Source organism: Taudactylus pleione, unplaced genomic scaffold (genome assembly GCF_031769625.1).
Source record: "Taudactylus pleione unplaced genomic scaffold, aTauple2 ptg000026l, whole genome shotgun sequence".
NCBI classification, from domain to species: domain Eukaryota; kingdom Metazoa; phylum Chordata; class Amphibia; order Anura; family Myobatrachidae; genus Taudactylus; species Taudactylus pleione.
The window spans coordinates 15,174,011-15,246,099 of NW_028284428.1; the positions used below are offsets into that span (position 1 = coordinate 15,174,011).

At 37.6% G+C, this 72,089-nt stretch overlaps 1 pseudogene; it reads left to right on the forward strand.

The window, feature by feature from the left end:
- Nucleotides 1–28,022: 28,022 nt before the first annotated feature.
- LOC148539234 (uncharacterized) lies at nucleotides 28,023–29,104 on the forward strand (annotated as a pseudogene).
- Nucleotides 29,105–72,089: the final 42,985 nt, after the last annotated feature.

Genomic DNA, 72,089 nt, shown 5'->3' on the forward strand with positions numbered 1-72,089 from the left:
ACAGTGGAGCACTTGCCACCCAGTGGTTAAGCATTGCATTACATGCTGTAGCGTATCCTTCGCTGAAGAATACCACGGTATGCCACAAGTCCATGGCATGACTCAGAGGCCTGCACACCACGCCATGAGCAACAAAATAGCTGGGCAGATCTGTATCTAACAGGCTTGGGGAGATTTATCAAAGCTTGGAGAGAGAAAAAGTGAAGTGAGATAAAGTACCAACCATTCAGCTCCCAACTGTCACTTTATAGTCTGTGTTTGAAAAATGGCAGTTAGGAGGTGATTGGTTGGTACTTTATTTTTCACCACTTTATCCCTCTCCAAGGCATAGTACATCTACCCCTGTATATCTTTCAGAATGGAAAACACTGTCACTGAAAATTTAATCTACACTTGATAAAGCATCCCTTGTAATCATCTGGTGTTCTACTGAGCCTTGGTAAAAGTGACAAATTGATGAGCTTACCTGTATAGTTGCATACCTGGCTAATAAAATAGTGAATCTGTGTTTAAAGACTATGGGCCTGAGAGCACAAATTTTTAATCAAAGCAATCACTTGCCAAGGCAGAGAAGAATCTAAAATCATGTAGAGAGATTACAGTATATTCCATAATGAAAGGAATCCGCAACAATCCATGAACAGTGTCGGCAGAAGTGGAGCACAGATAAAGGAGCCAAAGTAAGATATCAGAAAAGGTCTAAAATGAATCTTTCAATTTGAATAAGCATTTGTACACTTTAAGTGAAAGTGTGTGATAACTACAAAGAATAGGACGCTATATGAATTATCATTGAACTGAAAGCCTGATATGTTTTTAGACTTTAATTACACAAGCATAAAGCTTACGATGTACTTCAGCATTTCATCTGAAAACTATTGACAAAAATCAGGGAGATAAGAAACAGCTTAGTTGAAAGCTGTTAAAAGCTTTGCAACTTAGTTTAAAGAGTATTAAGCACTGAAGTTCATCATCTAAAATCATAAATCGTTCTTGATAGAAGTCAACCAAACACAAAATGACAAACCCAACTTCTGTGCAGAAGTTAGGTTTGTCATTTTGTGTTTGGTTGATTTGTCATTTCGGGAGGCAGTGACCTCCTCCTTGACAATACCTGCCTTTTGCAGCCTTCTATGCGCAGTTTTCCACTGTCTCTCCTTTTTGTCTTGATATAAGTGTTTATCTTATACACAAATGTTGGTGATGGTTTAACAGTCTGAGTCAGCAAATAAAAATTACAAATTAAATTATATGCATACAGCAGAATCATAGATCATTGTAAACAATTACTGCAATACCTATTACTGCATAAAAGTAATTAATTACATATTCCCAGTTAAGTCATGGTAGTGTTAAAAGAAAAAAACACCCACAGAAGTATACATTGTAATTATACTTCCCAATATTTCACAAACTTGAGAAATAGCAGTGTCACCTATGATCAGATTTGCACAGCTGTGATACCACACCTACAGTGAAGTCTCCTTGTCATGAACAAACCCACCTTGGCATGTGTGATATGTTGGTTTTGTTATATGGTTAACAAAAAAAACCCTAGCTGAACTGTTTAAAAATGATGAAATCCCCCAAATGATGTCTCGCAACCATTATTAATTTATTGTCAATATTCATTCACTATAAGGTTTCTGCCACCACTAGGATTTAGCACAGCTAACTCTTAAAGAGTCTTCAGTTACTTTAAGTCTGATCCCAAATTGAAATCACAGTTTAAACATTTTTCTAAAACATTTTTTTTAAAAACCTGCCTTAATTATAGTGTTTCAAGCATGTCTGGCACATTATTTTATTAAGAACACACAGACAGAAACTTAGTAAATGGAGTTTAATATGACAAAAAAAATCACACTGGTTATTGAATAACAATGGTGATCATTTGACATATAGAAAATATAAATGTGTAACAGTTTTCTTAAAAATAAAGCATACAACAACTCATGTGTCAATATAATTCTTGTTGGAAGGCTAGAAGGTGTACAGTTCTGAAATAATAGAATGACCTTAACAATCACAAAGGGGTATATTAACTAAAGTGCAAGTTTTTATAAGTGGAGATGTTGCCGAAAGCAACCAATCAGATTCTACTTAACATTTATCTATCACCTTCTAGAAGATAATAGGTAGCATCTGATTAGTTACTATGGGCAACATCTCCACTTCTAAAACCCTGGACTTTAATAAACATACCCCACAATTTCTATCAGAAATTTAGCACTTTTTGAACTTTTTTTTCCCAGGCCCCCAGTCAGAAGTTGTAATCTATTTGTTATGACTGTTTTATTGTCCTTTTGCTCAAAAGCACTAGTAAAGAGTTCTATATTATATTTTATTCTATAACAGCAATTTATTTTAAAGTAATTCCATTAAACACTTGCACTTGTATCCCTTGCATAGTTATTATATTCTCATTGCATCCTTTTGGGTAGGTACTGTATATATGCAAGACAAATTTCATGTGGCTGATTCCACTGGCTACAAATTTGTACAGTACATTGATCTCCCCAAACATGGATTATGAGTTTTTTTGAAGAATTATCCTCTAAGGAGAGATTGTGCAATATATGAATCTATGCATGAAAAATTTGGGATGTGGTTATTTGACTGGTGGCCACCAGGCCGCCGGTCACAATCCCGATGCCGGAATGCCAGCTAGGGATTTATGATAGGCATCAAGATACTGATGCCTGTCATAATTCCGATGCTGGAATGAAGAACTACACGGGTCCAAACTAGATAAGTACGGGCGCCCATCCTCTTAGCCGTGGGGAGGGGGGAGGGTTAGGTTTAGGGCACCCAAGGGGGACCTAGGGTTAGGTACCTCCCGGGCAGGGTTAGGCTTAGGGTGTGGGGAGGGGGGATTAGGTTTAGGCACTAATTGGGAAGATCATGGGTAGGCACTAAGGGGGAGGTTAGGGTTAGGCACCCCTAAAGGAGGGTTAAGGTTAGGGGGGAGAGGGGAGGGTTAGCTGTACTTACCACTGCTGTCAGGATTTCTTCCCTTCGGCCAGCCACTGTCGAGATATGGCAATACAATCCCATTCCAAATTAAAAACAAACAATCACATTCCAAATTAAAAACTATTGCAAAACTGTAAAAAATTTAAATCTTTGCAGCTCTAATTGTTGGGCACAGTACCATGCACAACAGTTGCAACCTAGGCAATATCATCCACATTCTGTTTATTCAACATGTTCCATATTTAATTGGAAAAAATAATTTATTTTAAGACAGTAGTGATCATTTAGTAATCAAGTTGCTCATTTTATTTTGTACAGATGCACCTATTTATCTGTCTTGAGCATAGATACATATCTACATTGTGAACTATTTCTCCTATAAATCACTCTTTGCTTATGTGGAGTTGACACCTATTAGATATATGCATGCAGGACTGCACCAGAATCTGATGTTAGGCATGCATCACATACACTTGTCCAATTATATGTTTAAACGCTTGTTTAATCATGTGCTTAACTTTGCTTGAGAGGGTCAGATTCATGTGTGTAGGCATACTCCCTTTTATCTGGGCATATGCATTACAATTTGCATACAGTATTTTTGCCATACAAACTGGCATAAATTTAATTCAGCACAAGTTCCCCTAGTTGTAATTTACAGTTAAATGTGCCAATAATATATACACAAAAATGCAACTGCTCACTAGTGGTTTTACCTGTGTATTTGAATTGCAGTTATCTTAAAATGTGTGCAATATAATATACAGCACATCAATGTTTCCTGAGCAAAGATACTATATTCCTGTCTTTATTATCAAGTCATGACTGGCATACAGTATATATAGATTTAGAGAAAATATATGGCATCCATCATCATTAACTTACACAGCACAAGTGTTTTTAATAGAACTGGAAGAAGTTGATGATGGTGATTACTATATGTTTTTCAAGTGCTCAACAAACCTTAAAATAAACAACCACCACTAGCTCCAGTGCTATTCAGCCTTGGACCTTGGATGGTTCCCATTGGAAGCATGGTTTTATAGGTTTTACTCTATTCATCATAACAGCTTGGAAAACCTCTGAGGACAATATTATTCAACATAAATTTCTTCCACAGGGGAAGTTTTAGTCACATATTAGGTTTTTTTATTTTATTCCTTCTAAACTACACTATGTAAAAAAATTCCATTGTTCTATTTGGAATATGTTTATGCATAATTTGTTATGTTTAGTAAAGTGATAAAAAAGGTGACCCCTATTTGGACTTACATGCAACTATAAATGCTGTAGGCTAAAATCCATCCACAGCACTACAAAATAGCTCTATGGAAGTTGTTCTACTCAGCGTTGTGAACCATTTTGTAAATTTGTTAAATGTGTGTTTTATTGATTCAAAAACAGCTTTAACAATAAATCAATATAATGTAAAATGTCTAACAGCAAAAGACATAGATGCAAATAAGGAACATGAATGTATGCAAGAAATACAACATGATGAACAAAATACGAGACATATTTTAAATCAACTAAACATAAGTCTAAAATAAAACAATATATATATATAAGTAAATGAATAAACTAAAAATAAAAAATCACACAGAAAAATATAAAGCAAATGAAACAGAAAAAAGGAAAATAAAAAATGTATGCATAATAACAGTGCCATGCAGACTAGGATACCCCCAACACTGATATTACCCCCAACACTGTCTATTAGGCATAAAAAATACCATGAGGTGGATGAGAAACATTGTACAGTATGAGCAACCATTTAGTCTGCAAAGAGTGTAACTACATAGCTTTCTCAGACATCAAAAAATGTAGACACTTTAGATTCATTAGCCAGAGACGCCTCCACCCAATCCATTCTAAACAAATAAAATAATTTTTCCTTGAACAATGAGAAAGGAGGCACCCTTGGCTGAATCTATACCTGCAGTATAGTATTTTTAGCATCCGCACTCAAAGCAAGCAAGACATTTAGACTCCCAGGAAACACCCTCTGACCCTGAGGCAGTATCCCCAGTATAGCCCATTCAGGTGTGAAGGGAACAAAATTCTCCAAAGCGAACCTATGAATCTGGAGCAAAAATGCTCTACCCGGAGGGAAAGACCATAGACAATGGTATAGCTCTGCTTTATCTTCCCCACAACATGGACATCTATGGGACTGGGAAGAACCAATAAAAAATACAGATGAGGGCTAATATATGTCCTATGGAAGACATTTAAAAATAACTCCCTATAAGAGCTCATGGGAAGGTAATGACAAGAGTCCTCAAGAGACTTGAGCAATTGGTCAATTGTTAAAGTCGGGAATTGTTGTAACCACTGAGGCAGGCCTGACTGAAGTTTGGTTTAATCTAAATTAACCTATAGAAAAGCATAGTGAAGGGAAATAGCTTTATATCTAGGGGTGGGACAGCACAAAAGATTATCAAAGGGATTATCCTACTCTGAGTCAGAAAAACTACAAACAACATGACTAATGATGAACCGGGAAATATGCAAAGGGATTGGAAGCTAAGAACTCATATTTGTCCAGTTGCCTGCTGGAATGTGAGGGGCCATTTCTTAGGTTGATCAACCAAACAACAAATATAAGTAATACCCTTCTCTGACCATGAAAGGAAGAGTTTAGGGGCCAAGCCCTGCTGGAAATCTAGATTGCGTAAAAAAAAGGGAGAAAAAGTGAATTATAGGCATTCATCCCAGATTAATGTCACAATATGTGCTACACTCTATGTGTATTTCAGAGGAGGGGATTTTCCCTTAATTTCAAGGGTATTTTTGCATCATACAGATGGATAAAAACGAACACAGGTTCCTTTCATTTCATCCAAAAAATAAGCTTCCAGTACCATATCAGTGTAGACACTAGAACTCACAAAGGGGGCACAACAAGAGTGATTATAATTGGTGATTTTGGAAAAATTAATTCCCCCATGGGTTTTTGGTTGCTGTAAATGAAAAAGGCCAATTTTATGCCTTTTATTTTTCAAAATAAAATTGGTAAAGGTTGCGTTGAGTTTTTTGGTGTCTGCAGGGATTGAAGTAAGTACATCAATCTTGGAAAAGAGACCATTCTAATCAAACTGGCCCTTCCCAAATAAGAGAGCTGGAGACTACACCACCCATCAAGATCCCACATTAAGGATGTTAAAACTTTAGAAATATTCAAAGAGTAAAGAGAAGAGGGGTTCTTGGTAATTTGCTCTCCAAAATAGGTAAACTTCTCCTCCCCCACTCAAAGGGAGTTGTAGCATGCCAACTAGGGTGAAGAAAGACTTATGTTAAGTAAAAAGTGACTGATTTTTCAAGATTTACTTGTAGGACAGAAATTGCTCCAAAGTCTTGAAGCAAAGATATAGAATACTGCAGGGAAGATGGAAAATGGAAAGATAATGCAAGATATCATATGCAAATGCTATAACTATAATCTCTCTGCTAAAAAATAACAGAGAGAACGAACCCTGAGCACAATCTAAATTGGGGATCACAGTCTAATATTGATATAATGCAAATGTCCATTGACAAATGGATTAAAATTGTTCTGAAATGTACTTAATAGGGAGAGATTTCCTCAATTTCCAAAATACCGGTAGGTAAAAAGGTAAAAATAGCTTCTTAAAATCCAGTCAGTCAGCCCAATCAAATTTTTCACTTTATCCTCTTCTCAGACCAGTGTGCATATCCCTTGTTCCTCAAATGAGGAAACGCGTTGGTGGTGGAGTTGTGAGGAGGTGACCATCCAGACTGGGTTACAGCAGGTAGATTCTTGGTCCCAGGAGGTATCCTGTGTATGTTATATCAAATGCTTGATGGGGTTTGTATACACCTGGTCTTGAGGTACGCTTATTCACAATTGTTTTAAAGAATTTTACCTTATAATAAAAAATTGTATCACACTATTTGCGACCCGTTTTGTTCCCCTTCTTATCATTTGAGGAACAAGGGATATGCACACTGGTGTGAGAAGAGGATAAAGTGAAAAATTTGATTGGGCTGACTGACTGGATTTTAAGAAGCTATTTTTACCTTTTTACCTACCGGTATTTTGGAAATTGAGGAAATCTCTCCCTATTAAGTACATTTCAGAGCAATTTTAATCCATGTGTCAACGGACATTTGCATTATATCAATATTAGACTGTGATCCCCAATTTAGATTGTGCTCAGGGTTCGTTCTCTCTGTTATTTTTTGTTTATATTTGGTGTGTTCAATAGGGTGTGCACCAGAACCCTTTGTAGCTTATCATTAATATAGAAGCGCACCTATTGTGACCCATTTTTTATCTATAATCTCTCTGCTGTCTACTTGAATGCCAATAATTAATGGAGACTGATAGATTAGACTAAGTAAGGTGTCCAGAGAAAGATTAAACAATAAAAACAACAAGGGGCATCCCTGGCAAGTGTCTCTACTCATAGAGATGTCACATCCCAGCAGTCCATTCAATAATAGTGACATTTAGGTGATGTATAAAAATAGCATATCAAGCAAATAAAGCTCTGACCAAAATCATGTTGAGACAAAATTCCATACAGGTACGACCAAAGGATGATATCAAAGGCTTTATAGGAATCAAGACTGAAAAGCATGTTGGAAGAGGAGCAAACCTGTTTAGAAGCTATAGTAGCTGCTATGGCTGATCGAATACCTCTAACCAAATGTTGGCCTTTGAGAAAACCTAACTGCTGTGGTGTAAGGAGGTCAGGGAGAATGGACTGTAGTCTGTTAGCCATTATTATAGCTAAAATTTGAAAGTCCAAATTGAGCAAAGTAATTGGCCGGTAAGAGGCCACCAAATGGCGGGTCCTTATTGGGCTTAGACAAAAATGTAGTGTGAGCATTATTGAATGAGGGATAAGATGGGGATTGCCTATATGAATTGTTTGATAATGGTCTGATAAAATAGGGGAAATATTGTGACACAGTAGTTTACCATTTTGTAATTTATTAATATTGACTGCAGTGTTTCTGCATGGAAAACAAACAAACACTGGTAAAGGGAAAGTTCCCAAAGGCTAAAGGTGAAGTTGCCCTTTAAGTACTTAAATTGTTTCTTTTGAATTGGCCAGTGTCCAGAGCACCATTACATTTGATCTGATTTGCCAAATATCTAAAAGGCACTCTTTTTGTTAGAATCAATTAACATCCCCAACAGAGACTTCAACTAGCTAAATGAAAAATAAATTTTCACTTTAGGGCACTTAAAGAAGTTTGATGAGGCTCTTCGCCAAACTAGTTTAGTGGAGCTTATGCATCTTTGATTTTCACAGTTCAAGTGAATAATTGGAGAACATAAGTTCCAAATATTAAAAAATTGGCATCACTCATAAGTTGTAAGTGATTTAAAAAATGAATTGCAACAAAAATGAATCAATTTTAAGGTTTAAGATAAATGCACCTGAAACATTAAAAAATGCATTACAAGTGTGGATTTACTTGAGTATACTGCATAGTAAAAACCACTTAATTGTTTATGAATGTTGTGAAACATTTGTGAACTTTTTACGCTTATTTGCATTTCTTCTTTACATTGTAAAGGAATATCATCTGATTTAAAAAAATAATAATGTACATTTAATGGCTGTAGCCAATACTTTAAGATAAACTGCACAAAGTATAGTATTGCTATGTACATAAGTACAGTTACCTGTCCACCTACCACATGAATGATCCATACCTACTTCATGGTCCCTTTTGCTAATACTCCAGGAAATGTACATGGTGTAAACCAGGGGTCTTCATCCTTAGCCCTCCAGCTGCTGTGAAACTACACATCCCAGCATGCACTGCCACCTTTTTGATATAACAGCAGGCTAAAACTATGGCAGTGCATGCTGGGATGTGTAGTTCCACAGCAGCTGGAGGTCCAAGGTTGAAGACCCCTGGTGTAAACAATAGAGTAATCTCAACATCCAACCTACAGTACTTAAACTTTAGGACAGCCACCTTCATTAATGTTTTTTTTTTATTTTAGACTAATTACTCTCAATTAAGTTTATTTGATGTTTCTCTCAATTAGAGATAAGCTAAGTTGTAGAATGGTTTTCATGCAAATCAACTTTCTTGACAGAGTAGGCTTTTCGGCAATGCTAATAAATTCTAGTTTCTATTTCTAAATTCTGCTTTTTTTAACATTATGCAAAAATTGTATTTTGTAGAATTTATAGTCAGTAGAACTGTAATGAGGAAGGTTCATTTATTCTTCTGTGTGGTTGTTTTGAGGTAGGACAGAGAACACTTAAGGATAAATGCCACAACAAAATATTGTGGCTAAATGCAGAATAAAGCAACTGTATTGAAAATGTATCATGACAGTTTAGGTAGTTAGGAAATGTCATCATATTTATGAGCTCTCTTATAAAAGGTTGTAACTATGCATTTAATGTCACAAGACAACATTTGTTCTGCGATTTTGCATGTGGTTTGTTATTGATCATTATTAATTGAATATTCACTAACTGCTTTAAAAAATATGAAGCATGTTTTATTAAAGTATATGTTCTGGTTAATACAGGTTTATAGATATTTTGCAGCCTCATGATCTATATAGGTCACATTTTTAAATAGTTACTGTATATAATTTGGAGTCCAAAAGCAGATTCTTCATAAAAATTATAGAATGTCCAGCCTTAGGGGAGTTGAAGGGTGTTCTGAATGTTTATCCTTTTCCAACTAGTTATGCTTTGTTGCTGATAACATTTACACACTCCCAGGCTGTCATACTGCACATAAGTGATTAAGCTTTGTTGTCACTGCATGCAAAATGTTTTGAATATAATAGCTTAATTGTTAAATGAGCACTATCTGTGTGATTCTGATACTTAAATACAATCCTGACATAAAGGTGCCAGTGTGCAATATGAATTTCTGAGATTCTGCTATCCATTTGCCATTCATGCTGAGCTACACAAGTGCAATCCTAATATCCTGCTACCAGTGATTAATTCCAAATTCCTGACATTTGTATTAGCGATCAGTATGCTCCCTATGCTCTGCTATCTGTGTACTCCTTACATTCTGCTGCCCAAGATGCTCTGCTATCTGTGTACTCCTTACATTCTGCTGCCCAAGTGTTAGCATGAGTTATTGACAGTTGGCTTATTAAATAATGAGTCTTCACCCTCTTCTGTAGTTGTGTGAAACCCTGGTCTACCTCTCCGCCCAAGGTAATCACAATCTAATCATTATTACATATCTCAAGTTTAATAAATATTTCTACATTTTTACTGTAGAAATATTGTGACATGCTGCATTTGTCCTCGCAGTATGCACTCTCTTTTTGTCCTACCTCTCGGCTACCTGTCCACTTGACCTTGTCCTCTTGCAAATCTAATATCACAGTCTCTTTGTTTCATTTCAGCCTATACATGTATTATCTTCCCCCACTGATATATTTCCATTGTTATTTAACCACGCAAGTATGGTATTACTGCTATTTAGGGGGGTGGGGTACAATTTCTCTCTAATCCTCCTTCACATTATCAACCCATTTCTCAATTCCTATGCCCTTCCAACCTTCTTAACTGTTAAGTATAAAGATTTTTATATGTCTTAATTTGTGGGAAAAAAAAATCACAGATCTCGGGTCCCTGTGAGCATTGGGTATGATCCAAAAATATACTCCAAAAATATACTGCTATGTTAAATGGCCCCAACAAAAATGAACCCTAATGTGTATGTGTGTGAGCATGTGGTAGGGAATATAGATTGTAAGCTTCACTGGGGCAGAGACTGCTGTGAATAGCAAAATATTCTCCAGAAAGCACTGCAGAATATGTTTGTGCTATATAAATAACTGGTAATAATAATAATCCCAATCTCCCTTATCTCACAGTGCCTCCCGGGCTGGTCATTCATATCTAATACCAAAGCTGAGCATCCTGGACTACCTGAGTATCAAACCTTCTAAAGAGTGTAGACGTCAGTTGTCAATGGCAACTATCAGTTTCTACCTATCATTTTATAGAATGTTCATGGCAAATGCTTGTTAGAAGCTGATTGGTTGCAGTGGGCAACTTCTTCACTTGTCCTCTTTTCCATTCTATGAAGGTTTGATACATTCCAACCTTACTTAGGAAGACTGGAATGTTCAGCTTTGATATACCTTTAGTTTGTGACTGCAGATATTAATGACCAGCCAATGAAACACTGTGAGACTAGGGAGAATGCTTTGTTCTAAATAGATAAAATATAGAAATATGTGCTTGTTTCCTGGGCTTTTAATAATCTTAATGGGTATATTGGATTTAGCTAATAAAATAATGTTTAATTAGGTTAAAGGAAACTCCTTAAGCCATCTCATATTGACTCCATATGATCTTAATGCCAGTTATTCACTTAAGCTGCTAACCTCTTGCACACAATCCTACCTTTCTATTAATCATGAACACTCCAAGCAATTCTTAACACATTTCCACCAGTGATAGTGCCCTAAACTTTTATAAGCAAAATTTTAAATTATGGTACTGTTTGTATATTCAACTATTGAACAGAAATATTAAATAACAACTTTATTGAAATGCAACATACAAAAAATAGTAGTATGGATACCTTAATATGGTAACAAGTTTCTCTGATGCAATTCAGAGACTAGCTTGTTAGTAAAATAATGCAAGACAACTGTAAAAGGTAGAAGAGTTTCAGAAGAGCTGATAAATGCATGTGATAGCAAAACAACAGAGTTGATGGTAGCTATAGATATAGCCTCCATGTTATTTAGTCAATTGAACTACAGAACTGATTGATTAAATAATGACTGTTTATTGAATTGTTACACACCAACAAAAGTAGTATTGAGACCTTAATGGCAGCTAATCAAATAACTGTTTTAGGATGCTTAGAGCAGTAGTAGCATAACAAAATTTAGTTTGCAAAAATACAATGTATTCTGTTTCTCTAATAATAATATTGACTGCTGATAAAAATTATGTCACCATGTTTCCATTCAATGTCAGTTGCTATAAACTCGGATACCTCCCACTTGTGTCTGTGATGGCACTTACTGGCATAACACACATCTACAGTACAAACATTTCTGGTATTCCCCATACTTAATCAACTCATGATGAAAACAAAGACACTCCTCATCCCAACCAATAACAACATCATAACATTATCCACAACTAAAAATTTAAAACGGTATAAAGAACTGGAAAAGGCACACAGGGATGCTACATACTGTCAATGAACAGAGAGGATATCCCCAAAATTATAATGAAAAGATGAAAAGAAAAAAGGTAATACTAGGGAAAATCTAAATAATTAAATCAAGTACTAATAAAAACTTATATCATCACATTGGTGCATAGACATGCACATCAGACCTACCTTGTATAGAGCACATCTACTGCCAAAAACCTCCACATAGTCTGACTCTCCCCTCTCCTCCTAAACAAATACAAAATAATTACACTGACCTCCATAATTTTTAAAAACACAATTCAGGTTCATGTGCAGCCATGATTTGGTTGGCACAACAACAGCTAGATGAGCTGAAAAAAGGGGTTGCCTACAAAATAGAGAGAAAACAAAGAGAGAGAGAGAGGTGACAAGAGCAAATCACAGAGAGGAAGAAAAGAAAATGATGCAGGCACAGAGAGGCAGGAGAGCAAGAGGAGGTAAAGGAGCAAGATAGAGTAGGAGTGAAGAGAAAGGAGGAAAGAAGTCTGTGTAGCAGGATGGAAAGTATCGATTTTAATCAACCTTTATACCCAAAATGTCACTGTTTTAGCATAACCTATCACACAAAAAATAATTGCTTTTCAGCCTAACTGTGGTTCCAAAACACAAAAGTTATTAATCACATAAAAAGTAGATAGTTACACACTGTGATCTGAATACAATTAGCACAAAAGATGATACATTAACAAGGTACAAAACCAATACTTACGCATGCGCACTGGCCCAGTATGCAGTATTTCAATCCTGAAATTCTGCAGTCACCGTCACCCAAGGATATGGAGGAAATGACTGCCTACTGCCTCAGTTCACAAGCCTATATTTGGTACAGGTTTCAGAGACAACAAAGGCACAGAATAACAGATGCTCATTGGTTCTGGCTTCAGGTCACTCCATTCATTGGTTAGTTCATATGGTGTCATCACAGCTTGTGGATCAGCTTTCCAACTGCTTCTTTGTGTAGGTTTCCCGCTGAAGAACTAATAAAGAAAAGCTACATACAGAGATACATTCTAACCTATAATTCATATCTTGCGAATGCCTGCTGCATTCTCCTTGCTGATAGAATTGGAAACCTCCAAATAAACAGAGTTTGAGATTGGTACCAAACATGGTCTGCTTATCATGTACTAAACCTGAGATCTTAAATACAGTTGCTTCATTACATAAATAATAATAATTAATAATGAATAAAACCTTGAATATTAACCTTAATGCTAGGGAACCTTTTTATATAAGTGTGCAATGTGTTAGTGTAAGAATATTGCGTAGTTTCGCTAATATGTTTATGTGTTTTGTGCTTTGCTATATTTATATGTTTTATTTAATGTGTGTATGCATGTAAGTCTATGTGTGTGTGTGTGTGTGTTATGCAATTTAGGGTATTTGTGATGGATTTAATATATATATATATATATATATATATCCCTCGCTTTATCTATTTACATTGCTTGAACCAAATTCTAAGTTGCTTATAAAGCAAGTTTATCTCTAATTGGGGGGGAGAGACCCCCAGCTGACTGCCATTGCCACTTCGTCTGATAGCTAATTCAAAAGTTTTCCTCTGCCCTTTCAGAATACACTTGTCAGTACTTCTTAAGAAAACCTCCAACCATTGTTTCTGACTTCTCACTCAGACAAATTCAATTGTGCATATCAATGTCTGAATTATATTTCAATTGCCACAGCCATACTTATTGCATACCTCATGCATTATTGATTTATTATCAATACATTCCAAAATGGACAGGTTTGTGCGTGTATATACATATACCTCCAAAGGGTACTAAAGAGGCATTGCAGGACATGCTCATTGCTGGGTTCCCATTTTATTCTCAAATGACTTTATTTTATACTTATACTTATCCCAATTTATATGTAAAACACTCACAGTATCCTGGTGTATTTAATTACTTTTCTCAGACATGTATACAGAAGCTGTTTCTTATTACTCACTAAACCCTGCATGAATATTGTGTTTATCAGTGTGAGAGTGTTGTATATTATTCGCTTATTTAATGTTGTGAGAATGTGTAGATATGTGCGCACACTGGGTGTATGTGCACGCAATGGTGCGTCATGGATTGTACCAACATAAATCAGACAGCAGATGACCAAATCGTCCGATAACAGTTGAATTGTGATCGCATGCAATTATTCGACTTCAACAAAAGAAAGAGGGGAATCGAAAAAAGATTGGAAAGATATGGATGAAGAAGAAGCTGAAGGAGTAATAGGGGGGAATAAGAGGAGGAGAAAAAGAGGGAAAAACTGTGAGAGAGAAGAAACAAGACACAGGAGGAAAGTCGCAGAGAGAGAAAAAAAACATGCAGTGCCATGGACAACAGCTAATAAAAATATATGTAGTTTCTGAAATTCAAGATTTCATAGAAAAACCTTAAAATACAAAAGCACTTATGTAATAGCAGAATTTAGAGGTAAGCAGTAAACTGGTTTGCTAATATAATATCAGGTCTCTTGCATGCAATGCAGAGATAACAGTAGACTGGTTTGTGAGTAGAATATGCAAGACATAATTGAAGGCAGAAACCTGGGATAAACAGGGCAGCACAATTCGTCCAAAAGACAGGAACACTGAACTGTACTAGCAAAGGGCAAATAAATAGTATAATGCCTATGTGGTTGTAATTACCAGGAACAGCAGTAAGATTAATTGCTGCAGTGCTGGATCAGTAGGAAATAGACCAGCAGCTGCACTCCTGATAGTGGTCCTGACTAGTGTGGTCTGACAATTCAAAATCACAGAAGCTAGCACACTCCTAATTATCTGTGACATTTCTATTTTGCCCATTTTCACTCCATACACATTACATATTTTTTTTAATATATTTTGTGAGTTTTCTGTTTGGTTGTATTATTACAAGGATTGTCTTTAGACATTAGAAAGCAAATGTTGTTTTGTATGTTTTTGGGGGGATATTAAGCAACAGTATTGAATAAAGAAAGCCTCAGCAATCCTGTATGCATACTCTGGGTGAGATGTCTATGGGATCCTGATGGTTACAATGCTGACAGTGACCCAATGGTCAAAATCCTGACAGATTTTGGTAAGTATTCTAACCTCAATCCTAACCCTAACCCACTTCTCCTGCAGTTTAACCCTAACCATTCCCTAATGCAGCCTAATCCTAAACCTCCACGTAGTGCCTATCCAAAACCCTAATACTCACCATCAGAATCTGTCAGGATTGTGACCATTGGGATGCTGCTGTCAGTATTGTGACCATTGGTATTCTGACCATTGTAATCTGGTCTACATCCCCTCTTGGCCTAATTCCAAGGTGAAAGCTATTGTAGCTGCAGTTGCAACTTTTAGTTCAAATTTATGCTAATGCTGCAGCCGATGGACTTCCTACTGAAGCACCCATTGGCTGCATAGATAAATAGCCACACCATTGGACACACATTGGACATTAGCGCAGCCCTATAGTTACTCAGAATGTCCATTGGAACATGTCTGCTGGTGCCATTGTACCTCCATATTTGGATGTAGTCACCTCTGTCTAGACACCCCCTGTTACCTCCCAGGAATGCCTACTGAAATTCTCTCTCTCTGCATCCAAAATCATTCTGTGGCTGCCGGCATTAACCACTGAGACATATGCGCAAGTCAACTCTGTACAAAAAAACATTGGATAACTGCGTAAACATTGGCACTGTATCTACCTCTGAATTAGAGACTCTGTCACTTACATAATTTGAGCAATGAATTAGATTTGCAATGAAACGATTACCATCTCATCCCCATCTCCTCATCACCTAGTGAAAAATTGCCTTTTTACCTATGGTAAATATCAAAAAACCACAGACTCACAATGAGGAACAATATGACATCTGAGGAAGCTCTTTATCTAGAAATATTATATATCAAAAAGAAGTAATACATAAAAACTGTACTTTTTCATATTATTATACTATTAAAATCTCGTTAATTAATTGCAAACATGTTATCAATATTGTAACAATTGTGTATGATGCATTAATGCTCAGAGCAATGAGATCAATGAGCAATTTAAAATGAGATCAAAGCAGCAAACAATAGGCCTGCTCAGCTTTTCCATACAATGGAGATGCTTTGCAAACCAGCATGCCTGCAGCTTGATGAAACCCTCTCCCAGTCCAGATGCAATGAGTTTACAAAATTCTTTGCAGATAAAGTATCCTCCAACCAGGCTGGAATCCCCACCGTGCCATCAAAGGATTGCAAAACTACCAAGCCTGCAAAGGTAAGCCACCTGTCTCCCTGGAACGCTTTGACATAATGGATGTAAAAGACATTTCCAAAATTATCAAAATGTTGCAACCCACCACCTGTGATCTGGACCCTGCCCCAATTAAGTTTCTCTTAGGGTGAATGGACATGATTGGCCCTGTAATTGTAAAAATAGTTCAATGCTCTTTGCAAGCAGGCATTTTTCCAGAACCACCAAAGGAAGCAATTGTTACACCACTTCTTAAAAAACCTAATTTAGACCCCCACTGCATGACCAACTATAGACCAGTATCAAACCTTCCTTTTCTGGGAAAGGTCATTGAGAAAGAAGTGAGAAAGAAGTGGCAATGCGACTGGAAACCCGCCTGTCTACCCATGATATTTATGATCCGTTCCAGTCAGGATTCAGGAGAAGACATAGCACTGAAACAGATCTGGTATGTGTTCTTAATGATCTTCTGACGGCAAGAGAAAGAGGTTATTGTTCAATCTTAATCCTTCTGGATCTTTCAGCAGCATTTGATACTGTGGACCACAGGATTCTAATGGAGCACCTGAAAAATTTCAGTGGACTGGATGGCACAGTCCTTAGCTGGTTCAAATCATTTCTGACCGGCAGGTCACAGAGAGTTTCTTCTGGAGTAAACTCTTCATCACCAGTGCCACTTCCATGTGGTGTCCCAGATGGTTCTATACTATCTCCGATGCTTTTTGCAGTATACAAGCTACCATTTAGTGATATAATCAGATGTCATGGCCTGGTTTACCACTGCTATGCAGATGATACACAACTGTATCTGTCCTTTGCTCCATGTACAAAGGACCCCATAACAACCCTAAATGGCTGCCTCACTGAGCTCCAGGTGTGGATGAGTGCCAGTTGGCTGTGGCTGAACCCTGATAAAACAGAGGTCATGATAGGTCACAAGTCAGGGCTACAGCATAGCCAACCAAAAAGGACTTACGCTTGGGGGATCAGAATTACAAAACACTGAACATGTGCGGAATCTTGGTGTTGTCCTGGATAGTAGCTTGACACTTAAACATCAGGTATCAGCCACAATCAAATCATCTGAGGAACATTGCCAAAATCAAGTACTTAATTCCGTCAGAAGATCTGCCTAAAGTCATACATGCATTTATATCATCATACCTAGACTACTGCAATGTCATTTACCTTAGACTTCCAGCAAAACAATTGCACTGCTTGCAGATGGTACAAAATGCAGCTGCCAGGCTATTAGCCAACCAGCCCCATTCCAGCCACATAACACCCACTCTCTACTCCCTTCACTGGCTGCTTGTCAGATGGTGAATTATTTTCAAGATTGGATTACTAACTTACAAAGCTCTACATGACCATGGCCCAAGGTACCTAAAGCAGCTTCTGATTCCATACCGTCCCACATGAGTACTGCAATCCATTGATGAATGGCTATTAACAGTACCTAGAATCTTCCGGAATTCGTCTGGGGGTCGAGCTTTCAGTTTTGGGTCTCCAACCTTCTGGAACTCACTTCCCCGCACATTTCTAGAGGCCTCTGCTCTAGAATCCTTTAAAAATATACTCAAGACTTACCTCTTCACCCAAGCATTTCACTACTGTCCCTTGTTTAAGCTTATTTTGTGTTTTGTACTGTAAAGGCAAATGTAAAGCACTTTGAGTCCTTTAGGAGAAAAGCGCTATATAAATAAAAATATTATTATTATTATTATTATTATTATTATTATTATTATTATTAATAATATTGCTGTTTATAAAAAAAAACATGTTAATCTCTAGAGTGGCATATAAAAAAACAGCCACACAGCTCAGAAATTAATGTATCTTGTTCCATCTTATAAACAATAGAGCACACATATCATACTATACAAAACTATAAAAGACAAATCATGATAATTAGAATTGAAATGTTAAAACTGTAGTTGTTTTACTAAACAATTTAAAGTAAACTAACATGTTAATAAAGCAAAAACACGATATATTACATAGTACAATTGAAAAACATTATACTGTACATGTTAAAGTAATAGACTTTATAACAGCTATGTATGATACGTATTGTGGTTAGCACAACAGTTATTGTTATTCTCTAGAGTGAGAAGCAGAAAATAGCCCCACAGCTCTGGAATATATGTATCTTGTTCCTCTCACAAGCAAAAGTACACAAATGTAATATATACACTACATTTTTATTATAGAAATACTGCCCTATAACAACCTTTATTCTCTAATATTTCCTCAAGGATTTCTTTTATGGCTGCTATAAAAGAAAGATGCTCTTGATGGCAGCAGTATTCTAATCATAATCATGTAAACTGTAAGATCTCTCAATTCATTGACTTTATTCACAATGTAGCTGTACAAACACAGTAGGCAAGGTGGAAAGTTACTTTTTATTATTATGTAACATGAAAATATATGTTTTGTATAGTAATAAGAGTACCACTGATTATTACTGGTATCTATACCTGTTTATTGTAGAATTTTTTTTAAATTAGATAGTAGATCATTTAAAATGGTTTGAGTTTTATGTTTATCTAAATCTGTATACTCAGGCTTTGCTTTTCAACCAATCAATAAATTAAAGTTTTACATTGAGAGAAAAAGAGGAAAAGGTGCTATTTATAAATATATTCTTGAACATTTTAAGTACTGATACTTTTAATTTGTTACAATGTGCATATCCATATTACATGTCAATCAGGGATGTTAAACAAAATGTGCTTTTGTATTGCCATAACAAAAAATATATGATGATTAATAATAATAATAATAATAATAATAATAATAATAATAATAATAATAATAATTTTATGCATGTACATTTTAATAAAATACTTTAACTGCTTGTGAATGTGAAAAAGTGCTGCTGATGAACAGTTTACTTTACATTAAGCAGTTTATCTACAGTACATGATGTTGCCATATGCCTCCTCTATCAACAGTACAGTTGGTACTTTTATTTCTCTGAACAAAGTGTCAGTACTGAGAAAAAAGTTGATACAACTTTAACAGTTAGTTACACACTTTGGAAAAGTATGTATATGCTAATTTTATTAATTTCTCAAATAATTTTCACTGATTTCTTGCTGTTTCTGGAAGTTATAATTAAAAATTAGACACCAAAAAAGGTTAAGGTACTGCATATCCCTGAGTACCACTACAAAAAAGCACTGAGTACAGTATACATTATGGTAACAGATTGAAACAATTTTTACCGGTTTCATTAGTAATCTTAATAATCTTGTGCTAATACTTCTAAATCAAAATAAAAATGTCTTATCCATGGCTGAAACACATTTTTAAGTGCTTGGAATGAACTCCTTTATATACATTTACCTTCAAAATGTCCCAGTGAAATCTCAAGTTCATGTTCAGGAACACTATTACTGATGTCTGGTGTGAAGTATCATGTTCAACATTTAGCTCAATTAAAAATGTACAATTTTGTATTAAAGAGTAAATTGTTCATGGCTCATGACTTTGATTGCCTTCTTGAATTGAACAGCAACTTCAGCTAATCCATTGGTGGCAGGGTGGTGCTGTGCTGACATACTGTACAGTGATGTATGCCATTATTTTTCAGGAATTTCTGAAATGCTAATCTAAAGAACTGTTGCCTATTATCACTATAAATTTGTTTAGGGAACCAATTTCTGCAGTTTATACTGTAGATCACAAAAACAGCAATAGTTTTCCAAGATGAAATAGCTTGGATCCTGTTGACTTCATGCCATTTGCAATGTGTATCCATCACAATCAAAAAGATATGATCCATGAATAGACCTGCAAAATCAAAATGAACTCTTTGTCATGGGAATAAGCGCCAATCATGAGTGATAAACAGTTTCTTGGTCCATTTGGATAGACTCATCAGTTTGTTGTAGACAGGATCATGGACATCCATAAGATTTTTAATGAATGTTTGTTCCCTTCATGCTGTAGGTTTGCATTACCAAGAATAAGGACCCCTTTGTAATCTGGCAGCAGTCATTACAGATATTATTTTCTTAGAATTGAATATAAACACAGCAGATGTTGATCTGTGACCAATATGAAAATCTATCCATACAGAATATCTTTAGTCACCATGCAAGACTTAAAGCTTCCTGCCAATTTCCTGCCAATTTGTGCATGATTATATTTTGTAATCTGTGAAGATTCTTGATGCAATTGATATTTCAATTCAATTTGGCAGATTATGTGATAAGGTGAGGAATCACATACCAACTCAATAGGTAGAGATGTGGAAAAATGTCTAAGGGCCTTGTCTGATTGTACAGATGTGTCCTCATACGCCTAACCTCATAACACCATGTGACAAGATGCCTGGCGCGACTAAGCTGCATCAAATGGAGTAACATCAATTTCTCAAATTGCATCTTACTCGCAACTCCATGTGACAAAACCGCTTCATTAGACTGTTCTGATAAATTTGACATGTGACAGTATGTCTGTGTGCAACTGAGTTGGAAATAGAACTTGGTGGGAAAAAACTGTGACCTCTGCATCGTAGCACTTCTTATACAGATCCAGACTCAGTCACACACAGATATACAAGTGTCATATATCAATTTATTCAGTGCAGTCTCATGAAGCATTTTGCAACTAAGATGCACATTTGAGTGAAAATAATTTGAAAAAGTCTCACGGGACCTGATGCCATAAACGGCTGTTAATCATGACTGCAGTTGTGTATGAGGATACATCTGTATTAGCTTATTTGTATCTTTAAAGCATTTTCACAAATTGTATAACAATTCAATTGTACTCTCTTATGTAACAATGTGTTGAATGGGAGTAACACCATTGATATTTGACATAGAAAGAATTGAATAATAATAATTCTCTAAAATGTCAAATGAGCAATTGATTGTGGGTATTGTAGATGTATGCAATTTGTGGTTAGTGGAAGTGATGTCATGCTATCTACTTTATGTTCAGAAGTGTCCCATCAGCTATGATGGTTACATAATTTAACAAGTACTGCAAACACAATTCATGCAGTTATTCAGTGTTCGGTCATGCCTCTCATGCACACAAATTTACATGGTGTCAGAGGTTTGTAGTCATGGCCCAGGATCTCAGATGCATCGACATTGCTCAAGTTTGATAAAGAATGGCACATATACTGCTATGCTACATAAATCAAAAATATAGAGACTTGCACTTATTTAAACAATGCTTGAATGGGGCTAGTCAATAATGCATATACATTTATCTATATAGAATAGGATAATGAGGATCCAGAGACATTAATTAAGAAATTTGATTAGATATGCTTACTTGTCAAAAGTGTAATCAGGGACAGACATATTTTCAATACTACTGTGCAGATTTCATCAATGTTCAGGGACAGGATTGTCTATGGGACCTACAATGATACAACATGTATGCACCTGCTGAGTATGAAGGGGTTAACACTAGAGACTGCCATACATATAGTATTTGCATGCTGAACTAACAGTCTCATAAAAGTGTACAGGAGTTTAAAAGGGAGTCTGATGTAAGTAACCTCCTGCACTACATCCAGCAATTGGTGCGCTGTGTGAATTGTTGTGGTCACCATTCCTATGAGCATCATAAATGTCCTGAACTGTGGGAAAATATACCATTTTGCATGATTGTGCATGTCAAAGCCCAAAAACAAAAACAGGCAGCTTCATATTACACACTCCAACAGCCCATCACTCAGGGTTAGCACTGCTGAGTTAGCAACATAAACCATGCTAGACACCAGCATCCATTGTTAAAGCATTTACCTTAGTACTGAAAAAAGTGAACTATTTACCAACAAAACAGACAAGAAAAAATTGACACAGGTGCCAAGTGTAATGTCATGTCATAAGAATTCCTCCAGTGCACCAACCCCAACATAGATCACTCTCAGATTGTGAATTTATTTGCCTATACTGCTCAGGTAATCAAAGCTGTAGGCATCACCACATTCAACTCCACAAGCTTCCAATTACAATTTCATTTAGTCAACAGTGACTCCAAACTGCTTCTGGGTCTGCCAGATAGTATAAAGCTAGCCATGATAATTTTTAGTGCCTTGGTGCATGTTATCTAACAGGAGGTTCCAGAAATTAGAGACTTTGCTAATTTGTCAAAATTTCATTGGGAATATCATTGGGAAACTTAAAGTTACTTTTCATATGCATTTAGATTAATCTAATTTACTCACAGTGTGTCAGCTGGATGTGTTCCTCTAGCCATGAAGGACAAGGTAAGAACAGAACTCAACTGCATAAAGGCACTGTACCCACAGTGTGTCATCTAGATGCGTACCTCTAGCCATGGAGGACAAGGTAAGAGCAGAACTCAACTGCATAAAGGCACTGGTGGTGGAAGTCAGCAACTGTGTATCAGCCAAAGTAACTGCTGTGAAAAAGGATGGCTCTGGGTTTGAATTGACCTGGTTCATCTGAGCAAGGCTCTCATGAGACTACATTAACCTCTCAATACTGTGGAGCATGTGATTTCTGAAATGCTCAATGCAAAAATATTCATGACTCTTGATGCTAATGTATTTGCTGGCAGATAATCCTTGATAAAGAATCATCCATGCTTACAGCATTTATGACACCTGTGGGTAGATATGCCCTCCTGAGAATGTCTAATGTTATATGCATTGGCAATTAATTATTCCATTGGTACATGGAACATCTCTTTAAGTTATACCCATGCAAGATCTTTGTGGATGACATCCTGATTTTATCTAAAAACAAGAATACAATTGGTAACCCAGAGTGTGCATATCATAGCAGTCTAGATGCACAAATAAAGGAGATACAACTTTGCTCCAACAACTGAAAGACTTTAACACACAATTTGGGTATAATGGCACTCTGTATTCAGCTAATACAAATTAAAGATAATTTCTTTGCAATGTGTGTGTAGTATCTCTTTTCATTGTTAATTCAAACCTCAAACACACACACAGAGAAAACAGAAATACAAATACTGTAGTCCTGTTATCACTAGATATATAAGTTCTAATTACTTCTTTATATTAATCAAATTTAGTCAATTCTTCTCAACTGCCACCAAATGGAATAATACATATGTTACCTCACTCATGCTAGCTCTCGTTGTGTCATACAATTATCTTAGTCGTGGCATGAAAATACCAGGGGTTGGTGCAATAAGACGCAATATGCATGCAATGCACAGCTACAATAGCAGTGTATGAAGATCACACTACAGTATAGCAAGCCCTAACAGGAGGGCCAATCATGTACAGTGTAAAAAAATACAATATGCAAATGTTACAGCCGCAGGAACTTGTATTGAAGCATCTCAGATCCTCTGTAAGTTGCATACACAGCTCTAAACCACCAGAGCAGCAGTGAACTGTTCTTGCAGCAAAGTCACACAACAAACTGCTAATAAGTCGCAAACACAGATATTGAATTAAGTCTCACATGCAGTGTTTAATAAAATGAGTAATTCTGTGTGCTTGTAGTGAGTAAGTTCCAGATGACCAATGGGAGACTGAGATGTTGCAAACAAGTAAGCTTTTATTCCAGGCTTGAAAAGGCAGAGTTAGTGTAATGGTTTTTTACACAAGGTAAACACAGTTCAGGAACAATAATTTGGGGGGACCTGGCACCCTTTTTACATTTAATATCCCATCCTGTCGATTGATAGTATAGAGATCTATCACAGACCTAATTGAATCTAATTAATGTCCCTTAATATGATACAATTGTGTGTTCTCTCTATGATCAGTACAGGTATTAAGATTTGAATGAGCATTTACATTCACCTAACAAACAATCAGCTTGGTTTTTTGTAAGGTTTGATACCAGGTACTTTTCCTCCCTTCCCTGCTCTCTCACTAGCTGCAGGTTAGCGCTGATACATTGCGCTGGCTGGTAACAGTGTTTAGCCAGAGACCAGCGCCAGCAGCAGAAGCAGTTGCTATCCTTACTTCACTGTGTCTATACTGTGGAACTCTCATTCCCAATCCTATGCTATGCATGATTGGCAACAGAAGATTCTGGTGTATTTAAGAACACAGACTTTTTTTGTCCTCTCGGACTAGGGTATACTTTATTTGTTTGGGGAGACCTGGTACCCTATCTCATGTTATCCATTATAGGATGGTTTCAAATAATACATTTATATTGAGATTGATAATTATTGTGGTCTTGGTGCATTTTAATATTTGTATTATTTTTTTTACCTTTATTTTTATTTGATTCTTACCTATATTTTCACTGATAGTTGCCTTTCAGGCAATTATCTACACCTATCATAGATTTCACAGCACAGATTATATGCTTTATATGATGTCATTGTTTACCCTGGAAATTTTCTTTCCAGATGTTTTGCTCATCTACATTGTCTTTTTTTTATTCCAGTTTTAAAGATTTAATTCAAGATTTACTTTTTATGACAAATAACTTCTGGGAGGTGTGCCCCTAAACAGGAGTACTTTTTTGCATTCTTGCAATATTTTGATACTTTACTTGGTAATAATTTCTTAAGGTAATCCAACCTTGGAATATAGTTCTAATAACTTAGTCGCTACATGTTTGGCTACAGCAACCATTAAGGGAAATACCTCTGGACAATAGGTGGCATAGTAAACCACAACTAAACTGAATTTATAGACTTTAGATAGTGGCAGTTGGACCCACTAAATCAACCCCTTTATTTTTCAAAAGGTACCCCGACCATTGGGAGAGGGATCAGCAGGGCAGGAGATGGTTGGTTTACTGTTGTTTTTTGACACTCTGAACAAGCGGAACAAAACAGTGATACCTCAGCATAAACACCTGGCTAATAGAACCGGGAGGTCATTCTCTCCACCCTCTTATGCCATCCCAAATGACCAACCCAAGACTGCATAGGCTAAAACCAGAATCTGCTTTCTAAAAGGGTCCTGGACCACCAACTGTTGTATCACCTCGCCCATTTGTTTTGGCTTGTCTAGTCGAGATAAAACCTCTATAAGCAACACACAATGGGGATATTTTACAATCTGCTAGAGACACCAGTGTTCCTAATCCTCTTAGCACTACCATCAACATCAGCATGCACATTAGTAATGACAGGTTAATCAGAATTATCAGATACATTGACATGAACAGAATCATCAGCATTGCAAGCTGTAGTATTATGGGAAGATACCTTTTTTCCCAACAAAACATCATGTGCAAGCCAGTCTCTGTGATCACTTTTCCTTTGCTTCTTAGAGTTAGGAGCCTTTACCCAAGACAGAAACAAATCAGGGGAGAAGAGAAATGTCTCTCCAAGGGTTGCTGCAAGTACCTTTTGCTCCTGCAAAACAAGAGCCTGGAAGTAAGGCCAGTCATTACCTATTAGCATAGGGGCTGGTAACCAAGGACACATGTAGTTTGGCTGTTTTACCCCTGATTATCAAAGGGACCATGGCAACAGGAAAGGCCAAACAATTCCATGCACACAACAGATATGGACTAGTGTATGGGGTAACAACAACTCTGGGGACAACAAATCCCTTTGTATCAGTATAGCAGCAAAGCCAGAGTCCACCAAGCCCTCAACCAGTTTTTTCCCAACTTGCACAAGTACCTATATTCTAGGCAGAAGAGGGCAGGTCTCTACAGCTGTAAAGACAATGGAAAAATAGCAATCCATCTGTAGACATGCACATTCTTGATGCTCACCTTGGCCACATGTGGAACACAATTGAGCTGGAGTTATTGGGGAAGTTCTCAACTCTGGATCTCCAACTTATGGAAAATAGGAGGCCATCATCTTCCCCATAGAATGATTTCTGGTCCAAAAACCCTCTTTATGTGAAGAGAAGGGTGAGGGTTACCTTACCCTGAGACAATGCCCACTGTGGAGACAGACTGGGAGACTGCGATGTAATTAAAGAAGAAATGTTCTCCATACCATCCTGTGCCAGCAAGGAATTTTCCACTAGCCCAACAGTGTAATCCATATTCTCAACTTGAAGCAGAATGACCCAGCGATAAATTTTGGAAAAAGTGCAACAAACTGTTCCAGAGTGACCAACTATACCAGCCAGGCAGAATTATGTTGGTCCAGCTGTAGCCATTTAACTGTGAGGTTGGCCATTTCTGAACCAGGATGCGTGGCCTTCCATCAGGATCATAGGACACAGACCTGAATTTCTGCCAGTATGCTTCTAGGTAGAGGTCAAACTGATCTGCTATGGCAGCCTTTACTCAGTTATTTTTGCACCTTCCATGGAGAGAGCTACATATGCAGCTTGTGCCTCCCACGTTAGCAGAGGGGCAATCTGTTTGGCCCAGGATTCTTTGGGACATGCTTGCAAGGTAGCAACCATTTCAAAAGTACTATGAAAGGACTCCACATCATCTGAGGTCTGCATTTTGGAGAGTACTGGAGCAGTTACCACTGCTTGCTGCTGTTTAAAGAAGTCCCACATTTTTTGCAAAATGGCTTCCATGGTGGTCTCTTTAGGATCTTTTGCACAGGATCCACTGTATCCCTCTTCTAATACCACAATGTAGTGGGTAAGTTCCAGTTGACTAATTGGAGACTGAGATGTTGCAAACAAGTAAACTTTTATTCCAGGCAAGAAAAGGCAGAGCCAGTGTAATGTTTTTAAACACCAGGCAAACAAAGTCCAGGGACAATGATTCAGCCTACATGAGACAACGCTTCAAACAAGCAGAGTATTCAAAGCACAGTCAGGGTTTAGCAGAGCTCGTGGTCCAAAATGCTGTATGTACACTATAGTACTACCCAACTGAAAGGAAATCCACATGGGTTCAGCACTGCACCTTAGCCATGATAGGCTAAGAGTCTGGATGATTTCAGCCAATTAGCAGCCATTGTTACATACCAGCTGATTGGCTATGAACAGCTGGACTCAATAGCAATTTATCTTGCCACAAATAAACAAAAATATTTCTGCCATAGCTCTGCTCTCCCATTGGTTTGTGAGAAATGTACTCTTACGCATTGACCAATGGGAGGGCAGAGCTACAGTGAGAAAATATTGCCTTGTTTGTGGCAGGATAATTTGTGGCTTAGATGTAATTATACATTCACATTGTGAAAATTCAACTTTTTCACTTTTGAATTTACCTCACGTGTAGCCACATAGGCCTGTAATGATATTAGCCTTATCTGTATCTGTCACACAGCTTGTCTATTTACTGTAGTCACTATTGTATATACTAAGTCACACCTACAGTATTACCAATAAATTGATGAAATTTTAGTGATGGGTCAGTTAACTTATGGCTTGGCTTCAGTGGCTATTTTGTCCCATTTCAAATGTGCTCATGCTAAGCCATGCAGTGCTGCAACCATTAGTAACACTATTCACATATTTTACAAGGCCTATGCACTTAGATGCTACTCAGATTGTACTTTAACTGTTTTGTGCACCACACTAATTAATGGCCTCTCAAAATAATAGAATTGCTCCATTAATTAGTGCGACAATCAATACATATTAATTCCCCATCTAAGTAGAGTTTTCTTCCAGATGGAGTATTTATTTACAAGATAACACCTTTATAAAATGTCTTGTATGCCATTTTAAATCTGTTTTAGTAATTGTTTTTAAATCATTATTCACAAATATATCTCTTGTTCTTTCCACTGTTCCTTTTGTGCAACATGCCGATAACAATTGTCAAGATGAAAAAAGAAAATAAGACTACCCGAGAGATCCTGGCATGGCTCAAAGAAAATGGTTAGCTTACAGACTGTGCACTATCATGCATTTCAAAGGACAAGGGCCAGATTTATAACTCCTTCCAAATGCACAAGGTACAGTATTTACTGTAATTGAGATAGACTTTGTTTAAATATTATTGTTTAACCTGTATAGATTACTTTACATTTGTAATGAATTACACAGTCTTCTTACTGTTGTACTATGCAGTACAACATGTAAATTACAATCTGTGTCTTATTGTAATGTTGGAGCATCAGAGCAATTGTTAATGAATTAACTTATGAGGGTGATGAGTGCATTTATGGACAAATATGACATATTCTCCATTCAGAGTATGACTTGGACATCTTATGCTCCAACATTAAAAGGATGTGTAGGGAACTGGGATAGAGTTTTGGCCCTACAAGGTAAAATACTTAACCCACAAATTACACAGTAATAAATCATCAAGAACGCTATAAAATACTGTACAGTAAATAAATTATTTATTTTGGCATACACATAATATATTTCATGATAAGGGATGTAATACAGAAAAGAAAGTTTAACAGGGAGGTTGGTGGATTGAGAGTGGTGAAACATTTCACAATGTCATTCTCATGGATTATGTTGCACTTGAGAGGTTCTCCAGAAAGTCATTCTATAAACATCAAGATCTCTCAATAAAACAACATCCATTGAAGCTCCATGTATGGGGAGCCATCTCTCGTATGGGTGCATGACCCATTTTAATTGTTTAAGGTACTGTAGGTAAACAACACACTATAATAGTCTCTATAGTACAGCAAACAACTGTACTATTAAGGTAAACAACACACTATAATAGTCTCTATAGTACAGCATGTGCTGCTTCTTAATGACCAACATGTATTATCTCTGTAGGGATCATGGATAAGATATTCTGTCAAGAAATAATAGTACAGTATATGGGTGTTTGGTGCAATTTGTGAGGTAACACTACCCAACTTCTCACAGATTGTTCCAAGATAATGAATCTAAATACTATCAGTCAAATTCATGAAAGAGAAAGGTACAGTATCAACTGGCAAATCATACACTGCTAGAGTGAGCACTGTCATACTGTATTTACTCATTATGTAATGCTTCTTGTAAACTTTTTATATGGAAGTACTGTACAGTATTTTTAATTTTGTTTATTCATTTTTATACTGTAGGTCTCTGGACATGAATCCAATTGAATTGTTGATGATCCAGTTAAAAAGGTATATCAGGTCTGATGTGAAGTTGTTTATTAGAAAAAAGGAAAAAGAAGTTGATGATAATGGGCGCACGAATCAAATATATTGCAAGATAAAATTTAACTTTTAATGGTTATTACCTTAAAAAGGATATCCCCGATATGGGAAAATATACAGTGAAAAATAAGGTTAAAAAATTGATATCAAAACAAAACACACATGTAAATAAAAGAACAGCAGGTCCACTGTTGTGTTGTTGTGCAGTGTTGACTAATGTCCAAACATATATTGTGTCGAGGGGAGTCCCTTCATATAATCCAAAACTATTGTCAATCAGTACCTCACCACTCAAGATGCTGTAATAGGTATACAACAGAACGGATTGTCATTAACTATGGACTCTTATTGTAATGATGTAAGGCCATAGCCCTTATTTATTAAGGTAAGTATATCACCCACTATAATAAGTGTGCCACACAGAGGGATTGTTTGTATCAATATTATCTAAGACCCACTTCAGATTTATCGTGGTGGTTACCGATTACACCTCTTAGTAAATACCGATATTTAAGGTATTGTATTTTGCATAATGAAGGTAACTCTTATCATATATTTACTATAATCCTTCAACTGAAGTGATACCTATCTTTATATATTAAAGTGTTTGTTTCCCAAACATCAGCAGCTCACTGCTGTTAATTGTTATGTTACATCCAAACGGAAGAACATCGGCATATTAATATACTTTAATATATATTTATTGAATGTTGTTATGGGCTGGTTATGATCCAGTCCACAATGATATAAATCATTTACTGGTATTAGTTGTATTTGAATTGAGACATTCACAGCCCTAGATATCATATATTGATTTTAGATCCACATAAGTTCTCAATAAATTAATTAATGTATTCTCGCAGGTCAAGAGAAGGTAGTGGATTGTTTGGCAACATTCTAACAGATTATCCGTTTAACTTGTAACATGATTCATATTATGCATATACTTAAACCCTATATCAGTTTAGTAGGGCACACTATATTATGCACTGTGTTGGTTTCACTGTGACAATTCTGCTGTACATAAAACTGATTGAGTAATGACTGATATCTAATATCTATGACAGAATTATTGGTCCACTGACATCCTGGAGCAGTTGGAGGTATTCACTGAGTAATAACATAAGATAGGCTACTATGTAGCATCACACATAATTATAATAGAATCATATTCTTTGCACAACAATAAACAAACATGGAACTGCCAGTGACGCCGACGCTCGCGTTTCACTGTAAACAGCTTTGTCAAGGCTGATGTGAAGTTGACAACTAAGCAGCAGCTGATGGATGGGATAGTATAGTTTTGGGAAGATGTACTGAAACTTTAGCTGTGTAATCATTATATAAATCATCTGTATAATATCTTACATGTTATACAGTAGTTGAAAGAAATCAAGTCACTGGTATCTAAATAAAAGGAGTTACAAAATGTGCCACTAGAACTAAATCCAAATGTCTTAAATGTATCTATAGAACTAGTGTGTGTTTTTGTTCATGAAATTATAATGAATGGAGGTATAGTAAACGTAAAATATTTTACTTACAGTATAAAGTAATTTCAAGTATCAGTACTGTTGGCAAACTGTTAAACAACAATTGTTATGCCCAAAACAATTATAATAATAAAGACAAAAAATAATAAATACAAAGAATAAGGAAAAAGTATAAAACTAATAATAATAATAATAATGAAAAAATATAAGCTAGATATGAGTGTTATAAATATTAATGCACTACCAATAGGTAATGTAAACAAAGAGGGTCTAAAAGTTTCCTCCTTATCTAAGGTTAGCTGATCATATGTCTTGATTTTCCTGAGTTTCTGTTAGAAGGTGGCATCCCACAGCTATAATACAGACAGTCTTTTATTGCATGGCAGGGTTCAAAAAGTCCCCAATGGGGGTACCCCTTGATGAGATGTCAAGGAGTGTCAGTGGATGTGACTGCTGTGTTGGACAGAGAATATATAGACTCTGGACCAACTGTACAATATGTCTATAGCTCCGGTGGTCAGCGACACGCTAGTCAGAGACCACATATCTCTGACCCTGTGCTCACAAGACTGCAGTGTTCATTTTTGGGGGGATGACTCCAGTGCAAAAGCCTCCCAAGACTAGTTTCCAGGCATCCCCTACCTACAGAGATTTACCTTCATCTGTCACAGGCGTCTCAACCTGTCTGTATCCATCTTCACAACAGGAGCCATCTGCTGTCTGTTGCCTTTCGCTGTGTAGCGGCTGCTGTTTCTGGGTCCCGTGGGTATGGTCACATGATCACGGGTGAGGTGCCGGCAAAGGCCGCATCTCACGTTGTCAGCAGTCTCCTTATAACAAACTAAAACTGCTTGCAGGTTCCTTCTGTTGATGTGTAGTTAGCAAGGTGAAATAACGTTGTGCTCCTACGTGTATCAGCCCATCTGGGCCTTTCTCAGGGAGTCTATGGTGGCCATCTTGTGTGGGCATTAAATGTCCAAACTGTCTGATGTCATTTGACCCTAATTGGTCCAGACATCTGTCTATCTCAATGATTTAATGTCTGTTTAAGTTGTGTTAATCATCACATGATTACAAAGACTTTAGAAATAGCAAAATAAACAAATATTAACGGTAAAAAATATAAGATTAAGTTGAGCATAGAAATAAAGTGTTAAAATGAAAAAGGAAATATTAGAGAAAATAATAACAGTAGATACAATTTTATAACTAAACATAATATGAAATAAAAGCTAAATACTAATAAATTTGTACAAATGCTATGTATAAATATGTGTAGATAACTCAGTCTGTGCGCAAAACCCTCATGCAGCAGGACAAACATGATCTCTATACAAAGGTATCCCAACCTTCACCAACATGTGGAAAATATAGAAAAAGCACACATGACCTGCGCTTGGTATGCTAATCCAAACAGGGGTGATGTTCCCCTAATCTTATTCAATCATTCAGTGTAGCTCTCATAGGTTATATGCCATAATCAAGAGCAAAAAAAGTTGTACATAGTGAAGCACTATTTATTACAAGGTAAGTAAAACACATGAATAACAGATATTTTAAAAAAGCATTCCCTGGGCGGGATATTCCACAGTGACAAGTATTTGCAATTACCGGATAGCAGAGAGTCCTGTCAACGGACAGTCCTCAATGAGCATGAGATGTCAAACATCAGTAAGTATCCCAGGCATACTGCTGGGCACTGCTCACCTCCTCAACCATCCGGGCTTTGCAAGGTATCTGCCAGCATGGATGTCCCCCGCCTGAACCGACGCATTTTGATCCCTAAATTCTTTCTCAAGGTAGATATCAATGGTGAATGCTAAATCGATCCCTCACAGCCTTTAAATACTACTTTCATCCAATCGTATTCCCTCCATCACAGCTGTTCCCTAAGTACAATTGGACTACATGTCCCATGATTCTCTATTTTAGCGACCACGTGGTGGGTCTTTCCTATACATCATATCCGGGATCGTCTTTCTAGTGTACTTTCCGCCACAGCGCCACAGCGCCATAGTCTATTTTATGTTTTTATTATGTTATTTTAATCATGTACTTTTTTATTATTATTTTCCCGAGGAATCCACTACATGTTCCAATTGTTTTTTTTCGAGGACTGATTGACTATTATATCCGGATAATATATGGAACTTATTGGAGAGTGTCTGCTGTTTACAAGGCAACAGTGATGATGTCTTGAGTGCTAATAAATTAAAGAAGATATGCGGGGCTTTCTTTAAACTGTTGTAATCCCAGGGAAGAACCAGGGGATTCCGGATATAACGGACTTCTATGAGGATCATGTGACCGCCACAGCAAGGAATCATGGACCTTGTAGTTGCCTTTGTCAAGAGATTCGCTGTGGCAGAATCTACACTAGAAAGACGATCCCGGATATGATGTATAGGAAAGACCCGCCACGTGGTCGCTAGAATAGAGAATCATGGGACATGTAGTCCAATTGTACTTAGGGAACAGCTGTGACTGAGGGAATACGATTGGATGAAAGTAGTATTTAAAGGCTGTGAGGGATCGATTTAGCATTCACCATTGATATCTACCTTGAGAAAGATCCCAGAATTTAGGGATCGAAACACGTCGGTACAGACGGGGAACATCCATGCTGGCAGATACCTTGCAAAGCCCGGACGGTTGAGGAGGTGAGAAGTGCCCAGCAGTATGCCCGGGATACTTACTGATGTTTGACATCTCACACTCATTGAGGACTGTCCGTTGAAAGGACTCTCTGCTATCCGGTAATTGCAAATACTTGTCACTGTGGAATATCCCGCCCAGGGAATGCTTTTTTAAAATATCTGTTATTCATGTTTTTACTTACCTTGTAATAAATAGTGCTTCACTATGTACAAATTTTTTTGCTCTTGATTATGGCATATCACCTATGAGAGCTACACTGAACGATTGAATAAGATTAGGGGAACATCACCCCTGTTTGGATTAGCATACCAAGCGCAGGTCATGTGATTTCTGCTTTTTCTAAGTTTGTACAAATGGTAGTAACAGATATTAGTAAGCACTCGAGGGAGGGGATCTTCCTGAATCTATGCATTAAGTCACTGGTATGTAGCTTGTACTATACTACTGTATATTTGGTGTAATGAATACTGTGCATTTATAGAACTGTTTTATTAAATTAAGTATCTGCTTACAATAGGCCAAAAATTGCATACTACTGTATTGTATGCATTAATAAATTAACCTTTATGTGTTTTTTTCTACAGTACTCACAGTAGTAAATTTTTTTTTTCAAAGTACTGTATGATAAAAAAAGTAAACCTTTTTTTATTCTAAAAAAACATTATTATTGTGTAAGAATAAATATTTTTAAATTATTAACGTGGCTTCCAATAAATAATAGATATTCAAAAATAACTAGTTTTCTTGTGTTTTACTGTATGTTCATCTCAGCCATGGCAATCCTGCTAGTGGTAAGGGGAATTCTGTGATGCAAAATACATGCAGTGTGAAAAAAAAGTCTACACTATTGTCAAATGCATTGTAATTACTGTAATTACTAAGAAATTGTCACTTCCAGCTTAGAAAACATGTAGCTAATTGTAGTTTGTCACACATGCAGTAACATTACAGTAATTGCAATTGAATGACCTTATTTTTCATACTATAGTTGGACAAAAAAAACACAATAAGAGTTGTTCCCATACTGATACTTGTAGGCCAATGCTGAGGCTTGTAGTGCAGCGCACAAAGAAAAAGCAAAAACAAATCACTGTTCACTGCAGTGAACTGCACTGTATTTGCTAAAAAGTAGGAGAGCCACAATAAATAACACAAAAGTTTCTGCCCAAAATACTGTAAATTGCACAGCCTGTGTTTATTAATAAAAAGAGGTGTTTCCATGGTGAGAATTGGGGATAAATTTACTAAGAATCAAGTCTGGCCGAGATAGCATTTTCATGCAAGTTTTGTCTGTTTTTACATCACAGAGATTTACTAAAGCCAAACATGGAAGTAAAAATATGATCCAAAAAAGACAAATTCAGCAAATACAGCAGAAGTCAATAGACCATTGAACCAAGACAAGTACTGTACTTTGCATTGACATGAATACGACTCACATATTTACTATATTGTTTTAAAAAACAGACAAAACCCATAGCAAAAAAAAAGAAACAAATACATGTTCCCGTCAGTAGCGTGTTCTGCAGAAGCTTACACTGATCAGTCAGAACTGTGCAGGCTTTCTGTTACATTGTAAATAAATGGTTAAAAATGAAAAAAAAAATTGTCCTGGGGTCCCCCCAAAAGCAAAAACAGACCAAGACCTTTGATCCTGTTCTGGTCCTGGAAATTCAAGGGAAAAATTAAGTGGGATTCATCCTTTTTCCAGTAACCAGCACTGGGCTCAACCAGCAAGGGGTAATACCCCAGCAAGGGGACACAGAGCATAGGGTTCCCTTGCAAAAGCATTAACCAGCCTCAAACTAGTCAACCCAGGCCTTAGATTCCTCGGAAAGTGGGGACCCCCCAAAAAAGGGGTCTCACAATCTGAGGATACCTCAGAGCTAGGGAGAATTTCAGGGTTCTTCCACCACAACCTTGGTGGCAGTTGGCACTATGGTAATGGAACAGTATACATTTCAAAATAATATTGTTCTTTACAGTGGGTCTACAGGTCACAAAAAGCCTGCCATGGCAGCACATGGAGAATACCACTATGTTCAGACAGTAATGGCCGGTGGAACCTGTACCCCCACACTGAAGACAATATAAAAACTATGACAAGACTCACACACCAAATGTTTTAGCACTTCACTAGCCTATCACCAGCACTCACACTACTACACTACTATTTCTGCACACCTCCCCCTTGTGATGCCATTTACTAAAATAAAATATTTGTTCTCTCCTGTCCCACTTTATTAATTATTTCTCTCTGGTTATTTACTGTAAATATGCCCTTCACTTCCTAATGTTATTGCATAGGGTTACTGTGTGTGGGACTTATTAGCAGTAGATTGCATACATTTTTTGCAAGAACAAACAGAATAAAATCCCTGATCAATGCTGATCCAGTGATTTGCAGTACTGTTCATCTGCGTGTGCAACTTTATAGTGACTTCATAAACAAGCAGTGAATTTGAGATGCTTCCATAGAAATCTCTATGGCTACGACATTTTTTTCACAGTCGCTGCATACTAAATTTACTCTTCTTGTATGAATTAGTGTCCACCTGATTTAGATTATCCATCATCACCTTCTGAATCTTTCTTAGAGCGAGAGTGATGGCCCAATTATCAAAGATAGTGAAACCTAAGTATAGAGTAAAATGAGGGGGTAAAACATACATATCAATAAAGCAAAAAAACACTAAAAACCAATTAGATACTATGCAGAAATGTATTGAGGAATTAAGGGACAAAATTCATTGATGGAGGAGATGAACATTTTAATTTAAGTTCCCATATATTGAAACATAATGAGAAGGCCCTATTAGAGAAAGGTTTGAAATTCACACTGACTTCAAAATGTAATAGCTTTGATCTTTTTGTGGATCTCCAGAAATTTATATGAAAATTTACCATAAAAAAATATTCCAATTTAAAGAAGGAGAAATCAAAAATGAGCTGTAGTAAGTGTCCTCTACTCACATTCACACTAATATGTATTTTTTTCACATCATATAGGACAGGAAGTTATCTGGAAGCATACAATATACAAGTTCAGGAAGATTTAAAAAATATAGAAAATAGAAAAAATAAGTATAATTTAAGTTATAAAGACAGACAAGCCTTGAAAAATGTTGTCTAATGATAATCTGGTGATCAAACCCAATGATAAGGGGACACCCCTCTGAAGAAATCCCCAGCAGGGGAAGAAACACATTAGGGAGAGACAGCAACTTTTTAACACTTTGGAACCAGCTGATTTGTATATCACATCCTGCCAGGTGCAGCTACATTGGAAGTCAAAATACAGTGTCTGCTGTTTGTTACAGATGATTCCCAACCCTTGTGCTATTAAGTGCTATGGTAACAGCATTTCTTTATTCCACCTCTGCTGGGATACAAACACCTAGATCAATGTGTAGCTATATTGGAGACGTGAGTATGGCATCTGCCATTTACTGTCTGCTGCTAATGAGTCCTGAACCTAGCGCTGCTAGTGCTTAAAGCAACAATATGTCCTGCACATCCACGCTGGGATTTACACATATCAGGTGAGTGGCTTAATGTCAGTGTACCAAAGTGCAGTGATACAGAAAGCTTGTGTGCACACTAATATTTTAATATTTATACAGCAACACTGATTGGAATATTCCATCCTGTTTCTTTTATAAATTTAACTTATTAAGTATGAGTGCTCCAATATTGTGGTATGAAAATAGATTTTGTCAATTGGTTGCTTTCTCCCAGGGTTCTCACTATATTATTGTTAATACAACTCACTGAGAACAATTAGTATCCAGGTTAGTTGGACGTGGCCACTTGGTAAAAATACCTTAGGGATCAGTGGACATTATTGCATTATTTTTTACAGTCATAACAAAAGTACAAATACCAATATAAGCTTACTGTGGATCTTTTAAAGGTTTTTTTTGTAATTAGCTAATACAATGTATTTCTTTGTCTATATGTAATTATATCTCTTTTTATTGAATTTTTGTTCCTTATATATTATACATTAACTATGTTCTGAAGAAAGCAATAAGAAATAAAGATTGGAATATTTTATTATTAGTTTTTTTTATATAGATATTAAACATTCTTCAAATAACCAACACATGGTGCTGCTTTTGAATATATAAGAGCACATTTTTTTTCTTCTTTTTTCTTCTTTTCTTATTTTTTTCCACTGATGAGGGGGGAGGGATTGAAATTATGAACACTGTAGATTATGAAAAATAAGTAAAGAGACAGTTGGAAGATGATCATACATATAAGACACTTAGAAATGACCCTACTGACTCTTTTTTAAACATGTGCAGTCCTTGGTAGATATATATTAAAACAATGTAGTTTTAAGTAAAACTGAGGCAATTGTTCCTATTTTTTTATATATATCTCCTTGGATTCCCAATTGTATCGGAAGTAGGATCTAATGATAGCCAATCTCTCTCAGTATTTTGATTAATGTTTGCAACCTTTAGTTGAAATGAATAGATCTCATTTAAAGGACATAAGGGACTTCCTCAAGGTCTTAGGTAATATTAAATAGGTTATTTATTGGCTAGTGCTCTTGTTAGTTCTCTTTATAAAATTATTGAACATAATCAGAGCATCAAATCTATCTCAGAAAGTCTGAAATCAACTGAAATTAATAAGAAACTTCAAGAATTCTTTATTAATAGTAGGGATTTTCTACTTTAGAACAACTTTTTAATTTTAAAGTTTAATTTATATCCAGAAAGTTGGTAAAGCAATGGGCAACAGGTTTGCCCCTAGCTATGCTAATTCTTTATGGACTAATGGGAAGCTGAATTCATTGGAATAATTATACATTACAATGACAACATATTTTTTATGGTACTATTTTAGATAAATTTGTCCTTTTTAAATGACCATATTAATAATATCAAATTGTGTTTTATTATAAATGAAGCATCGATCATTTTTGTAGAATTACAATATATATATATATATATATATATATATATATGAGGGCATAAATTAGGAAATAAATGATTATATATAAAATTGAGTAAATAAATGAGTGAAGGACTTATAATCATATATTACTGCTGATAGTTGCCATCATAAGAAATGACTCAACTCAATTATAGGGGGGAATTCAAAAGACTAAAATGGACTGTACAGAATCAAATGTTTTTGAAGATCAGTCTAATGAAATAAAAATTTATTCTGTCATGTGGTTATGATGAATGAACAGATGCTCAAAATAATGAAAGGAAGCCCTTCTTTTACCCAACATTAAATTATTGGAAACAAAGTCAAAAATATAAATGGGCCTTCATAACTAATTATAATTCACAGTTTAAAGAAATAGAACTAATTTAAAAAAAACACTGGTCACTTTTACTATGAGATGCAGTAATAGGGTAATTGATCCCTATAAAAACAAGAACTTATATTTATAAAATAGCATCAAATCTAATAAATAAATTGGTGAGTAGTGTTCATTTGAATGCAACCAATGATCCTGGACAGATAAAGTCCACAGGTTTCTATAGATGTGGATCATGTATGGGGTACAAAAATTTTAAAAGAACAGGGGTGAATAACTTTATTGAAGGGATGATTAGCAATAAGAAACATCAAATGAGAGAATTTATGACATGTAGCACTAAAAATGTAGTCTATGCCGTAGAATATAAATGTAATACATTCTAAATAAGATGGACCATGAGACTTCTAAAAGTCTAACTTAAAGTTGGAAACACCCTTTACTTTTGGCATATTTCAAAAAGCTACATGGTTGCTCCATAGAAAGCATAACACATTTTATGGAATTAAATCAGTTATAGGGAATATGAGAAATAAAGACACTACAAACTTCATCGCTATAACACAAATTAAATGTATTGGCAACTTTAAACTGAAATGTTTATGCTTCATTGCCCTATTTCTTGATGCATTAAGTTATCACTTTATAGTTTTCAACTAATGTTAATTTTTATATTGTATACACTTTTTTAACATGAGTGTTTTTAATATGTATTTTTTCTATTTAAGGTTATCATGAAGATTCCACATTAAGTAGACTACAATATGGTGTGACATCCAGTCCATGGCCATACCACTTCATGTGATAATGATCTCATAATATAAAGACTGAACATGGATTAGAACAATACTAGTGATATGTCACTTCTGTTTTTTCCTCAACCAAATGGAGGGGATCTATTATATATCCAGATTTAACAGACAGACAGCTACTTCCATTTCAGCAATAGATGCAGGAAGTCATGTCACTCCTTGATTTTGATACCGGTAGTTCGGGTAGGTGATGGGCCATGAGGTGGTTGGCTCCATGGATTTTTTAAGACTATTTAGTATGTGGAATATAGCACTTTCCTTATCCATTATTTGGGGTGGGTTATTTCTGCCACTGACTGATAGGCTAAATTAACATGTATTTATAGGTGTTATTGAAGGAATCCCCTTATATCTTGAAAATTATCTTTTAAGGGATTGAAATGTGTTGGTGGGGGTCTTCTTGATTTTGGAAACATAATACTTATTTAGAATAAAGGAGTACCAACTTGCAATGTTTGGGATTCCAAAGTTTTATATCCACTCCTAAAAATCATCTGCTATCTGATATGAGTCCATTTCATCTTATTGAGATATCTTTTTGTATTCATATGTAATAAAGGGTTTTATGCTATAAACTATTTTTTTTGCTTTTGGATACACATATATGATTGGCTGAAAACCTGAAAGAAAAAGGAGATGGTTCCAGACCCCTTACTAGTGTTTTTCTACATGCCTTATTATCCAGCAGGAGGCTGTGAGTGGAATATTTGGCTGAAACCCCACCATATTATATTCCTTTTGGTGGTGGTTGAGAAGAATTTCCTTCTTTCTAGCACAATTTCGCCCTTGGTTTTATTTGTCCATCTATGGCATACCACGATAGTTTCTAATAGACAATTCCATACTGTACAATTCATGAGTAGAGAGTTCCAGTCCTTCATAAGTCAGTGGAATATTACACACACTACCAGAAGCCATTGTTGCCCACAATCCAATGGGATGGTTGAGAAAGCTGTTTGCTTTGTATAACATTTATTAAAAAAATGCTCTAGACATAAGTCTGATGTGTTCATGGTGCTCCTCAATTTAAGGAACAGCACCAAGATATATCATTTAATTTATTGCACAATGCCTTCTATCAAGGCATACTATCATAATAATCCCTACCCCAAACCCAAGCTCAAACTAAATTTTGAAAGCAATGTAAAGAACATATTACTCAACTTAAGGTTGTGCTTTAAGTCCAATTATGACAAGTACTATGCATCTTGGACAGACAGTTTGCAACCAAATTCCAGTGGGATTTGAAAAAGTAGAAACTAGAGATTGGCCAATAGACCCAACAGCTATGTTGTGGAAGCAGATAGTGTTTTATATGACTGCAATAATTGTCACCTGTTGGGGAGTCTGAATCTTCTAATCCAGTGGTCCCAACACCCATTGACAGTGCAGGAGCACCAACTGTCATGGCCAGAGAAGTTATTGAGGTCCAAGCTCAGGAGACCCCATATTTATAAACAATAGTGAGCCCTCTCAGGAGGAGCTAACCCTAAGTGCCCCTTTCTTTATTACCAGATCTAGTAGGATTTACAGGACAAATTACAAATTTTAAAACTTTGTCACTTAAAAACTTTCTTCCACTTGCAAATGTATTTTGCATTGTTTATATCTACACTGTCCCCACATCCACCATTGTTATGCTCTTGTTATGTTGATTATTTGATGTATCTTCAGTCTCCATTTGTAAACAAGCTTGTGATAAGTCTATTTTTATAAATTGGGCTATTCCCAATGGAGGATGACTTGCATGTGATACTCATTGCACAAAGTCCGACCTTTATATTGGTAGATGTAATTTTATATGAGTAAAAAGCCTGTATAGGTGAATGAAAAAATATCTTATTAGAACATATTTTATGGCTTGAAACAGTCAATTAATCATGATAATTACTTCCAGTATGTATATTTAAAATAGAACTCATTAGGTGCTGGGAACACAAATATAGCCCTTGTATATATTTATTTAATGTTCTTGTTGGATAGGAGCTAACCAATAATCAGCATACAGAGTCAGCTCCAGCTGCAGTATAAACGATGATATATACATTTATATGTTAGGGAATTTCTAGACTATTATCCTGGCCACCACTACTGTTTATAGTGGTGGGATCATTAGTATGGATATTGATGATAACAATATTGGCATTTATTACTAATGCTATTGTTATATTGTAGAATATTGTTATATATACTGTTATTGGTACCAGTGACAATGATATTGATGGTATTAATGTTATTGTTGGTATCAATTTCCAAGATATATTGAACATCATGAGACATGTGTGTACCCATACACATGTTTATACATGTGTGTATATACTCCTTATGTGTCCTTCTTAGATTCAAGGTTAATAGACTCCCTTTAATATTTAGATATATGTGTTTATGGATTGTAGGAGTCATTTATCATATTCACTTTGTACCACTAAGATTATTAACCTTTGAATAGTAAGATTATTAACCTTTGAATAGCAATATTATTGGTATTATGTTTATAGTATATCATTTTGAGAGATACTTATAGGATTTTCCTAAGTTACTTGTTAGCCATAATTGAACTCTGCCCGAACAGATAATTAATTAAGAAGATGAATTGAATATTATATTATTATTTTTGTATTTTTTTATATATACATTTTTTGTATCTTATACCAACTACTTATTGATATCTTATGTGTGATTTATATTCGGATGTGTTGAATTTTTAATGAATAGATGTATTATTGCAACAAATATAAAAGCAAGAAGGAGTGTAAAATTGCGAAAACATGGGGTAATGCTTATAAAATGGAATTTATACCAGAGTTAACTATGTGTATTTACAACACCAATTTATAACATCCAATCAAACTGAGTTTTCTGCTACATATAGCACTATGGATAGAGGAGAAGCAATCAACTTGAAAAAGGTCTCAGTGGTGAACAAAACACATTGTTGCTCCATACACCTGTGTTTCTTCAAGTACGCATAGACCCCAACATACTGGGACCAGTAGCCAGGACAGTGAACTCATTGGAATATCTGCTCGGTACATGGTGCAACTGACTAGCAGAGAGACTCTCCACATCTGCAGCTGACCATAGGTATTTATGGTCAGTGAGCGCTGCAGACATCAGGCGCTGGTAGAGATTTCTGAAACATCTGCCGCTGACCAGAGGTGATTACAGTCAATGAGCACTGCACACACCAGGAGCCGGCAGAGGTCTCTCACACCAGCCCACTGAACACACAAGCCAGTCTATTCAAATGGACATACAGCAGCCAGAGCTGACTCTGCATGCTGATTATTGGTGAGCTCCTATCCAATAATAACATTAAATAAATATATACATGGGCTATACATGATATTTGTGTTCCAGGATCCTAATTTAAATGTACGTACTGGAAGTAATTACCATAAGTAATTGACTGTTTCAAACAAAGAAATGAGCTGTAATAAGATTTTTTTCATTCACCTATAAAGGCTTTTTTAATCAAATGAAATTACATCACCCAATATAAAGGTCAGACTTTGTGCAATGAATATCACATGCAAGTCATACTGTACTTCTGTTTATAGCAAACAGAAAATATATATTTATATTCTCTCTAGAATATTACAATTTGTGATGTTACATTTATATACTTTTGTGCTATTGTGCTAATGTAACTAGATGTGGTTACTTCTAATACAATTAGTTTTTTCTTGATTTTATAAGATATGTATTGTTGAATAAATACTTTTTATGAATTTATGAACACACCAGTGCAGAATTGTATTTATATACTGTAATTTGATGTTTGTGTGAGGTGGGCAATTGCCTCTTAATTATTCTGCTGCAGGTGTGGTGGTAATTTGGCTTAGGTGTGGAACAAGCACTGAGAATATTCATTAATTCTATTCCCAAAGGAGCTCAAAAATGTCCCCAATCTTTGGTAGTGGATATTATACTGTATAAAGCACAGGATTAACTTTTGCTTTAAAGTCTCCACATACTGTTAGCAAAATTTCCCGCTGTACAATTTTACAGTATGGTAACTATGAAAATGATCCATCCACTCCATTACACAGGTGACACAATTCTTAAATCTTCTTGTTCCTCATCTCTGCCTCAAATTTTGGTCAAATAACATACTGTACAGTTCGAGCTTTGTGAAATTTCAGAATAGCTTTTCCATTAAATATAATGCTGGTTTTCATTCCAATGAGTATTCCTATCTCTTTTTCAAATATGGGTCATGCATCAGTTAACAAGTTATATAGTAGCATCATTATTTGATAACGTAGAGGTTGATGTCTGCAATGTTTCTCTGCCAGTGAATTTGGAAATCTAGTGAAACTTTGCCAAGCAATGCTGGTCTGCCATTTTATAATACATATAATTTTTAATTCTGCATGTTATCTTTGTTTTTCATATCAACTTATTTTTTCTTTAATAGAGAAAATACTTTTTCTTTATGTAACGTCTCCAACAATACAGATTTTTTTTTGTAGTACGTAGTAAAACTGTTTTACTGTAATAACTAAAATGGCAGATCCTGTTTCCAATTTAATTTTCAGCTTAACTCCCACCAGTCTGCTGTCCTCATATTATGCAATCCTTTTCCATGGTAAATCTTTTTCCATTTTTTCACTGTTAGTTGAGTCTAACTCACTTTTATACCTGTGAAAGCTTATTTAATACACAGTGAGTTTGCTGACTATTTTTTTGTACAGTATATTCTGACCTGCATAATCTTTCAATAAAGAATATCCCCTTTTGTGACATTTCCTTTCTTCTTTATATTTACAGTAATTGGCTGGTTTAATGTGAGATCTGATCACACTGAAGCTACGATAAGACAAATTGTGTTTATAAGAAATATGTTGTGTTATGCATTCAAGCCACATTTATTGTAAACCCTGAGGCATTCTTTACAGCCATCCAAACTGAAATTGACACATGCATGGTACAATAATAATCTTTTTATAATACTTCTTTGTGCAAGCCACACACACACACCAGCCAGTCTCTTATTGCATTTTAAAAACTCACTCCAATAATAACAGTGTTCAGAAAACCATCTCAACTCTGCTACATAGGCAGAAGTATTTTTACCTTTAAATTGCCTTTAAAGAAAAACTAATGTTTTGTGGTTCAAATGGTACATTATATCCGCAACAATTTCCTGACACATTTTATTGATTGGTTAAACAAACTGCCTGTATTTACCTCTAGTACACCCCTCAGCATTGCTTCCTGAAAATGGATAAGATTGAATATACAACAGTCCCATTTGTACAGTATTAGAAATTAATTCATGTGTGTTATAGAAATTGGCAATAAATTAAATAATTCATAATAAGGCGGAGACACATTAATGTGCACCTTGAGATGCAAAGTGTGTCACAGCTCATCATTTACTGTCATTTTCTTGAATACATTTAAAATTAATTAAACCAGAATTATCAGGAGATAAGTAGCTTCATTAACATACATAATTAAGATTTTTTCATCTGAACAAATATATATATAAAACAGACTCAGCTAATTGCTTTTCTAAAATTATGCTCCTTTTTAATAAACAATATATCTAAAGACTTTGCAATAATCTTTTTGGTAATTAAATTGTTGTTGATTACTTTGCTATCTTTTAAGTGTTCAGATTTGATATTGATAGAATAGATGAGTTTCCTTGTTCATTAATGTAGACACCTGGTCATACAGTCATTTCATTTAATGTATCTAACATATAAAAGCAATTAGAAACAGTAATTAGGATGCTTATAAATGTATTAATGAATGTAGGGCTGAAATGTAACCCATACAAGTAGAACATATACAATAATATTTTCATCCTTAGGAGCATACAAAGAAAAAACATATAAATGCAACATAATTAAAAGAAAGTCCCCTCAAGCCTTATTCTGTACATTAGGTAAAAAAGGTACATATCAAATGGCTATGTTTACCTACAGTAAATACTGATTGTTGACTGTGTAAGAGAGAACAAACACAATGTGTGCTATTCATACATTTACTCAGGAAGAGTTCAATTCAGTGTATGTCGATTTAAAATTGTATTCACCCAATGCACAAGCACATTAAAACTGATTAAAAGTAACAAAATTAATTATAAAATAAGTTTTAGATTATATATTGGTAACAATTTAATTATATATAAAAAAAAACAATTTAATTCTGTAATTTATAGTTCATGTTAAAGCAACCACTTAACATTTATTCATAAATCATTTGCAGAATTATGATATAATTTTTAGGCTTAACAGTCAGTGATTGTGACAAGGCACAAATGTATATACAGTGTTAAGAAATAAGGCATTCAAAAGGGACTTTAAAATAAATAAAACTTATCTTATGGACCAAGGCTCTGCAGTGGAGAAACCAACTTCTTTCTGAAGCTACTGTACATCATCGCCTTAATATTTTCCTTAAATGCTTGAAATCAAAATCATTTTAATTTGAAAAAGCAAATCAACTTTAATTACCAATTATAAAAAATGCAAAAACAAATAGCAATTTCAATCAAACCAATTACACCCATTTATAATAAAGTATATACCATAACCCACCACAGAAGAAGTACCTTTTTCTGAAAATACCACCTCACACCACAGATATAATTGTAAATTAGAAAAGAACAAACATGGTAACAACCAAACAGAATAAGCAGTCAGTAAACCTACCGAGGCTGCTATTGTCAGCCCAGAATCCTATATTTTATATGAGAGAAAAACGGATATAATAAAGGCCACCTACTAATACTGTATATGTGACTTATAATGGCTCCAAAATGGATTAATGCAATACTAGTAAAATTTAGGTTTTGGATACATATAAATTATCTTTAGGAGATAACATTTTTGGACTACAGCACCCGGAATTCCCAGGTGGTCTCCCAAAGATCAGACAAGATTGGTATGGTTGCAGGACAGCACATTAAAAAGGGAAGCATTAATAGGATGGGTGTTGTTGAAATGGTGCAGAGAAAATTGTGATAAAAATTGAAAATACACCTAATTACTAGGGGTGAGCGGGTTCGGTTCTACTCGGTTCCGTTCGGATTTAAAAACCGAATCTTATTGGCTATCAGCTGTCATGAGTTTTGGATAGCCAATAAGATTTGTTTTTTAAAACCGAACGGAACCGAGTAGAACCGAACCCGCTCACCCCTACTAATTACACTATAAACTGTATTTCATTTAAAGTCAGGGAATGTTGATTTCAAAATATTGCAAAAATGTGTCACGCTAGCCAACTGCATCAAAGTCTTCCCTTCTGACCAGTCACTACACTGACTCACAAAAACATGAGAATTGGTCTGTATCATTTGCCACCAGGTATCACACAAATTTTATACACAAACTATGCTATTTTCATGGGTTTAGATCTGCTAATGCATTGGCTTAAATAGACAGAACAATACCCAAGCATATCACCTGGGGAATAAGCTAACAAGAATTGGCTTACATATGGAAAAATGGGGTGCAAAAGCTAGTGTGACCACAAAATGTTATATAAACATTAGACTTTAATCCATGGCACTCAATAATCTATGGTGCCTGAGGTATGTGACAACAGCATTTAAGTAAAAAAAATCATACATGCTCTGCACTCAACTAATTGCACTTCAAACTGTATTTCATATATATCACTGAAGAAAGAAACAGTGATGGGGGAAAGGAATTATGAAAACTGTATTCCGCTATCCTACCTGTATATATACGTAAGTAAAAATATTTGAATCTATTAAAAAAATTGGAGTGAATAGTGCATAAATAACATATTTACAACTATATGCAGATCTCAAAAGATGTGTACAACTCTGCATTAGAAACATTTGGTTTATAGCAGCTCACCAAAAGTCCATCAAGGGAATTGTCCCATGTCCTCCGGTATAGGTAATTCTCCGGTATAAAAAAGAAGAAATGGAAACACAATGTAGTGTAATAACGTCACTGTATGATGTAGCCACCTGGGGATGTGAATATGTGGAGAATATGGTGGTCTATGAAGATCTTCTCCTGGCTTAGTATGGTCCCAACTCCTGTAAGAATCACCCAGTATGAATGAGGATGTCTTGTGTGGAGTTCCTTACATGTATGCTTACTTGTAAGGGTGATGTATGGACATATAAAGGTATCTTTATTTTCAGAAACCTCGACCTGTGGTCCTTAACAGAATGTGGGGACTTTCAAGTCGTGATAGGACAAGGTAAAAGAAGAAACAGTCATCTAGTACCATGAAAGACAGCACTCGCTGATGCAAGCTCTGTTTCAGCAGCCGAAACAGAGCTTGCATCAGGGAGTGGGTTATTCTTACGGGAGTTGGGACCATACTAAGCTGGGAGAAGATCTTCATAGACCACCATATTCTCCTCATATTCACATCCCCGGGTGGCTACATCATACAGTGACGTTATTATACTACATTGTGTTTTCCATTTCTTCTTTTTTATACCGGAGAATTACCTATACCGGAGGACGTGGGACAATTCCCTTGATGGACTTTTGTTGACTTGTTGGAACAATCCAGAGCGCAAGTGAGGTTGATTTGTTTTGTTATATGCTATTAGATATAAGGTGGTGACTTATTATTAACCTCTGCAGCACTGGAGTGCAACACCTAAGGGTTTGTACATTTTTTGTTTGTATGAGGTTTATAGCAGGCATATTTGCATTTTAACAAAACCAGTATGTAAATTCACCTATAGACATAATTACAGAAGTTTCTTAAGCATTTATACAGCACTCACTATTACCAATTAGCTCATATTAACCCTTCCTTTTTATTACCAGCTTTCTATGTTTTACAACTACTTCACATGTGCTAAATTAGAGAAAACATATTCTTCTTAAATGTTTTTAACCACTAATACCTGCATTACATGCAGATTGCATGTTATTCAGTATCAGGCCCTACATAATTGATGCTTGCAAAGCTTCAAAACTTGTACTCTAATTGTCATAGTAATATGGCACACATCACTGAATACAACATGGGTTATGTAATTGGTTCAGATATTCAAAAACCAGCATGATTTTGTCGGGTTCCCCACTAAATTTAAAGCTTCAATCAGTTACAGTATAAGGATGGTATTGCCTTCTAACTGATTGTCACATTAGATTTAGTGGCAAACTCACTGAAATCATGCTTGCTCATTAATCTACTGTAGGGATCTATTACATAAACCCCACTGTCTCTATTAGTTGGATGTCGCAAACGTAATATTTTTGTCTATGTTTAATCCTTGCAGTATCTGTTTTGTTCTTACAGTAGTTGTATTTGACATGCCCAATTGGGTATAACTAGATGAGAGTCTTTTGTTTGGTGTTACTAGTTTTGTGAGATTTGGTCTCCTGATTGGCCATTGATGCCAACTCCCCCTTAGCTATGACCAATTTTTTGACTCAAGGCTCCTTTTTACTGTTGTCGCTCACAGTCTCTGAGCTTGTTACCTTGCAACTGCCTGGCAGGATAGGTAAACATGGCCGTCAGTTTTCAAGAAATGGATAACACTAACAATCATCAGTAGATCTGATGATACTATACTTACTAATCTATAGCCAGTTACCCCAATGTACTATTAGCTGCAGTCAGCGTTATATACTACTGTACCTCAAATTCCCCCCAATCTTCTAATTACATCCATGTTTATTGTTAATGAAGAGTGATACATCACTTCACTATCCTTACTATTTACATTGATACAGTACACAATATTCATCCTCTCAACTTCAGTCTGACCACCCATAATTCGGTATTGTAAACTATCTTTCTAAATTTAAATTTTGCAATAAATCATCATTTTAAATGTTATCTTACATCACCATTTTTGTCTACATCCGTTTTCTCCAACTGACTTGTAGGGTCTGTTTTTTTAAATTTCAATCAAGGCTATGTCCCCTATATTAAGACTTAGGGGTATATTTACTAAAATGAGTTTTTAGAAATGGAGATATTGCACATAGCAACCAATCATATTCTACTTAACAAATAACTAGCACCTTCTAGAAGATAATAGCTAGAATCTGATTGGTTGCTAAGGGCAACATCTCCACTTATAAAAACCCTCACTTTAGTAAATATCCCCCTTATTCAGTACATTATTGCCTGAGGAAACAGTATGAACACTGAGAAACGTGTTGCAAGTATCTGAAAGAAAATACCCCTTTTTTATTTTATTTTTATTTTAGTATTTATTTTTCTAATATTTTTTACATTGTTTTATATTTTTTTATTGTGTATGATGTTTTAAATATGTATTACTAACTGCTGCTAGATATTTTTTTGGTTTAGAAGCTTTTTTTACACACATCTTCAATTTCATTATGCAAACCAATTATTTGAATTTGTGTCTGCTCTTTATGTAATGAAGTAAACAGTCAGAAGACAAAGCATTTACCAATTGTTCTGGATTATAGGATTGTACAGATATTGCTGTACTATTTAAATAAACTTTTATAGACTCTTTTGGTTGATCTCAAATATTTATTTACTCTTCTAAACAAAATGAGTGTATACTATCTTTCATCACCTCTAATTAGAGTCCTAAAATACAGGGTTTTCAAACTAGGGGCATAACTTTAAGTTCACTTAGAACAGGGGTATTTTTTCAGCGCTGGAGTACAAATATCTAATCCACTAGCAATATCTAGGACTTTCTTGGGAAGTTCCTTACGTCTCCAGGCTGCAGGATAATTTAATCCCACAAATACCACATGGTTTCACTCTAGAGACACCAGTCAGAACATGTTATTTTACTCCTGTTAGTGCCCTGCTAAAAGCAAATATGCATTTGCAAGTAAAGCAAACTATCAAAAACATTTCCATAATTGTGTGTGGTGTGCTTGTTAACTGGGCAAACAGGTGTAATGAATAGGGTTAATAGAGTAGTTTTCACATACTCTAGGTTTGCTAGGAGGACCTTTAAAGAGGATTCCGTAGGCATTGCAGAACATTGCATCTTCTAACTATGCTGACTATGCTAATAATTAATTGATGAGAATTTACTGATCATGCATTGACATGCACAGAAAGTTGTTATTGCACATAAACAAGTGTTTTACGGCACTAATGTTTGTAATTGTACAGCTGGAGAAAGCATTTGCATCTTTTTCTTTGTATAGTATTACTGCCACTGGCATGGGCGTCAGAATGGGTGGGAGGGGCAAGGGGGCGGTCTGCCCCCTTCCAAACATTTAAAAGGAGCGGTGGCTGCTGAAACATTTCAAAGGAGCGGCGGCTGTGGACTGGCAGTGGCTGTGCTTTATAGCAATAGGCTGCAGAGCCCCTGCACCGCATGGAGGCTGAGGTGTAATGTGACAGTCTTTAAGTTAAAACACTGCACATTACACTGACCCTCCATGTGGTGCAGAGGCTGTGCAGCCTATTACTATAAAGCACAGTCCATGGCTGCCGCTTAGGTAAGGGTAGTGGATAGATGCCCTTCCATAGCCTTTAGTTAGAGAGAGGGGAGAGGAAGAGGGGTGAGTGGTGCCCCACCAACATAAAATGTTCTGACTCCCCTAGCCACTCTGACATAAAATTTGGCTACAAAACATACACAATAGCCTCAACTGGAATCTAGGAGATGTCATGGTGTTCAGCTTTAATTGACTATCAACATGGGTGTCTGATGATAAATGCGACTCCCCAGACTGTAGCCTGCTCAAACTGCTATTGCTGGCACCCATGCACTGAGGACACTGCTGGCACCCATGCACTGCCGACACTGTCGGCACCCCTACACTGAGGACACCTCCAGTCCAACCGCACTGAGGACACTGCCAGAACCCCCACACTGCCGACAGTGCCAGAACCCCTGCACTGAGCACACTGCTGGCACCCTGCCCTTAGGACACTGTCACCCCCAACACTGAGTACATCGCTTGCACCCATACACTGAGGACACCGCTGGCACCCCTGCACTGCTGACACCACCAGCAGCCCCACACTGAGGACCCCTGCTTTGCTGACACCACCGGTACCCTGCAATGAGGATACTGCCAGCACCCCTGTACTACTGCCCACCATACTGAGGATATGTGAGCCCCCCATGCACTGCTGACACCGCCAGCACCCCTACACTGAGGACACCACTGGCACCTCTGCTCTGCTGACACCACTGGCACCCTGCACTGAAGACACTGCCAGCACCCCCGCAATGCCACCCCCCTTACTGAGGACAATGTGAGCCCCCCCCTGCAATATTGACACTGCCGGCACTCCCACACTGAGGACACCACCAATGCTGATGCCACCAGCACCCACATACAGAGGACGCTACTGGCATTCTCGCAGCATCCCCTGTACTGCGGACACTACTGTCATAGTAAGTGCACTATTGGTATCTCCAACCCACACTGTATCTGACCTGCACTGTATCCAACTCACATTGTGTACTGCACTGTATCTGACCCACACTGTATCTCCCATCCGCACTGTATCTAACACTATAGCCGACCTGCACTGTATCCAACCCACAATCTATCCCACACTGTATCCAACCCACACTGTGTCCGACCTGCACTATAAACTGCACTGTATCAGCATGCACTGTAACTGATACCAAAACATGCAAGGGCGGTTTTGCAAAACCAAATCCAGATCCAAAACCCTGAAGGAGATACAGATCCAAAACCAAAACCAAAACATGGGAGTTGGTACCAGGGTTGTAGCTGGGGTAGTGCGGCCGGTGCCATCGTACAGGGCACCACAGGTCAGGGGGCACTGTTTGGGCCTGTCAAATTTTGTTTATTATCATTCTTGCATGTAGCTTCTTCTTATTTCATCCCCAGCATCTCCTGGCCTCTCCTATCTCTTCCCTGGCTCTTCCCCATTAAGCCATGGCCCTTTTTTGGGTGCATTATGTCCCTTTAAAAAATGAAGGGGGCGCTAATGCTCTTTCTGGCACAGGGCATCAAAAAGTCTAGTTACGGCTCTGGTTGGCACACATCTCTACTTTAGACATATATGTGGCCGGACATTCAACCCATGTGGTCAAGATGATGGCCATGGCACTGAGAGGGTGAATCCCTTGCCCTGCCATACCATTTTCATATTAACTATCAATGCTTGGCACCATGTACTGTAAATGTATATGCAATAATGTGTTGTGGAAGTCCATGTTTAATTTTAATGCACTTATGGAATGTATTTCAAGAGTATTTTATTGTATAAGAAATCACCTTGTTTTGTTATATATAGCAGGAAGTGGTATGGTAATTATTCTAACCTAGAAAAATGTCTAGTTTGTAATAAATAAGTCTTTGTTTAAAGCACTTTCTTTAAAATGCTCTTCTGCATTGTGGAAGAAGAAAAAAGATTCTATTTAAGCCAAATTGTTTTGGGCCATAGATATTTCAAATGAGGAATGCAATTGAAATGTAAGTTATATTTACCTTTCAGAGTCTGTGTCCTAGTCCTAGAGGTCTCAAACACAGAGGAATACCACTCCCCACTGTCTATTAGGGACAATTTTATGCATGCACTTAGCTTGACTGGTTAAGGGACAGATTTTTACCCCTTGTGGTACTGTGTGTTAGAATTAGGGATGTGCGCCGACCCCCATTTTTGGTTTTGGATCTGTATCTCCTTCAAGGTCTTGGATCTCGATTTAGTTTTGCAAACCACCCTCAAGTATTTTGGTTTTGGATCTGGATTTTTAAATAAAAAATAGATAAAAAGTTTTAAAAACAGCTAAAATCGTGTAATTTATGCTATCTAAAACCCGAAATTCTAATTTAAAATTCAAATTCCGAACCGCAAAAAGATCAGAACCGCATTCCGGATTTACCTGGATCTCCTCGGGAGATTAGAACCGCAACTCAGATTTACCCGTATTCATGAAATTCGGGTGGATTCAGATTTCTGGAGAACCGAACTGCACATTTCTAATTAGAATAGGATAAATATATAGCCTGTGAGCACTGAGGGCCTGATTCAGAGCCGTACGCAAGTGGCTGATCGCTCATTTGACGAACGAGTGAAAAAATGTAAATTCAAGCGCTCGCTCGTAACTTCGCTCGCAGCTAATCTTCCGCCCCAAAGTCTCCCAACCTCTCCAATAGATAACAAACGAGCAAAAATGCGACCATCCATCTCCGAATTTGGTTGCAGGGAACGCTCGCACAAGTCCAAACCGGAAGTGGGCCTGTCAGATTTCGATTACCTGCTCATTCATTCTGCATACATACTTTAATCGTATCATGCCAATCAATATTTTAATTAGCTTAATTGCTCTTCACATGTTTGCAATCCAATTTTTATTCATTTTCAATAAACTTTATTCTTGTCCATGTGTGTCATTTTTCCCGCAGAATACGTACAGTTTCACCAATGGTTTACTTTATCAAAAATACATGTTGTAACCAATTATCCTATTGTTTTCCTGTGTTTATGATAGGCCTATTTTCCTATTTTAATTTCTTTATTTAAATTAGCTTACGCATGTCACTGCATGAAGCCTATCATAACTCACATTATATTTTGGAGCCTGTAGGACACATGACATACAATAACCAATACAATGGTTCCTGTTAATTTACAAAGTACATTAGCCAATCAAAAGTTTTCTCTGGCCATTATTAAAACTGTTTGTTGTGAAAAAAATCATTGCCATCATGAGAGCCTCCGCATTTACCACACGGGAGCTGTTGGTCCTCACCAAGGTCATGGACCAGAGGATCACCAGCCAGCCTCCCCCCATCACCAACCGGGCCAAGCGATCGGCCTATGCGGAGGTTCGCCACCACCTGCACTCCTTCGGCTCACGCTGTAATATCGGGCAATTAGAGCGCAGGTGGTCTGATCTGCGGTGCCGCACCCCCCGCTTGCTGGCATGTTTTCGGCTGTGGATCGCTGCAAGTAAGTGTTATTTTTTTTTATTTTTTTGGGATTTATTTTCGGCCCTATCTGCGTGTGCTTGTTTCCAGTATAGCCCTGTTTGTTTATTGCGGCCCTATCTGCGTGTGCATGTTTGTTTCCAATATAGCCCTGTTTGTTGTTTTTTGACATGCCTGCATGTGCATGTTTTCCTTTTTTTGAATGTTTGTAAATTTTTTTAGTTGTAAATTTGTGTCCCCCCCTCCAAAAAAAAATAAAAAAATTAGCAATAATCATTTAGGGGCTGAACGCAGAAGCCGGCCTAGCCGCAGACTTCGTCGCCGGGCTCGGCCCCTGATGCCGACGACAAGTCCCAGCCCATCTCCCCAACCTTCCCCCAATTCCCTCTCTACCCCTGCCCGGCCAATAGCTGAGTCCCCTCCCTCTCCAAATTTGTACCACCCCCAAAATTCCCCCTCCCCTCCTCCACCCCCTCTCTTTTCTTCACCCTCCCCTCCACCACCCCCTCTCTTTTCTTCACCCTCCCCTCCACCACCCCCTCGATTTTCCGCCCCGTCAACCATTTCCGCCATCTCCCCTCCCTCAACCCACCAGCACTGGCCCACCTCCGAGGAGGAGGAGGATGGAGGGCCTCCAAGACCATCATGTCAATGACCGGTATGTTTCCCTATCTTTTGTTTAAAAATACATTTTTAATTGGATATACAATGTCTTGGTTATTTTCCACTGATACATATCACACATGTCAAAACACTCATTCTTGGGGATTTTTGGTTTACCCTAACAAGGGTACTTCGTCCTTTTTGGGTCACCTTTTTGTGTGTTCATTTATAATTTAGTATTGATACCATCTTAGCATTTGCCAGTACTTGTTTTTTTTCCGAAAAACTAGATCTTGTTTGCAACTAGATTTATTTGTTTAGTTTGTTTATTAAACTTATACTGTAAGGTGTCATTTCATTAAGGATCCCTTTTTTTTTATACCAACAGAGGACCAGAGGCAGATGAATGGTATGCGGGAGGGCTTGGCCGCCTTGCGTGGCCACGTCATTGCCATGCTAGTGGTCCTGGACCACATGGCGGCGCTAATTCGGAGCTGATTTTTTATTTTTTTGGTATTCTGTTTTGTATTATTTCAAAAATAAAATAGCGTTGTATGTTAACGAGTCTCATTTCTTGACTGAAAATATTACATTGTTTAACCTTCCATAAGTCCACTATTTGGTCATGTTCTTTAAAGTAAGGTAAGTTAGATTGTACAAAGCGCTAGAAAGTATGTAAGCTGCCACATTAAACACCTCACCATACCAATAGGTTTGTAGAAAAACCAACATTTTGTTGTTTTTCTTGTGGTGGGTAATGTAAATAGAAACTGAAACCTGCTTAGGCCTATTTTTAACAAACTACTGATTCACCCTAATACCTTTGTTGTTTTTTCAAAGCCACAAAGCATGTTCAAAGACTTAACCATTTCACACATTACAGGATTCGGCATTATGAAAGGTGGCATTTTTTGAGCCAGGTTACACGTGCTTGTAATGTGTAAATAAACAGTCTTTTTAATGGAAAAGAAAACTTTAATACACAGCAAACACAAACAGAAAGTGAATTGTGACAAGCAATTCACACAGTGAAAACACACTACAAAAAACAACCTACACCAAACTCAAAAAAAAAAACAACACTCAAGAACTGTTGAAAAAAGTAGCAGGCCAACATGAATCCACAAATGAGGTGATTAAATAATTTTTCCACAAGTTAGTTCCAATGTGGCCACATGTAGACAATTTAGTGGATCAGGTAGTATTCATAGTTTTTACATGGTTTTTAAAGGAAGACAAGAAAAAAAAGATTAAAAAGGCACATTACAATTGCACATGTAGACATTGGGACAATTAAGTAAATGTTTGTCAAAAATTACCTGAAAAATCTGGCCACCACATCATCGCGTATGGCCCCCCACATACTGACCTCCGACCAACCTCGGGGGGGCCATCCTCAGGTAAGGCATCCTCTGGCTGCATTGGGACACCACTCCTTATGGCGATGTTGTGAAATATCCCACACAGGACCACAATTTTTGAAACCATAGCCGGCAAATACATGAGTTCGCCACCAGAGCGGTGGAGGCATCTGAATCGGCCTTTTAAAAGGCCGATACAGCACTCCACTGCCTGCCTGGTGGCTGAAGTGCAGAATTATACTCACTTTGTGGCCCTGGTGTGGGAGCCAAATAAGGAGTGAGCAGCCAGGGCATGCAAGGATAGCCACTGTCTCCTGTGAAAAAACAAATACAACAATCAGGATCACTGTGTATCAAGCTTTGCATTGGTTTCAACTAAAGGGCTCCACTTACCCAGAAGCCACGCATCACCAGCTTGTAGGTTGTCTAATTTATGCCAAATCCCAGATTGCTGGATGACGAATGAGTCATGTGCACTCCCGGGTAATTTTGCATTCAGGGACAGGATCTGGAGGGAGGCATCACATACCACCATTACATTCAGTGAGTGATAGTGCTTGCGGTTCCTAAAAATTGCCTCCAGCCATGCTGGAGGCTGAAGTGGTATGTGAGTACCATCCACAACCCCTATGATGTGTGGGAAGCCAGCTATTTGGTAAAAATTGGCCTTCGCCACACTAAGGGAACCCATATCCAATGGCATTTTAATAAAATGATGGAGGTGCTTGAAAAGGGCCTCCATCACTGCCCTCAGGATCCTTGAAAAGGAGGATTGGGAGATTCCGGCCACTTTTCCCACCGTGGTTTGAAAGGATCCTGAGGCACAGAAATGTAACACCGCCATTAATTGCGTAAGTGGTGCTATTGCTGTAGGACTGTCAATTTGCCGCTCCAGATCACTCTCTATTAATGAGAGAGTGTCTATGATGATTTGTGGAGGAAGATGGTATCATCTTAAAACCTCATCATCGGGCATTCCAAAAAGGGTGACACGTGTTCTATATATCTTGGGCCTTGCATGCCTATGATGCCTACGCCTGGGACGAGGTTGAGGTTGGTCGGGTTCCGGAAGCATGGCCAAAATAGGACGACCAACATCAACCTGAAATGGTAAGCCAGGTAGTTAATGTTTGTTGAAAATGATCTTTCAAAAAAATACTTATCTTTGCAGCAAAATCTAAAGATGCTTACATGCCGGGGTATTGTCATGAGTGCAACAACCTACATTTCAAAATTAGAAATTCGTTTTAGAATTTTGGGGGGCCAGATTTGAATTTTTTAAATTTGGCAAAATGCATTCAAAGATAGGGTGGAGCACACATTATTTGGAAAATGCACCATACATTGAGTGGACAAACAAGAATGACCAAATTTATAATATAAAAATCATTCTTGCACTAAACAGTTCGCATTTTTACATGGGGAATAAGGAAACATTAGTGCGCTAAATAGTTTGCATTTTTACATGGGGAATAAGGAAACATTAGTGCGCTAAATAGTTTGCATTTTTACATGGGGAATAAGGAAACATTAGTGCGCTAAATAGTTTGCATTTTTACATGGGGAATAAGGAAACATTAGAGCGCTAAATAGTTTGCATTTTTACATGGGGAATAAGGAAACATTAGTGCCCTAAATAGTTCGCATTTTTAAGGGATAAACAAAGGAAATATATTTGGCTAAACATTACGCTATATTTAGTGTTAATACATGATTGTTAAACTTAGAAATAAAACAGTAATGTACAAAATATATGCGAAGACCAACACATCAAATTTGGAAAATCAGGAAAAAAGATAAACTTAAAGAAATTCGACTAATAAGTCACAGTCCAAAAACTTCAATGGGGCCCAGCCAAAATAACTGTAAAACAGTAAATAAAAAAAAAAAAAAGAAGAACATTTGGTTTGTAGATCCCTTATTTTTTAAAGGAGTTGTAAAAAATACTTACTCAAAAAATAACCGACAAAGAAAATAACGGCAATAAAAAAAAGCAAACGGAAAATAAAGAAAAAGAAACAAGAACCAACTCCTACTCCAAAAACCCGCCTCAATCCTCTAATCCCACCAACAATCCACTACTACACACAGAACCTCCAACAATCATCACCCGCCACCTCGACTCGAGTCGCCAAAAGCCATAAATAGTATTTATTTTCCCACTCAAATTAAGGACGGATCATAGGAGCGCACAATCAATGATACGGACAATGTATAACTACGTCACGGAAAATCCAAAACGGTCTGCTGTAGTTCAAGTTGGTGTGCTCAAAATGGCTACAGAGCAGCAAAACAATGGCCAAGAGGCCAATCATTATTTAGAACCAGAATTTAGAGAAAATTGAGCATCTAAATTTAAACAATGTTTTTGAAAAAAGGTGTTGAGGATGCCATGGAAGAGGCTACTGGGCCGAGTAGGCCAACAAAAGAATCCAAAAAAAAGGCAGCCACAATTCACAAGAAAGGAGATGGAGGTTTTGGTACAAATGTGTGTTGACATCCTGCCACAGGCAGATCGGAATATGGGTGCAAGCCAGAAGTGGAAAATGTGGGAGGAGATATCCAGTGCTGTCAATAGGGTGGGTGAGTTTGAACGTCTACCTCGGGATGTCAAACGCCGGTATGTAAAAACTAAATTTTTTAAAAAAGTGGTTACAGGGCCAAATACTGCAGGAATAATGCCAACAGTTTCACCCACAGATGGACCGATTATAAATATCGGCTGAAACAAAAACTGGCAGAGAGGGCTAGGCATGCAAGGGGGACAGGTGGGGGTCCCACCCCTGTGTCATTGGAGCTGAATGACTTGGAAGAGCTGGCACAGGGGTGTGTGCAGTATGAGGAGGTGTTTGGCGTGTCCAACATGGATACGATCATGCCAGACTTTGCGGCTCCTCATGTTGTCCCAGGTAAATGTTGTTATGTTACCAACTCTGAAATGTGTTTGTGACAATATGTAGATTCTAATGTTACTCTTTTCTCATTTTTCGCACAGAGACACAGGCGGATGAGTCTGCTCCAGAGGGGAGCCTTGGCCGCAGAATTTCTGCTGGCTCTGCAGGGGAGGAAGCAGTAGATCCGGCTGGGGACCCTGCAGAAGCCAGTCAAGGGCAATCCCCCTCGCAGGCAGTGGCCCTCCTCACGGATCTCAATTTTAAATCGGATCACCACACGGAGATTCTGCTGAGGATGGGCGCCAGTCTGCTACGGGTGGCGGAGGCCATGGAGCAAAATGCTGTGGCCAACGTGACCATTGGTCAGGCCCTGGTGGAAAATACCAGGGCCAACATCCGAATTTCCAATGCCCTGGAGCAGCTCGCTCGCCAGCACATGGTGGAGCCGCCCTCCCTTCCTGCCGGAACATCAGGATCCTCCACCTCTGGCACAACAACAGCCATCCCTCCAAATGTGCCTAACGCTCTGCCTACTCCAGAGGCCCCAACATCTGCCTCTGGAGAGGCCAGCCAAAGGACATCCCTGACCCGGTCAGGCTCCCACCCTACCCCAGCCAAACGGGGCAAAAAGCGATGACAGCACTGGCTAATTTTCCCACAATCCTTCTGTGCTTGCCCCATATTCCTTAAGAGCCAAAACTTCCCTCTCCTTTCTTGTGAATTGTTTTTAATGTGTGTTATTTTAGTTATGCAAAATGCCACTAATTTTGTGTTTTCAATTTTTGGCACAATTATTGACGTAAGCCAGAACTGCAACCTGGCAAATGCACATGAAAATATAAAAATGTGTGTAAAAAATAAAAACAATTCAAAATCTGCTCCATTGTAATGTGACATTATTCTCAAAATGGTTTTTAGGTAATCCCGTCCTCCCCCCAAAAAAAGAAAAAAAAAAAACAGATTACAAAGGGTTAAAAACCATTTAGGAGTTTAAAGGAACACTTTGCCCAAACAAAATGGATAAGAAATTTCCGGGACCATTAAAAATGTTGCTAAAACACAAACATGATGACAATATTGTTGCAATAACACAAAAAAAAATAAAAATAAAATAAAAATAAAAATAGAAAAATTGGTACGCTAATTGATTGTCTAATTCAGAAATTAGCAGCTGAGTACTTCACCTGCGTACGGTTTTGTGCTACTAAAAAAAAACTAGTTGCTAGACACATTACAAGTTTGTTTTCAATTCGAAGTTGATTGCTTTTCTGGCCTGAAATGATAAATCGAAGAAACATCAAAGAGGCATGGGAAGGAGGACGAGACCATTGACATTGTGGTAGAGTATACCAGACCACAAGCTGTGCGAGCAGTTTGAACGGAAAGTGGATCAGACAGTGACGTATGACTTGTTCCGATCACATTTGCCGTTTGCATGAGATAATTTAGGGATGCCCACAAAATGCCTCGCCACACCTGCGTTTTCCCATCTCCACCCCCGTCACCGCCCAAAAATGGCCTGTTCTGTCAATCACATTTGACATGTCACTTCCTGTTCGCTATTCGACGAACTACTTAAAAAAGCTCGCAATCAGCCGAACGCACATGCTCAGTGTAACACCGGCGCATACGTGGTTTCACAACATTGGAACGCTATGAGCATACTGCTGCTTACGAGCGGCTCTGAATGAGGGCCTGAGTGGGTATCTTTTGAACATCAAGAAAGACTGTACTTCTGTAACATCTGTATACTGTGATTGCCCTGAGCACCTTCAGAAAGGGGAATTGTCTTTTTCAAGATATTGAGCAATTAACATCTTGCCTTCAGACATCTGCATCAGCTATATTCTATGATCACCAGCATAGCGCAAAACACTATTACATTCTCCGGCTGTATCCTAGCTAAAGCCCTCTGCCAGCTAACCAGTGGAGGCTGGTCAATGGTGAGAGACCAATGGGAATTAGCTGACACTACCCAGGAAGTACTGCAGCATCATATCCACATATACTCAGAAGTAGGCTTTTCCAGGTGCCAGTGTTGGAGCCTGGGAGCAGTGGTTCCAGGTGCCACTGTAGGAGCCTAGTAGTGACAGCAAGTTACCCGTCGACTCCACAGTGGGTGATGTCAGGTAAAGGTGGTTACTAATGGTGAGAGGAAATCCCTAGGAGTGGTGAAGTAGGCCTACTCAGGTTACTCAGGGGTAAGTAACCCCCCTCTATTCTGATCATTGATCAAAATATCTATGATCGCCTCGCAGAGAGAGGTCATCCAGTCACAATGTGTATAGCAGAGCTTCCAGGTACTTGATTCTATCATAAAAATTATGTGTTCTGCCTATGCTACCATTAATTTCTTAGCAGATGCAACTGATGCAGCACTGATCACAACTTGCCCACAAACACACTCAATGGTGCAGATGCAGATTTGATTGCAAGTTGACAGTAATTGAACCTGCATAGTGTGCACAAAACTTATTGTGTATATTTGCAAATAAAAAGAGCTGTACATAGGTTTTACAACTTATTCCTTTAATATGAATGAAACATGTTCTGCATTTGGCTGTTTTCAGGACTGTACTTCAACTGGCTTTAATCAACCTCAGAATTTGTGTATTCCAGATGTATCACTAATTAAAGGGATATTGTAGAAACTGTCACACATTTCTGTGGCCAGACCAAAGCCAAATGTGTGCCTTGTTTCATAGCCATCATCATTATTAGTGCACACTTGCACTAGTCCTTTTCCTGGTGCAAAATATGTATCAGAAAACAGGTGTAATTGCACCTTAGCACACCTCTGGATAGTCTACAATTCCATCCACTCCTCTATAAACACCTAATTTAATTTAACCCACCCAGTTTAATTTGTTAAACTACAAGTGTGGATATGACTCTCCTCCATCACCCGTGTTTTCATACAGTCTGTGAGGATATTTTTTGTTTGCTTTTATGTCAGACTTACCTTGACAAGGTGGATGTCTATAGCAGCATGGTACTGTAACAACTTTAAAGGGTAATGGATAACACAGGAAATAATACCATTATTACACAGAACACAAGGAAACAGTGTAGACAGTACCTATAATATTTACCAATATATACATTATTTACAGAAATGCCAGTATATATGAGAACATCCCAAATGCCTTCCAGCGCCTACAGTTCTGGACTCTGTTCAACACCATAGCGCAAGAAAAGTTCTTATTGGATGCAGCTCTTGTTGCTACTTATCTGTGTGAGCTGTCTTAACAGGACAAGGTGGCAGCAAGATGCTTGAAAAAAGAAGAAGAAAAGAAACTCTGTGTGGTGAGCACTCTATGGAATATGAATATATTAAAACATAACTTTTATTAATTCACACTAATATATCTACGACAAAAAACGAGAATTGACAAACAACATAGAACATATAAGTACCTAAATTCACAAAAGGTTGGTGGGGGGTCTATAGATATAGACGAACATCCTATCTTAAAGAAGACCCCTTGGTCAATGATAAATGCAAAGGGTAATCAAATACAAAACATTTTCATATATGTCAAATAATTACATTGAACAAACGGCGAACATATGAAGCAACATAATATACATAATACTGCAATAGTATAAATAAAATCACACCAGTATGTGTAATATATTACCTAAAGAGATAAAGTAACAGGACGGTCAGGATCAAGAAACATCCACCTGTGATTCTACTTCCCCTCACCTAGCAGAGGCTATCAATGAGGGGTGAGGGATCATCTGGTGGCAATGTAACCCCTGGAAACAACAGCATAACCATAACGTTACTCACTATTTTGCTTCTGCTGTCAAGGGTCTTACATAATGCATAGGACCCTTAATGAGAGAGTTACTTTGAATGAGATAGTCATCAGTTAATAGAGTGGATAGTTAGAAGAGTGAGTGACTAATCATGAACAAATATTCTTAAAATAAAGTTTTAATTGTTGTACCAAGAATGACATGAGTTCTTGTCCTGTATTCATTAGTACCATCTGTTCTAAATAGTTTGAAGGGTAATAAATTAATCTATATAGAATTCTTACTGATAATCTCTACAAATAGGAAATAAATACCAGAGAAAATACTGACATGAGATATATAGTAAGTTGATCATTCATAGTGCACCTGGATAGTAATCATAACACAAAAAATATATCTAGTCATATGTGGATGTCAATTTGTATAGTATTCCCACATTAAATGTTACTATAAATCAGCATTGAAAGCCTTCCAATTGAAGACTAGGTTTAGTAACAGTGTTGGACCATCATAGGAACCAATTTAATAGCAATATCAGATGACATGCAAAATCATGAAAAAAATGCTTAAAAGTAGAGCAATTTCCCAATGATTGTTTGCCCTAACACACAATAACTGATTGAATAGTGTGTCCAATGCACTATATTTATATCACATCACTACTAGCAGTAAATGTCAGCGAGATAATTATTCCAGTGTACATGTGTACAAATTAACAGTGTGACACAGATCCCATCTATAAGAAGTAGTAGAGAAATGTGTAGAGTAATATCCCAATCCTCATTGTGTCACCCTCAGAGCTATGCATAGGAATTAATAACAGCTGGTATATCTGTAGTCCAAATGATTAACAGTAATTACTCCACCTGTGATGTATATTCACATCCCCCATATCTAAACGGAGCGATTGCCGCACAGCGACTCACCATGTCCGGATACACGGGGAGCCAGCAAACCAGGGGGAGCAACAGCAAACATTGGGCAAAGTATACTAACTGGTGGATGAGGTGTCCTGCGTGGCGCTAGCGCAGACACCCTCCCGCCTACTGCCGACGCGTGTTTCGCCTGAGGCTTGTTCACGGAGGAAGCAGCATGATAGTCTCAGGTAAGTAAGCCTATTTAAGCTCTCTACTGGCCAATCGCATTCCTGGGCCTCGTGATTGATGAGGCATCAAGCCAATCAGCTAATGGCCAATAGTACCATCATATTGTTTGATTGTCAGAATAGCTGACCAATGGATGAAAAGCCTTCGTTTATGCTGTGTTAGAGGGGTGAGCATAAATGGTAAATCTCCAAGACAGCAACCAGTGAATTAAGAATATACCTTTCTTATTTATAAAATAAAACTAACCTATAGTATATTAATGTCAAGGTTATTGCTTATCATTCACTAATAAGTAAATGTATCTATAGAGGATATTGGTATGTAATATAATACAGCCTGTATTTTCACTAGTGCATATTAATAATACAAAAGGCATATTCAAAAGGTAAAAAGTGGAAGATGCCGTGTTAGAAAGTATTATAAATAATTAAATATTAAAAAATTCAGATTATTAAGTATACTGTGTATATGAACATGGTAAAGTATAAAAATATATAAATATATAATAAGAGGTGACTATTGTAATATATGTCAGTAACTGATCATAGGATAAAGTTGACCTGATGTTAATAGTGTAGTGAAAAGTATGCTGTTATAATGAATAGTGTAAAAAAGTGAATATCGAAAATTATAAGATGAAGAAAGGTGAAAGAAGGTGCAGATATTACAAACACAAAAACATGCATATACACATGTACACATATATGTGCATGCATAATTATCACATGCACACACACGTGCACACGTATTATTAGCTGACTGAAAAGAAAAAACACACTAAGGTGAATGAGTCGCTAGTAAGTGCCGTGCTATAAATGTATATCATAAATATTAAGTGATGTGTGAGTATGTACTAAGTATAAGTAGTTGATATTCTGGATATCTATGAAAGGTACCTAATATACCCAAAAAGGTGATCCCTAATTGATGTTAGTGAGAGAACAGGGGGGTGATGAGTATATATAAACAAGGTGAAAAAAATTAAATAAAAAGGTAAATAAAAGTGCTAGGACCAAATTACTTGATAAGTCACTGTATATTTTACCATATATATATGGGGACTGAACATATCTTCCGAAGCCACAAAAAATCTACAGAAAAGGACTGTAACTATTATACTCATTCACGCCCCTTGGAGTTAGAGTATCCAGATTAAAGATCCATTCAGTTTCTTTTTTAAGTAGGGCTAAGCTCAAATCCCCTCCTCTAATGCCCATTTTAACTCTTTCTAGGCAGATTACTCGTAATTCATCCGGGATACAATTGTGTGTGAGTAAGTAATGTCTGGACACTGAGGTTAATTTTTTCATTCTGGCAATGTCTGACCTTGCGTTTTTGATGTTGTTAACATGCTCTAAGACCCTCACCTTAAGAGCTCTTGTGGTCATACCCACATATTTGAATCCACAGGTGCAGATTAAACAGTAGATAACCCCTGATGTATTGCAATTAAAGAACTCACATATTAGGATATTTTTGCAATACTTATCCTGTAAAGGATAAGTAATACCCATGTATTTGCAGGCCTTGCATGCTCCACATGAAAAAGTACCCACCATCTTGGGTTTCCTTTTTGGCATATGTTCATAATGGCTGTGAGTAAGTAAATCCCCCAAGTTTTTAGCTCTTCTCCAGCTCATGGATACTTCCGTCTTCAAATGGGCTTGCAGATCTGTGTCCAAAAGGAGGATCGGCCAATGTTCCTGAATGATTTTTTTGAGTTTATGCCAATCTCTACTAAACTCTCATACAAATCTGATCTCTTGTTTAGCTCTGATCTTGGGTTTTGGGAAGACAAGAGTCTCCCTCTCGATTTTTGACACCAGATATCTGGCTTTTTTAATAGAGCATTTGCTATAGCCTCTGTTGATTAATCTGGAAGAGAGATCTTCACATTGGCTCTTAAAGTCCTCTTCTCTGGAACAATTCCGCCTAAGGCGTAAGAATTCGCCCTTTGGTAAGTTGGAAATAGTTGGCGGAAAATGACAGCTTTCTTCGAAGAGGAGACTATTGGTTGCTGTTGCCTTCTTATAGAGATTAGTAGTGATCTCTCCATTGTTTTCTTTGTTAATTCTCAAATTGAGAAAGGGAATACTTTTGTCACTCATCTCCCAAGTAAATTTCAAATTCAATTGGTTGGTATTTAAGATATCCATAAACTCCAGGAATTCACATTCTTCACCTCCCCAAATTACAAATATATCGTCGATATATCTTAGCCATTGTAACACATGTTGTGTATATTGCTCATTGGTTTCTGCGAAAACCACCTCGCACTCCCACCATCCAAGAAATAAATTAGCATACGTGGGTGCACACGTAGAGCCCATGGCCGTGCCTCTGGTCTGGAGAAAGAATTTATGCTGAAAAGTAAAATAGTTTTTGTGTAAGATGAATGAAAGTAACTCAATTAGAAATTCATTATATACCCCATTGTTGGTCATCTCCAGAAAATATCGTACTGCTGATAGACCATTCTGATGTTGTATAGAGGTATACAGTGATTCCACATCTATAGAAATGAGAAGATGTTTTTCTCCCAATTTGATACCATGTATACGTTGTAGTACATCTCTGGTATCTTTTAGATACAATGGAAGAGACAATACATGGTCTCTAAGATGCATATCTACAAATCTGCTCCCCTGTTCTGTCAAACTACCTATTCCGGAGACTATAGGTCTACCTGGGGGATTGTTGGCATTTTTGTGCACTTTAGGAAGTGCATAAAAAGTCGGTGTCTTGGGGTTCTTTATCTGCAAGAATTCTGATTCACTCTTGGTGATCACATTCTCATGTAAGGCTTTCTGAATCATTCCATTGTATTGGACGTGAAATTTTTCTGTTGGGTCAAACAACAGTTGCGTGTAACAGGAAACATCTTGTAATTGATGCATAATCTCTTTCACATACTTATCCTTGGGCCAGAGAACAATATTACCACCTTTGTCTGAAGGCTTGATGATTAAGTGATTCCACTGCCGCATCTCATGCAGAGCTTGTTTTTCTGATACCGTAATATTCTGATCCAAAATTTTATTATGTGAGTTTTCTTCAAAGAGCCGATCCATATCCCGAGATACCAGTTCCCTGAAAATCTGAATCGGTGCACATGTATTCTCAGGAGGAAAGAAGGTGGACTTCTTCTTACAGCTAGGTCTATTGCCACCTGTATCACCACCAGATACATAGGGATTGATTCTCCCGCCAGTTCTTCCAACATACATAATGCCTCCATATCACTGTTGGAGTCCAGACCTAAAATTTCTTGTGAGACCGTGTCTAATTAATCAGAATCAACAGGAAGACTATTCATCTCCTTTATTCTCTCCTGATTACAGAAACATTTTGTAAGGAGAAGTTTCCTCGTGAATAAATGTAAGTCTTTCTCCCAATTAAAATGGTTAAAATTAACTGTGGGGGAGAAAGTCAGTCCCTTCTTTAATAAGGAGACCTGAGCTGGTGTGAGGATTTCATCTGAAAGGTTGATAATCTGGAGTTCTTCCTGTATTAAGTGTGTTACCTTCGTCTGTTGATTCGTGATGACTGTCTCTGTGGTAGGGAGGGTTCCCAATTTGGGGTACCTCTTCCCCTTCTTCCCCCCCTCCTTGTTGGCCTTCTATAGAATATCTGCCTCGAGGTTCTCTCGCGCCCTCTAAAAAAGAGACCGCAGTGGTAGAGGTTGTAGATCTAAAATTAGGACGAATGTCTGCATAATCCTCTGTACCAGAGGATTCGGCCTCAGAAGAGGAATAATTCAGATTTTCTCATCTATGATATCTAGGTTTAGTTAGTTGGTTCCATTTGAAAATAGTGCCTGTAGAGAAATCCTTCAGGTCTCTAGAGAATTTCTGGCGTTTCCATGCAATGATGGTTTTCTCAATGGTTTCTAACTCCTGTTTGTTTTTATCAAAACTTTTCTGAAATTGCAAATCCTGTTCCCATTGGGACAATTGCTTGCCCAGATTATCTATCTCTTTCTCACATTCTTCAAGACTGAGAAGATTATGTTTAATAAGTATAGTAATCAGGTCTTGGGAACATCTCAGGAGGCCAGACTCCCATTCTTTCTGTAAATTTTTGGTGGCTAATTTAAAAGATGGAAAGACCTTGGGTCTCAGGCCTCTGGGAGAGATTTTGTGTTTTTGGTAATTTTCCAAAGTTCTCAAGTCCAAGTTGACCTGGAGTTGTTAATGTAATAGGAATTTGAGTTGAGTAAAGTCCTCCTCCCATTTAATGTTAGTAATGGGATCTATGGGCCTGATTCAGACCCACTCGCGAGCGGCTGTACGCTCGCAAGTGGGTCGATGGTCTGCACTGAGCATGCGCACGACGGAGGGAGCTCCGTCGTGCGCATGCGCCAGACATGACGAGCGAAGGACTTTCCTTCGCTCGTTGTGTCCGATCAAAGGGGGCGTGCTGTCAATGTTGATTGACAGCATGCCCCCTTTGGTGGGCGTGCCGGGGGCGTGCCTCCCTGATGGGGGCGTTCCCATGGGAACGCCTCCCGTCAGAAGCCGGCCCACTGACATCACTAGTGATGTCAGTGGGAGTGATTTTGGCTCTGATAGAGCCAAAATCACTCCGGAGCTTGCGGTTGAAAACCTCAACCGCAGGCTCCGGCTCGCAATTTCGATGGTCGCGATGGTCACGACCATCGCGGCCATCAAAATGCACGCTCGTATAGCCTGTGGGTGGTGACCCACAGCTATACGAGCGTCCAGGAGGACGCTCCATGAAAAAGGAGCCCGGCCCTCATGCAGAGCGTGCGCTCTGCTCAGAGCGTACGGCTCTGAATGAGGGCCTATATCCAATGAAGAAAAAATGCTATCTAAGTCTTCCTGCTTCAATGAGTGCGAGAAAGGTGCATTGATTCTTTGCAGGGTTGATCTTGCAGATCCAGGCTGCCATAAGCCCTCCACATGTGTGGTAGATATATACACTTGCATATTTATATATGCTGCACTTTACCTCCTGTATTAAGCTTATGTTATCCTATAGATTGTAAGTTTGAAAGCAGGATCCTTTTACCTCTTTGTGTCCCTGCTAATACACAGGATCATTTTATTTATTTATTTTGTTTCTAATTTTAAAGTGCAATAGAATATGCTGCCACTTTATAAATATTATTATTATTATTATTATTATTATTATTATTATTAGATAGATATATGGATAGATACTATTTTCAAAGAATAAGACTATTCACTTACTATTGTTAAATGTGTTTGTATAAACTGGAAGTGCAGTGATGTAAAGTAATAAGATCAGTACACATTCTAATTCAAGTGGACCAACAGTCTTTTTTATATCAATATTACATATTCCTATTGAACATTTATGAAGATGGCTTGTCATTTTTAATTTATGATAAATAATATAAGTAGTTGCACAAACAATAAAATGGTCTCATATATATTGTACAATATTGTGGTGAATGCCTTTTAAATTGCAGTCATTTCAGTTAATGCTTTATCCAGTGGGTAGCACAGTATTGAATATCTTTTTGCAAAACCTTCTGTCTGTAGGTGTAAAACCAATCTTATGTCCTACAGTAACAATGCTGTGTATCAAATACTAATTCAAAATGCAGTCATGCAAATGTGAGTTTATTTTTAACAAGAGTGGCTTAATCATGCAATCTAACAAAACTTTGCTCACCTCTGAACAGCAAACAATTCCATCTACCCACCCACACCACACCCACATTCCACTTATACTATGTGTGAACATCCAGTTGCCACCCTGTTACATTCAGCCATAAGTAGCAAAGCCACAGAGATGTAATTGGTCAAAGTTGTGTATGGTAGGCTATGGAGCATACACAACTATGGAGCATACAGAGCGTAAAAAGTCGGCATGGGATTTTGTTGTAATGAAGGTTTGCATGTCTACAACAGTAGGTACATTCAAATGCCCCCATGCAAATCTGTATTATTCTGACACTTATGCATGCCTGCACCTGAATGGACAGAACAGGAGTGTTCTAACATAGGCCAAGTATAGTAAGGGCATGCTCACATAATTAATAACAGAAGTGGACTTGGAAAAAATATGCATATATGCCTGGAAAAGTGATTTTATTTGTGGATGGGCAGGGGCAAAGAATGAATATTAATGATGTCCACCAACATTAATAGACTGCTTGTAAAGGCAAAAGCTCTGCTAACACTGGGCCTGATTCAGACCCGGCCGCAAGTGCTGAGCACTCGTAACCGGGTCAATGGTGGCCCATAGCGCATGCGCACGATGGAGCCAGCTCCGTCGTGAGCATGTGCGAGACCCAACTAGCGACGGGCACTCCGTTGCTCCGGGTCTCACACCAAAGGGGGCGAACTGTCGATGCTGAGTAATAGCTCACCCCGTTTGTTGGGCGGGCCGGGGGGGTGGCTGCCCAAATGGAGGCGTTCCCATGAGAATGCCTGCAGTTTGAGGGCAGCCCCACTGACATCACAAGTGATGTCAGTGGAGAGCTTCTGGCTCTGTTAGAGCCAAAAGCTCTCTGGGGCTTGTGATAAACAAGACCCTACCACAAGGGTCTCGTTGCAAGCCCGATGGTCGCGATGGTCTTGACCATCGTGACCATCATCATGGCCGCTTACTATAGCAGTGGGTGGTCACCCACAGCTATGCGAGTGGCCAATAGGCCGCTCCAAAAAAAAAAGCCCAGCCCTGATTCAGAGCAAGCGCTCAGTCAGAGCGAGCGGCTCTGAATCAGGCCCACTGTTCATACTTTATCGCTTCCTGTGAAAGTGTTTAAGCATTTTATTTTTCAGGCAGAAGATGGGAAGTTTTTTCTGCTGAGCTGTGAAATTGATACATAGGGGTGAATTAAATTAGCCCCGTTTTTATCATGGTGAAAGGTGGTAGCCTCAGGCTTCAATGCCCAGGGCTATTCAATTACAGTGCTTTTTTCACCGCCAGATAAATTATCTGTAATCGTGCGATAACTAATGATCTGGGAAAAGTTTCTGGACCTACAGTATGTGTTAACCCACTGTTTGTGTCAAAATCAGTAGTTAATGCCACCGGATGTGTTACTGATGGATGTAATACCAATGCCAGAAGCCTGAACAGTGGAGATCTTGACTGGGACTGGTATGTACCCAAACCCTCCAATCTTCCTCCTAACCGTCCCTTAGTGGTGCTTAACCCTAACCTCCCCCCGGTGGTGTCTAACACTAACCTCTCCTTCCGGCACCCTAAACCTAACCCTCCCAGGTGGGTGCATAACCCTAACCTTCTCCAGTGGTGCTTAACCCTAACCCACCCTTTAACTAGCCTAACCCTAACCCTCCCCTGGGGTGCCTAACCCTATAAGTCCCCCCCGGGGGTTCCTAAATCTAACCCTCCCCACTGAGGCTAACAGCTGAAAGTCCCTGCTTACCTTTGTTTGGGATGCTGGCTGTCGGGATTTAGGCATCTGGCTAAAGATAGGTGTTGGGTTTTAGATGCCTATTTTTAGTACTAGGTCAGACATCCAGCATTGACCGGCATTCTGGCCAGCGGTAAGTTAACAGCATCCCGCTTGCGCCCAATATCAGGCTAATTATCAAGTATATCTTTTCAGGTCTGTTCTGATCTGAATAGAAATACGTGGTAAGTGCAGTGCTGCGAGATGACTTTGGTGCTTTGGATAGCCCCTGGGGAACAATTAGCCTGTGGCAACTTACCGCTACTAATTATTCAAAATATGCCCAACATTAGCAGAGTTGCATGGGACCTGGCATCTCACTCATACTAGCCATGTTGAGCTGTGTAGTGTATTGAGGTTAAATGTAGAAGGAAATATTTGTATGATAAAACTGAAGATGATAAGTGGGACTCATCATCTAGTTTGAGGGTGTGATACTAATTAAATATTATCTTCCACCAGTCAGGCTGATGTGTGAGGACATACTGGGAGGCAGCCAGGAGTTCCTGGAAGTGCTGCAGGTGCGCAC